The sequence below is a fragment of the Nicotiana tabacum genome, unplaced genomic scaffold, assembly GCF_000715075.1.
Source record: "Nicotiana tabacum cultivar K326 unplaced genomic scaffold, ASM71507v2 Un00339, whole genome shotgun sequence".
Classification (NCBI taxonomy): Eukaryota; Viridiplantae; Streptophyta; class Magnoliopsida; order Solanales; family Solanaceae; genus Nicotiana; species Nicotiana tabacum.
In genome coordinates this window covers 1-64,000 of record NW_027438576.1, presented here as the reverse complement: position 1 = coordinate 64,000, position 64,000 = coordinate 1, and the positions used below count along the sequence as shown (strand labels likewise).

At 40.1% G+C, this 64,000-nt stretch overlaps 2 pseudogenes; both read right to left on the bottom strand.

Moving 5' to 3' along the window:
- Positions 1 to 3,740: 3,740 nt before the first annotated feature.
- On the bottom strand, positions 3,741 to 5,109 carry LOC142179092 (phenolic glucoside malonyltransferase 1-like; annotated as a pseudogene).
- Positions 5,110 to 26,892: 21,783 nt separating this feature from the next.
- On the bottom strand, positions 26,893 to 45,837 carry LOC142179093 (phenolic glucoside malonyltransferase 1-like; annotated as a pseudogene).
- Between the last annotated feature and the right edge of the window lie 18,163 nt (positions 45,838 to 64,000).

Here is a 64,000-nt window from a genome sequence, read left to right as displayed (position 1 = left end):
AAATAAAATAGAAGAGAACAACATCAATAGAAAAACATATGATTATCAGCTAAAAACATATGAGTGAATCACCAAAAAGTAAAAACAGGGAAAATAAAATTACTCCGCCAAATCAGAGAAATAAAAGAGAACAAATAGTGTTTGAAAACAATTATTATCAGGTAAAACACATCAATGAATTACCCAAAACAATTAGGTAAAAATTAATTACATCAAATACAATATTCTAGGCCAATAAATTGAAAAAAAGATATAGAAAGAAGGAAAAATGATTCCAAAGCGATCGACCTGGTATAAGAATACGTTGAATTTGTCCCTCCGAGCAACTTGTCTCCTTCCTATTATATTACCATGATTAATAATGAGAAAGCAATAGGGAGAGATTTCTATCGCTTAAAAAAAAGCAAGAGGGAGAATTCTAAAGCTTTGCCTGATATAAGTCCTTCATTTGAGTATACGCAGTTTTTGCTCATTACTGCTTCTAATGAATCTCAATATTGGATTGGCAATTAGGAAGATAAAATGAAATACAACCAATTTGTAGAAGAGAAGAACCATTACTATAAACCTTTTCATTGTGCATAACGTTTCGGCTATTATTTGCATGACAACGTTTAGGTATAGTCATGTGTAATTGATTGTTAGAGTCGGTTACAAAATACATAATTATAGAAAATAAAAAAAGAACCAAACAATGAGAGAAAAAGCTAAAAAAATAAGAAAAAAGATAAATAGCAATCCTAGTCTATGAGAGGTGTCAAGTCATCATTTTTATTCCCTCCTTTATATATATACTAGTGTATTAGCCCGCGCTTCGCGCGATCACAAAAATAACCATGAATTTATAAAATACTATGGTACTCTGCATATCTAAGGAACAAAAGTAATGTTACTAAAACTACGACAACCTATACTTCCACACAAAATTATTCAATAACAAACTTTAGTACGTAGTGTGTATATATATGTGTGTGAAAATCGTGTTATCATTTATCCTTGAATTAATCTTATCTGGTTTAATTTATTAAAAAATGTTGATTGAAATCTTATTAATATCATCAATTATATCTGGTTTAATTGATTAGGAATCATTGTCCGAAATCTTACATAATATCATAGTTAAGTCGTGCTTAAGGGAGAATATCTACATTTAAAAAGCCAAGCTAAATTAATATCTTCATTTAACCTAAACTTTACATTCGATCTCGAGTTATTTTCTTCTTTTAAGCTAGCTCTTAGCACAACTATTTTGTTTTCTTTTGTTTCTCGATCACCTTTCGCTCTTCTTGATTAATTATTGGCATTTTGGCTTTCGCCTTTTTTTGTAGCCCCTTGAGAATGTCAAAATTAAATAGCCGATCTATTGCATAAATGAATAAAAGATACATCATCTCTCTATCTAACTTAAATGTGTGCGAGCGAATATAACCAGTTTATCCCTAAAATTCGTCCTTCCATTAGAGACTGCAAATAGGACGTTCAAAAAGGAAATAAAAAATTTAATTCTGTCAGTTAAAGAAGACCGTTTTTTAAATATAATTGCAAAAGTAAAAATTAGATGGTGAAAATTTCAAATACTAAATTCTTTAAGGCCAATTGTGTTTAATTTATATTACAAACCAAACTGAGAGCGGTTTTAACTGAAGTTTTACAACTATAACATGGATACAACTAAACAAAAAGAAAATCCTTACAAGTTAAACATGCTAAATAATTTTTCCTTCTCCTCCTATTTCTTCATTGACACACAATAAATTAAAGCTTAAAATAATAATAGAAAATAAAAAATTGCTCAGCTAAAATTTAAAATGAAAATACATAACCAAAAATTAAAATATGAAAAACTTAACCCAGAACTTATTTAGAGAGTTAGATGGTGCATCCGTATGTACAATTCATATATGGAACATCCAAAATTTTAGGATTGTAAGGAATTCTGCGGCACCTCCTGTATCCAAATAACCATTGTGATAATTAGAAAACAGTAACTTATTATTGAACAAATGATATTACTTCTCCAAATATGCGATGAAAGGAATAACCTTGGGTAAAGGTCCTAATGAAGCAAAAATATGAATTTTTATACGAAACATGGAGGAATACCATAAGGTTCATAAACTTACAAACTAAGTAAACATGGAGGAATACTATAAGGTTCATAAACTTTCAATAAATGAAAAAAATAAGGAAGAAGCAAAAAAGTTAAATATTTGCATAGATTCATATTCTCTGTTTATGAGAGCAATTTGCAGTATCGTAGTAGTCCAATACCATTATATTCTTTAAGTTGATGATGCTGTTGTTCGTTACTTGGCTAAGCGAATAATGCCTTTATCTTCAACTATGAATTGAAATGACAAACGGACTGATTGCATATTCGTAATGATTAATATTTCAAAGTCGTGTGGAAATAAAATAGGCGAAGTATATTGAAGGCAACTAAACACGAAAAGAAAAAAAAGGCGTACCTTGACTTCCAAAAAGAGAAGATCGAAAGAGTACCTATAATATTTGTGGATTCTCAAACAAATGTAGAGAGATGAACAATGGAACACAGAGGAGAAACAACCATCGAGGAATTAATTTTTAAAGAGGAAGAAATAAAACGGGGCCAACTTTTCATCAAGAGGAATGATGGTTTATAATTAAGATGCTTACAAAAATAAATGGGAAAATTAGGAAAAAGTAAAAGTTGAGAAGAAATAAAAGATAGATACGTTTCTTGGGACCTTCAAAAATAAAAATCCTGCTAATTCAAATAAGCAAACAATATCAAGAATCAAGATAAAAAGAAGTAAGAACATAGACGAACTAAAAATAGTACGAAAAGTTGAAGTGATCGTAAACACTTCTAACCTTTTTATAATGTAAGTACTTGATTTGCTATTGAGTTTGCTCTTTGCAATGGTGCCTCTGCGAATATATTTGTTGACAGATTAGAAGCATCAAGGATGAAGAAAACGGGCTACAGACCCAACAATCTGTCTTATTTGCATCATAACTTTTAAAATCATTCATAATCTCAATTCTCAAATCCATTTTTAACAGAAAATACTAAAAACGCAACAAAACACATATGAAAAATTAACATCATAAAAAGCTAACCAAAAAATTAGTTAGAGTAATTGAACTAATGCTAATCCAACTCTTTTTATGACCCAATTAATTCAGCTATTTAAAAAAAGAAGAAGAATAAGGAGCAAAAAGTAAAACATCAAATAGTAAAATAAAAATGCATAAGAAGATATACATAAATATGTTATACGCTAAAGATATAGAAACTTTAGCAGCAAAGTGACTACCCTACCAACCCATCAAAACCCTAAACTCAAAGTTGCAGCGGCAATGAAACGTAATTTTTTGGTTTCTTCAACAGGTGCGGTGCCTTTTCAATGAAACGTTGGAGAAAATATACGGAAAACGTTTTGAGAAGGGTAAGTCGCCAAAAAAGAACGGAATTTTTTTTTATAAAGAGACAGGCGTAATTAATAGAAGTTAATATGTGGCTTTTGGTTTTTAGTATAGCAAATAAATAGGAAAATAGGGTAAAAACCCAAAAAACTGAGCAAAAAAAGAAGATATGTATTCTGAATGATGAGAGGTGCCACGTCAGATTTTAATGCCCCTCTTTTATATAGATATATAGATTGCCATTTTTAGTGTATTTTCCTAGTCCAGTTCTTAGATTCTTCACTGTAATTGTATTTTGAGTTCAATCAATACAAACTCATACCAGCCTGCTACAGAAAGCTAAGCCTGTGGGTGAACATAGAAGCAAAAGCATTCATTCGAGTTTTGGTCAAAGACAAACAAATCTCTAAATATCCATCTGTGTCTTTGGACTTACTAAGGGACATGGATATGCTATCACCGCTGTCAATAGAAATGAACTCTTAACTTTTCTGGTCTTCCCCAACCAAAATCAGCAGCATATAAGTCAAACTTTGGTGATCCAGTAACTGAAACTATTCCGTTCCCATCTACTTTGTCATATTCTTCTAATCAACTACCACTCAAGATCCATTCCTCGTCCTTCATCCTTTTCTGAATAGCTTCTCCTATTACTTTCACAGCAATTGTAAAACCTTCTTTTCCTTCTAAGTCAACATGTCTTGTTCTTGCAACGTATCCGACTAGGGCATTCTCGAAATAAGATGGAGGAAGTGGTGGATTGAACTGTGCTCTGCAATCTGCTAGACATCCGAAGAATTCCACTCCATTCTCGTCTATCTCTTCCCCTATTGCGGGCCTCTGATTTTATTAAGCAAGCATACATAAGCACATGTTACAGTGAAAGATGTTACATGAGTTAGGTTAGCTCGTCTTGACAATATTAAATTCTTGAGCTTCTTGATGTCATCCTATGTTATAATAAATATACCTCGAACCTTATCAAGAGGAGTCACAATGTCAGACATCTTCATCATGTGATTATATTTCTTCATTTCAGCCCATATAGACATCCCTATTCCATTAGGGTCTTTGATTACGGACCGATCATAAAATGTAATAAACTCATTAGCTAAGAATTGTTCGTCTCCACCGAGTTTATTAAGCAAAGCCCATGCCCTTACAAACTTTACGTACTATGGTAGCTCCATCACCAGCAACATGATGGTTAGTGAAACCAATGGATATGCCATGATTCGAAAACAGTGCCACTTGAATGGCTAACATCGGGGCTCATTTGACCCCAGGTGCATCCTTAGGTTCCGCTAACTGAGGAATAAAGTGATAAAAATCCTTAGCATTATGAGGATGGTTACCAACGAGATAATAGAAATTCATATCAGTACTCTTAGAAAAAATAACAGATACAGAATCTCCTGCTACATAACGCAACTCAAGATAACCACTTCCATCTTGTGGACAAGCAACATTGCCCGCTAGGGGTAAATAATGTTTGAGAATGAGGGAGAGTGAATCTTTAAGACTAGGAATAATAGTTTGGACGAAATCGGGTTTGGGAATAGGAAGCTTGTAGAATAAAATCCACCGCATGCGGTGTAAAGCTAACCAAACATGGTCAAAATGTGGAAGAGGGAGTGTCAATTTAGTTGCCCTGCCGGGAGATGGCGCAACTTGACATTGCTCAATCACAGACGCCATTATTGTAACGTTTTTGGTTACGAATACACAATGGTAATTGGCTTTTCAACATATAGATTTCAAGAAGTTACTTCACACATAAAGTGAGAGTAAAACGTTGGGTTCGTGACTCTGACTTGTTCATCGACTACACGCCATTGCATCTGTGGTTGATATTGGATTTGGAATATCACACGTTTCATTTTAAAAAATTGCATGCGATAGGAATATTTTTGAGCTCTTTTAAAAAAAATTACTCCCTCCATTTCAATTTATGTGAACCTGTTTGACTGTCTTTTAGAATATGTGGTCCTAAACAAGTCAAAAAGGGGCACAGAGTATTTGTGTGGTTGTAAAAGCTTCTCATTAAGGGTAGAATTGGAAATTTAAGCTAAATTGTTTCCAAATTTAGAAAGGAGTCATTCTTTTTGGAACAGACCAAAAAAGAAATAGGTTCACATAAACTGAAACGGAGGGAGTAATATAATAGCACACCATTTGGTCATTAGAATTATTTTATTACTTAAATTTCAACTTGCAGTATAAATGAATGTTTGTTTTAAAATTTATTTTATTATTTCACTTCCAACATAATAGAGAGTTTGAAGTTGAAAAACTAATATGAACAATATTTACAAGTGAAATTCAATGTTTTTCCTAAAAAGCTACTTTACCTCTTCTCATTCTCACTCTACCTAGGCTAACCCCTAAATCCACAATCCAGATGTAATAAGATTAACCTAGATAATCTGGATAACCCCCTTCTAGATAATGAGATTAAAAGAGTAGTTTTCTCGTTCAAACATTTCAAGTTTCTTGGTCGAGATGGTCTACACCCCTTCTTTTTCCAAAAATATTTGTACCATATAAGGAATTCTGTTAGTAATCTTTGTCATGATATTTTTAACAATCAGGAAATCCCTCCGGATATTAACAAAATATTTCTATGCCTCATTCCCAAAATCCATAATGCAAACAACATTAAAAATTTCAGACCCATTGGCTTATGCAATATTATCTATAAAATAATCACTAAGATTCTAGCCAACCATCTTAAACCGTTCCTAGATCAATTGATCAGTCCATATCAGGCTAGCTTCATGAAAAACAGAAGAGCGTCTGATAATGCTATCATCATCCAGGAAATGATTTCTAAGTTTAATAAACTGAAAGGCAAGCAGGGCCATATGATTCTTAAAATCGATTTAGAAAAGGCTTTTGATCGTCTTGAATGGTCTTTTGTTCGTCACACCCTGAATTTCTTTAATGTCCCTCCAAATTCTCCAAATTGTTGCTAAGTTGCATTTCTACCAATAAAATAGCAATCTTAGTCAATGGATTTGTTACAAATTACTTTCAACCAAGTAGAGGTATTAGGCAAGGCGACCCCATCTCCCCTTATATCTTTATCCTCTGCCTAGAAATGCTCACTAAATACATAGAACATCAAGTGGACATCAAAAATTGGGACCCCATATCCTTAGGTTATAAATGTCCAAAATCTCCCGCTTATTATTTGCTGACGACCTTACTCTAATGGATAGAGCTAATACTAAATCTTGTCAAGCTATTAAAAATGGGCTTGACCAATTTTGCTCTCTATCAGGTCAAAGCATCAACACTACTAAATTGTAACCACTCAATCAACAATGACATTACCACTTCGTTAGGTATTAAAAAGAGTAACAGTTTTGGCACATACCTAGGTTTCTCTATCCTTCACTATAGCCCCAAACATAGGGACTACCAATTCCTCATTGATAAGATGAGAACCAAACTTGCATCCTAGAAAATGAAATTCGTTAGTTTGGTAGGAAGAACAACTCTTGCGACATCATGCCTTAATTCGATCCTAAACCATTACATGCAATACACTCTCCTCCCCAGGAAAACCCTAAAAGAGATTAACAAAGTCCAAAGGGACTTCATATGGGGTAGTACAATGAAGAAAAGGAAAATTTACATAGTGAACTAGCCCACTATATGCCAACCCAAAAAATATTGTGGATTAGGTATCCATAATGCTCTTAATAAAAACCTTTGTACTCTCACTAGTTTAAGTTGGAGACTTCTCACAAATGCACTAATTCCTTGGGCAAAGCTTATCATCTCTTACTATTGCAATAGTTCCTATACAAATAGATCCTCTCTCCTTTGGAAAAACATTTGCAAAGAGTGAGACATCTTCTCCAAGGGCATCATATGGTCCCCACACGTCCATTCCAATCTTAATCTATTGGAGGCCAATTGGATTCCAAATATTGGTAACCTAAGGGACCTAGTTATAGGCTCTCCTTCAGCAAAAGATTTTTCCGCAAAAATTAGAGATATCTTTGATGGTACCAATTGGAATTTAAACTGTTTAACCTTCTCTCCCCCTCCGGGTTTAATAGCTAATATCACCAAAACAAAAATCCGTCAAAAGGGTCCCTCAATTGACTTACCTATTTGGTCTCTCACCACTAGGGGGTCTTTACTACTAAATCTTGTTATACACTGTTGGAATCTCCTAATAACACTAACTTAGAACTTGAATGGATTTGGAAATTGGACTGTCCCAAAAAAATCAAAATTTTCCTATGGCAATGCCTTCACAATCGAATTCCTTGCAGGAAATACCTTTCATAGATTGGACTAAACATTGACCCTAACTGTCCAATCTGTAAAAGCCCTTATGAAGAATCAATAGAGCACATCTTCCTCGACTGCAAAGCTGTCAGCAAACTCTGGTCCGGCCTTCAAGGGAACCACCTTATTAACCAAAATGGGAAACATTGGCTTCTCCAAATAAAGGACTTCAACTTTCCTATCAAAAATGACTTCATAAACTAGAACACCTACTTTCCCTTCTTCATTTGGAACATCTGGGTTAATAGAAATAATAATAACCACAATAACACTGCCAGCTAAATCAGTGGTTATCAAATTTTGCAAAGGGCCATTGAATTTAAATTATTCAAGGAAAAATCTCTATTAACCCTCCCAAAACTCTTATAAAAATCAACTGGTTCAAACCCTCTAGAGTTGGTTCAAACTAAATGTGGATGCCAGTTTTCATAGCTATAATGAAAATTGGGGTTTAGGTGGTATTTTCAGAAATGCAAAAGGTAGCTGGGTAGTTGGTTTTGCAAAACTAACACATGCAAATGGCTCACTAGGAGCAGAATTAAAAGCTCTACGAGAAGGTCTAAGAACAGAAAAAGAGTGGAATCTCTTCCCACTTGAGATAGAGACAGACTGCTCAGAGGTAATCCAGGCAATACAAGTTGGTAATAAATTATTTAACAAAATAATTAATGATTGCAAGTCCTTAATTCACCAGCAGAGGGTTACTCTCCAGCACACTTTCAGGCAGGGGAATATGATTGCTATCAACTAGCAAAAGGGATCCTAAATAGGGACAATCAAGTTTTGGAGTGGCAGGAGGAAGTAAAGCACAAGAGACCAGTAAAAAAGTTTTTGTTGGACCACCTTTTGATGTAATAGAATTGTGGAAAGTGATAGACTTGAATCCACTACCCATGAAAAAATACTATGTAATGAAGCTTGCCAACTATTAGCAAGCTTAGGGAACCAATGCGTCCTCCGTGATACATCTTATGTTGACTATGTACTAGATGTTCCTTAGTTATTAATATATCTATTTCCTGTTTGCTCAAAAAAAAGTTTTTCCTAACAAAATTTCAAACTTTCTTTCCAAAGTCAAAATGATGTTCAAACTGTCAAACACATCAAATAGTTTTTAATGGAAAAAGGTCCAAATAAGGCCTTAAACTATGTGAAATTGAGCGAATTTGCCCGTCGTTAATACTTTGGCATAAACATGCCCCTGATGTCATATATTTACTTCAAATATGCCCTTATTTTAAATGTCCCCATATGGAGGGTATATTTGGTCTCACGCTCATTCTTTGAGGGCATACCATTAAAGTTCTTAATCTTCTGTGTTATTCAGTTATATTGTTTGATTCATGGCCCCTCAAATTGAATTTTTCCTTATTGTATGCGGCAAAATCAGGGGGCCCAATTTCTTGCTATTAGTTCATTTCAGAAGAATACCTTGAGGCCTCGAGGACGCGTGCTATGACCGAGTTCCCTCCCTCGAAGCTCGTCGATGCCCAACCTAAAGTGAATGTCGATCGAGGTTAGAGTAAAAATGATTAATTCCCAAGGCACGCGGCTAAGTCTGACAAAGTCGGCCTGCCCAAAACTTGTATTAAGGTGTCACGTCTAGCTATCCCATTTCCATACCTTTACAATTAATGTATTTTGTACTATGATGGGATTCCCCTCCTATATAAAGGGGATCCTTAGTATTTTGCAAAGGGCTGTTGTTGCTCCAACTATTCTACACGAAATATACAAGAATTCTTTCCTCTCTCTCTAACATATTCTATCTGTATTATTGCTCATATTTATTGCCTGCATACTTGTTCTTCATTTATTGCTTCTTATTGGCCATGAAGAGCCTCCTTTAATTATACCCTAACTATTAGCCCCTTCCCAATTATCCTCGATAGCTCGAGCCCGAGCCCAGACATCGTCCTCGAGGCCCTTCAATTGTCGGTCCGAGGCCCGAATAACTACACCCCCCGGTTTGATTATAACTCAGTTTTAGCTCGCATTTCCTCGTTTATATTCACATATCTAGCATCAACTGCTTAAACAACTAGCATAAAAATAGATCATGTATTTTAGAGTCTCATCAACAAATTTAATTGTTATTACCATTTTCATGGTAAACAGATTGGCGCCCACTGTGAGGCTAAAAATAATAGTAATTATTTTCTTGCTGGTTTCGTTACACAACGTAAGTTATCGTTCACACTTTTTCTTGTCCAAGATCTTCGATTTCATGTCAAAATGCCTAGCTCAGTGAACAGAGCTGAGAATGACGAACTTGAAAACCACGGAGAAAATAATGTGGTTGTTCTAATTATTGGCGCGCCACCGCAGAACCCCGATAACGCACCTGGACCGATTCCAAGGGATGCGAGTTTGCAAGACACACAGCAGGTCGGCGAAACCTCACACACCGACAGGAGTATACAACACGATAACCAATAGGAATCCCAAAAAACCCCAGCTCGAGAAGAACAGGAAGTTAGCCTACATGTTATTTTTGAAATATTGCAGGCACAACAGTAGGCTATCGCTCAACTGCAAAGCCACCCAATGACTCCCAGCACGGTAGCACCGGGGACAGCTCCCCCAGCCGAACAGATACCTAAGAGATCGAGCAATAACGGATCGATAGCCGACCCTGCCATCATAAAAATGCTTGAACACCTCACCAAGAGGATCGAATCGGACGAGAAATGATAGCAATCAATGATAAGAAGGTCGAGACCTATAACTCCAGGGTTGACCAGATCCCGGGCGCACCATCGGTCCTGAAAGGTGTAGATTCGTAGAAGTTTGTGCAATGGCCGTTCCCAAAGGAAGCGGCTCTGAAACCCATTCCAAAGAGGTTCAGAATGCCAGAACTCCTAAAATACAACGGGACCTCAGATCCAAACGAACATGCCACTGCCTATACATGCGTAATAAAGGGAAACGACATAAAAGACGACAAGATCGAGTCTGTCTTACTGAAGAAGTTCGGAGAAACGCTCTCGAAGGGGGCCATGATGTGGTACCACAACCTAGCTCCCAACTCCATACACTCATTTGCCATGCTGGTAGACTCCTTCATAAAGGCACACGCCGGTGCCATTAAAGTAGCAACAAGGAAGTCCGACGTATTCAAGATTAAGCAAAGGGAGAATGAAATGTTGCGAGAATTCGTATCTTGCTTCCAAACGGAACGAATGGAACTACCCCCGGTCTCCGACGATTGGACGGTGCAGGCCTTCACTGAAGGCTCGAATGAACGAAGCTCAGTGGCCTCAAGGCAGGGGAAAAAGAATCTGATAGAGTATCCTGCCATAACCTGGTCGGACGTCACAACCGGTATCAGTCAAAGATCAGGGTCGAAGATGACCAGATGAGAGCCCCCTCGGGCTCAGTATATCCGAGCAGACTCCTAGCGAAGGAGTCAAAATCAAATAGAGAGAGGTACCAACTGTACACCCGAAGATATGAGTAATGCCCCGAGATGCAATCCATCTCGCAACGATCGATTGGTGAACAGAACCCTCGGGGACTCACCAATAGAGGCGGATTCGACGGGGATACGGGACCAACGGGGGAACCTCTCCTATTAGAATATGACTTCTGTGTTGATGTGTCGGATATCGTGTTCGCCATCAGCAAAATTAGGGACGCATAATGGACCAGGCCTATTCAGTCGGATCCTTCCCCGAAGGAATCACGACTTAGTACGTGAACTTCATAATACGCACGACCAAGAAAAACGAAGCAAATGAGCCACAACATGTTATCCACATGATATTGGGGGGGGTCGACACTCCCCAGGAACCAGTGATGAAAAAGACAAAAATATCCATCATCAGAGAAAAGCGAACTCGGGGATACGTACCCGAAAATACCCTCGCATTCAATGAGGAGGACTCTGAAACCTCGTCCCAACCTCATAACGGCGCCCTAGTAACCTCTTTCCTCGTTAATTCATTTCAAATAAAACATTTGCTCGTAGATCCAGGTAGTTCGGCCAACATTATCAGGTCAAGGGTAATAGTGCAGTTCGGACCGCTAGACCAAATCGTTCCCGCCACTCAAGCCCTTAATGGATTCAACACGACAATTGAAACAACGAACGGAGAAATCACTCTCCCAGTTAGCGTGGCCGGCACGACCTAAAATGTCAATTTCCATATCATTGTAGGAGACATGAAATACAACACATTATTCGGGCGACCAAGGATACGCTGCATGAAAGCGGTACCATCCACCCTCCACTAAATGATGAAATTTACGATAGAGAATGGGGTTAAAACCATCTACGAGGAACAGCACGCGACAAGGAAAGTGTTCGCGGTACCTAACGTAGCGCCGGTACCAAAATCTCCACTCTCGAAAGAGCCAAAGGATAATCAAACTACGTCTTCAGTTAAGACCGATCAAACACAGCGGAGGACAGTACCGAGTCCTCGCTCCAAATAATAGGGACACATCAGACCTTGGAACATCGCTGACGCATCCCACGATAAGGTAAGACCACCTACCTTTTTCATTATCTTACACTAACCCATGTGCAGGCGCCCGATCAGGGTAGTCGAAAGTGCTAACCCAACCCGAAGATCTCAAGGCCTTAAAGGCATTCATTGCACTCTTTTACTTCGGCCAAGCTTTTTGTCCCGAAGAGGGTTTCACCGGCAAGGCTTTTAATGATGCAACGTCTACAGGCTACCTAAGGAGGATCCAACAAGCATACAAGGCTTCTTTTTCAATCAACCCTGAACACTGGAGGAACCCCCTCAAGAGGTCATCCACTTGGAAAAACCAAGGAAAGAAGAATAAGTTTCCAATAGGAAATGATGTATCGGGCCAAATGATCAAATGAACTGTGTCCGCGTAAGCCGGACCCCCGGCAACAAAACAACATGTAATTATGCCAAGCAATCAAGGAATATCTTTCGCCAAAGCATATCGTACTCCAAAGGAAACTTAGCATTTTCACAGAAAAGATCCCTCCACCGAGAACGCCCCAAAATACTCGAAGACTGGCGTCAACAACTCGACACCTACATAACCCAGGGTCGGAACTCCAAACTCATAAGCCTTCAAGGAGGTAGCACAAAAACTACGAAACATCCCCAGAAAAGAAAAACGTCCCGAACACTTGGAGACTGGCATCATAGGTTTGGAATCTCCAAAATCATAAGCCCTCAATGAGCCAATTCCAAGCCCATGAGTAATGGCTCCCGAGCCAAAGAAAACTCGACGACTCAGAGACTGTGTCCAATCGCCATTCATTTAAAAACTCGAGGCCATAAGACCCCGAGCTGGCAGACTCGGTCCTATAAGACCTCAACGGCATGAAATAACTGTAAGACCTCAACGTCATGAAATAACTGTAAGACCTCAAGCTAGACATGAATCATACTTGTACCAAGTATCAACGAAAACTGTAAGACCTTAAGCAAGGCATGAATCATAGTTGTACCAAGTATCAACAAAACTGTAAGACCTCAAAAGGCATGAAAAAACTGTAAGACCTCAACGCCATGTAAAAACTGTAAGACCTCAAGCCAGGCATGAATCATACTTGTACTAAGTTCAACGAAAACAGTAAGACCTCAAACAAGGCATGAATCATACTTGTACCAAGTATCAACAAAACTGTAAGACCTCAAAAGGCATGAAAATTTTGTAAGACCTTACTACAAGCATAAACTCAATTCCGAAGTTTAGGCTATATATCGCATTTGTAAGACTCTCGAAAGGGCATACCCTCGATATAGACGCCTAAACTACTACACTCGGGACCAAAAATAGCTCCGGCCAAACACCAATGACTACGGTCATACGGCTGTATCAGTCAAATTAACGCGACTCGGGGACGCCCGACCGTTGCTACAAAATTATAAGGCCATTACTTCAAATCTACTTCAAAAAGAACCGGTTAAACAAGCTACCCTCGACAGGCAAAAGAGCTTTGACAATGTCAGCTCCAAATCACAAGACTTCGAGCTACTCAGCCTACGAGCCAAACCTTCTGAGGCGCTCGAACATCGCCACAAACGACTTGAAATCAAGGTTCTTCCCGAACTAACGACGGGTCAGGCAAAATCATTTCAAAATTCCTTAACGAGAGGAAAACAAAGCCTACATATTCCCAAGGGCAAAGTGTAAGAGCCATTATCGCCAGCATAATGAGCCTCAGGGCCACAGGCACTAAAAGGTCGCAACGACCAAAAACATAAGAGCCACTGTCTCCAGCTTCAAATTTGAAAGCTTGAGGGTCAAAATGAGCTCGAGTCGTAACCCGATTCAGATACCGGACCCAAAATAGTTAACTATATATACTTAAGGGCAAAACGTAAGAGCCATTATGACCAGCTTAATGAGCCTCAGGGCCGTGCATATAAAAGGTCGCTTCGACCCAAGGCATAAGAGCCATTGTCGCCAGCCCACGCAAATACAGAACATGAGGGTCAATTGTGCTCGAGTCAAAACCTGACTCGGAGACTGAACCTAAAATAGTTAAAATACAAATTTCCAAGGGCAAGGCTTAAGAGCCATTTTCGCCCGCTCATGCAAACAGAAAAGCTTGAGGGTCGAATGAGCTCAAGTCGAAGCCCGAATAAGAGACTAAACCCAAAATAGTTGAGCAAAAGCATAAGAGCTCTAATACCAGCTTACACTAAAGGTCGCATCGACCGAACGCATAAGAGCCCCCGGGCCTTCCTAATGAGCCCCAGAGCCATGTCACGAATCTAAGGATTCTCACCAACTCTGAAACTAGTCCACCTAGTCAGAAGCGAAGCAAAAAGGGGTACAGAAGAAATAAAGCCTCAAGTTTCTTTTATTTACATATGAGAAAAAATGCATTCTCCATCTACAAACACGCTCTGAAGGTATTGCATACAAAATGGCTAGGGCTACGACCTATCAGCTTTATCTTCACTCTCTTCAGCGTCGGACAGGAATAACCGAGCACCACGCTTGTCTGCCCTCACTCGTGCCAACTCTTCTAGGAGAACAAAACCTCTGGCACCGATCTCCTCGAGAACTCTTCTTCGAGATCTGCAACAAGCATATTCTTTGATACACTCTTCACGATCGATGACCCTCTTCAACTCGTCTTGGTCATCGGTAGCATCCTTCAAATAAATCGCCATCTCCCGATCGGCCTTAATCCAGCTCAGTGCTGCTTTGGTCCGAGCATCAACAATCTCAGCCATGACTTTCGAAAGTTCGGATTCAAGCTTCGTAATCATATCCGCTTGAACTAAAGCTTTATCACGAGCTAAGCGGAGTTGGACCTCGAAGGAAGGAACTTTAGCCAAGGCACCTTTCTCCTCTGAAGCTTGAGCCTGAGCCTGAGCTCTTAGCTTGCCGTAGTCATTCCTGATTCGGTCGGCTTTACCCCTAAGGCGTTCCAGGGCCTCTAACTTTTTCTGCAGCTGGGATAGGCAAAGAGTTAACATGAGAAGTTAAAAGGTGAAACACATACCTGCCCAGGACGGGAAGTTACCTGCTCCATCAAATAGCCCTCATAATTCGAGCTCCGGTATGCCTCATATCGCTAGTGTGCCAGCTCAACTTCCTTCTCCTCGCAAAGGAGCCCAAGGGACCTACCCCCATCCAGAGCTTTCTAGAGCCTATCCCCATGATGGAGCAGCTCAGACCTAAGCCTACCAAAGGCCTGCAAAAGAAAAGCTCGATAAGGAAGGAAGACGCGAAATTCGGAAAGACTGTGACAAAGCTCACCGCAAAGTGGAGTTGGCGGACTTCCTCGAAGGCCGAGCACACCCCTGTTGATCTATTCCCTTCGGCCCTAGAAGAATCAGCCACGGTCGAAGCACGATCGCTCAGAGGAACCGCCTCTCCAGAAATGGAAACTTTGGGTGCAGTAGGCTCGGATGATGTTTTCTCCTCAAGGACTCGGCCCCATTTCGCCTTGTTGTGAGTGCCATCGCACTGCAAATGGATATCCCGTTTATTATTGTCGTCTTTAGGCTCGGAAGCTGGCAACATCTCCCCCTCTCCGGAGGAGCACAACCTCGCCCTCGGAGACCCTCCCATACCTATGACGCCAAAATTAATACATGAAAAGGGGAAAATGTGTTCCCAAATGTAAGAGGGATGAGGAAAAGGAAACATACACACATACCATGATATTTTGCTTCCCATCTACCCCGGGAGACAGCTAGCCACCTACGCTCGTCACAAGTCGAATGGGTCTCCAGCTTCTGGACCCAGCTAGGCAGATCAGGAACTTCGCCTGGCGCCTATGAAATTGCTGCAGAAAAGGAGGAAACATGATTACTAAACTAGCTTCCACCATGAGCAATTCTGAGAAAGCACGAGATGCTCCACTTACTCGTATAATTCCATTCCTTGGAGAATGGCATAAGTTCCACGGGAATAACGTCAACCGTCCGGACCCGGACGAATCGACTAATCCACTCTCGATCTCCATCTTCCCCATCATCAACAACAAAGGGCATAGACAAACAACACCACAAGGTTAGCAGGCCTCGATGATGAAAGGGTCGGTACAACCTGAAAAAATGACTAAACGTGAATTCAAGCCCTGCCTTCTCCACAAAGAACCTCATCATCAGCACTATTTGTTAGAACGACGGATGTATCTACGCCAAAGTAACCCGATACTTTGAGCATGACCCTATCAAGGGGGCCCAGTGCAAAAGGGTACAAGTACACGTTCAGGAATCCATCGGCAAGGTCCGTAATACCCTCATCCGGGGGAAGCGCCTGTAACGCTACCCCCTCGCCCAATCCGCAGTCTCTCCTCACCAACTCAAGGTGCTCCCCTCTTATCGAAGACATAGTCTTCAAGGTAAACTCCCATGGATCCTGAGCACTGGGAGTGGAACTCTCCCCTCCCTGTCGGGCAGACCCTGAAGTAACATCCATGGCTATGGCAAGACTAGCAAAGTAAACCGGGAACCTACACAAACACTTTGGTGCTAAGGTAACGAAGGACGCGACGCCGAAACGGAAGGATAGCTATCTAAAATAGTGGGATCTCCCATGAAGCGGGAGCAACCCCATATATATATATAGGGAAAAACAACAACAGCCCACCTACCCAAGTTAGGCCCCGGGAGGCCAATGACTTCAATACGAGTTCTGAGGTGGTACCCGACCTCGAGGACCTCCATCAAAGAGGAGTTAGGCTTCAAAAAGCTAGCCACATCATCTCCAGTCCTGAGGTGGTACCCGACCTTGAGGACCTCCATCAAAGAGAATTTAGGCTTCAAAAGGCCAACAACATCATCTCCAGTTCCGAGGTGGTATCCGACCCTGAGGGTTCCTCTCAAGAAGAAAGTAAGCACTTAGAGCTCCGTCCATGAGGGCTCAACCTCAGGACATCGCCTAAATATGGGTCCCCTCCTCAGGGACCTATCTACAATGCTTTAAAAGGTTATCTACATCAAGTTCAATGTAAACCTCTAGGTACCTGAAGCTGACCTTCACTCAGAGACCACGATCAAAAAATTCAAGGTTCGATGCGCTATCTTCACGTGACTCAAGGGTCCTGATGACCCAAGTCAAATGAACCATTTCAGGCTTGGTCTGAGGAACAACGGTGGGCTCGGAAAGGAGCCATTTCTATCAACCAAAGATCGGAAGGAATACTCACATCCGAGTTAGATATTGGCGATCGTCAACAGAGGCATACATTCAGAATCCTTGCAAATGCAAAAGAATATGGCAAGTATCAAAGGCAGAAGTCAAGAAAATATCTTTATATTCATAAACATTTGCTTACAACGGCCCTCGAGGGGTCCTTACATATGATTACAAAAGCCGCAAAGGGTCCTTATACAGAAACAAAGAAGCGAAGGGGTGCACACCCAGGAAGCCTAAGGGCCTAGTCTACCCTCGAAGGTTTATCTCCCGTAGCATCATCTCCGAGCGCCACCTCCTCGAGCTCGCATCCTCGAAGGCAATTCCTTCGATCGCCGCCTCCTCTAGGTTCCCATCTCAATCCCATGGAATAACTCCGTCGAGGGAGAAGATGAAGAAGAGGAAAGGGGGAGGATGCAGAAGAGGCAGAAAAAAGAGACATAACCCGTTGAAGCCAAAGGTTGAAGATTCGGCGGGCCCCAGCCTCAACGGCCGGTTGTGCCACTTTACCCTTTGGGAAGAAACCCAAGGGGTGAAGTGCCACACCAGTCCAGGGTAGGAGAGCGAGCAACGGTATATAGTCCGAATAAATTTCTAAAATGGGGAAAATCGATCCCCCGTGTATCATCATCTCGAGCCAATAAGGACAACAATAACAGGCATAACAACAACAACAGCAACAACAAGATGGTATGATCTAGATCGACAAAGGGATGCTCAGGCAAAAGGCCACCACACGGCCGATGAGAATGCTGCCAAACAACCAAACAACCATAAGGCCGTGAACTCCAAACATGGTGATTAACAATGGAGGAAGATGGTGAGAAGAAAGGGATGAATGAATGGAGGAAGGCACTTGGATAGAGGAATAACGCCAGAATACCTCCATTTATAGGAGATAATGACATGACCATCAATGCCTTAAGAAGACTGATCGGCAGGTACAATTACCGCGTTCTTGAAGAACTGAATCGACGTCGGTAATGTCACTTTGAAGAACGGGAATCGACAGCGTATTGAATGGCGTCGAAAAGACAAGTCCATGAAATGTCCTGGTTATCGTGAAAACACACGCCATAGGTTGCGTCATCGGCATGACATCGTCATGGGAAGCCCGAGGAGTCGGACATCAGAATCATTTCCCATCACTTCGTTCTAGGAAACGCGGAGACTATCTGTATGCGGCAAAATCAGGGGGCCCAATTTCTTGCTATTAGTTCATTTCAAAAGAATACCTCGAGGCCTCGAGGACGCGAAGCTGGGACCGAGTTCCCTCCCTCGAAGCTCGTCGAGGCCCGACCTAAAGTGAATGTCGATCGAGGTTAGAGTAAAAATTGGGAATTCCCAAGGCACGCGGCTAAGTCTGACAAAGTCGTCATGCCCGGAACTTGTATCAAAGTGTCACGTCTAGCCATCCCATCTCCATACCTTTACAATTAATGTATTTTGTACTATGACGGGATTCACCTGCTATATAAAGGGGATCCTTACCATTTTGTAAAGGGTTGTTGTTGCTCCAACTATTCTACACGAAATATACAAGAACTCTTTCTTCTCTCTCTAACATATTCTCTCGGTATTATTGCTCATATTTATTGCCTGCATACTTGTGCTTCATTTATTGCTTCTCATTAGCCATGAAGAGCCTCCTTTAATTATATCCTAACTATTAGCCCCTTCCCGGTTATACCCGATAGCTCGAGCCCGAGCCTAAGCATTGACCTCGAGGCCTTTCATTGGTTGGTCCGAGGCCCGAATAGCTAAACCCCCGGTTTGATTATAACTCCGTTTTAGCTCGCATTTCCTCTTTTATCTTCACATATCTAGCATCAACTGCTTAAACAACTAGCATAAAAATAGATCACGTATTTTTAGAGTCCCATCAATAAATTTAATTGTTATTACCATTATCACGGTAAACACTTATGTAAATCTTAAATATTGATTAAAGAAAATCAAAATGTTGAAAAAACAACAATTATAATTTCATGATCTAAATATTGTTCAAACGCCTACGCCTACAATTATAATTATATATATATATAATTAAGTGATCTGTTGCTAGGTTAATCACTTAATCATAGTACATAATACCTCAATCATGGAAAACTTTATCAATGCGTTGGATGGTGATATATTTTGCCCTGGTTGGTGAAAGAATTAACGTTCAAAAGCAAAGCTGTAGCCTGTACGTTGCTGATTGCACAAGACTTTAGTTCCCATTTCCAGAGAGTACGGTACTATGTTATTTCGGTCCACTCAGTTTTTTAGTTTTTTATTTTATTTTATTTTATCCTCTTTTTTTTTAAATTCCCCTCCATTTAATTCTTCTTTGATCCCTTTTATTGGAACTATTGCTCATTTGGTGACTCAAACTCATAACTTTAGGTGATGATCACCGGAACAACCCTCTCTTATCTAATTTTATCCTGTTAGCTTTGCTACTTCCTCCGTCTTAATTCATGTTTATATAAACTGTTGGCAATATATTGTTAGGATATTTAAGAGAACAAAAAATTGGATACAATTCTAAGATTGTTATGAATAGAATTGTAATTAGAGTGAATGCCTATTTTGTAAAGAGTTTTACTTTGTGACTAAGTTATTTTTTTCCTATAAATAGAGGGGTTTTATCCCATTGTAAATCATCCCAAAATTCAATAAGAATTTCCCTCTCTCTTTCTCTGCAATATTGTTCTTCTTCTTTTATTGTTTCATTAAACGTTATCAGCACAAGACTCTACCGTCTCAAGAAGCTTTTGGGAAGATTAAAGTATAACTTTTCTCCTTTTTTCAATTATGACTGACATTATGAAAAGAAAGTTCGTTGCCCTTGAAATTTCGGGCAAGAACTATATAACATGGGTGTTGGATGCTAAAATCCATGTAGATGCAATGGGTCTTAGAGATGCCATTAAAGACAAAACTAAAGCATCCACCCAAGACTGTGCTAAGGCCTTGATTTTCTTGTGTTATCACCTTGATGAAGGGTTGAAAATAGAATATCTCACAGTCAAAGACCCACTTGTTTTGTGGAATAGCTTAAAGGAAAGATATGACAACTTAAAGTTGGTCACTCTTCCACAAGCACGATATGATTGGGCTCCATCTGAGGCTCCAAGACTTTAAGTCTGTGTCTGAATATAATTCTGCGATGTTCATAATTACTTCTAAATTAAAACTCTGTGGAGATACTATCACTGACTATGATATGCTTGAAAAAACGTTTACAACGTTTCATGCCTCCAATATGGTCCTGCAACAGCAGTACAGAGAGAAAGGTTTCTCTTCTCCTTGTGGCTGAACGAAACAACGATTTGCTTATGAGAAATCATGAAAATCGACCCAATGGGTCTACACCATTGCCTGGAGCGGATGAGGTGTATTCTCATTATGCTAAGCATGGAAAAGGCCGTGACTCTATTCGTGGTCGTGGCCGTAGACAAGGAAGAAATTTTCCTGGTGTTAATCACCCCCCAAAGAAAAATAACCACAAAAAGTGGAAATGGAAAGATGAGAAGCCAAAGGCAAATGGTTCAGAAACTGAATGTTATCTTTGCGGTGGAAAAGGGCATTGGGCAAATATTTTTGTCGTGTACCAAGACATTTGGTTGAGCTTTATCAAACATCTCTAAAGAATAAAGGTCCTAGAGCCAATTTTGTCTCTGACAATGTTTTTGACATCACCCACTTGGATGTGGTATACTTCTTTGAGCATTCCTGATGGAAAAATAGATCACTTGATCTGTGATGGATCCGTAGTTAAAGATGATTGAGTATTTTAATTTTTTTTTTGCCGATTCGTATTAGTTAGTGAATAAAGATCATGTAACCGTAGTGTTTACCTGAGTACTAGTTTCTCAATTAGTATTAATTAGTTTTGCTATAGTTGTTTATTTAATAAAGTTTTCGTTCTGTCTGATTTTATTGTGATTAATCGTTGTTTGTTATTGATGTGGTTCACTTAACTTTTCTGTTGACTAGCAAAATATTTATTATAAATTTAGAGATACAATTTGGCAAAAGAAACGATTTTGCTACTAGAACGTAGCAGTATCCATTTATATTTGAATTATTTAATAAGAATGCTTTTTGTTTTTCTTTTTCTTTTTAATTGCTGGAACAAGAAAAAGGTTTGAATGAATAGCCATACCTCTGATTCATGCAAAGTGCATATTTTTATATGCATAGGTATATCAAGATTCTAATGAATTAATTCAAATAGAGCCCAAAGTGTGTTGTTGACTCTTTAAAAGGGGCAGCCAGGCGCATTACTAGCGTCTCCTCTTTATTTCCTTTTTCTGGACACTAATAATATTTATTGTGTTATCTTTTACGTTGTGTTAGTCATATACATGGTGTACTTATAATTACATTATTTTTAGCTACGTAATTATTTGTATCATAATTATAGTTGGCCCAAAATTACATTAGAAGTCAATATTGAGTTATTGATTTAACTTTGTTTCTTTCTCTTTTTCTCTAAAAATACTAATATTAATTCGTATATTTCTTTTGTATGTCAAACAACGGGAAGCAAATATGGATATCTCGCAAAATAAACTTGGATCAAAGTTCAATTCTAAAAATATTTGTTTAGTTGATTTATGTACAACATATACAATATTCAAAGAAAAGAAATATTTCTTTCATTTAAGTATGTGTAAGACAGATGTTACTACAATTTCTGTTAGTAGTAAATTAATTGAAGGCTCTGGGAGAGCTACTATAACTCTGCCTCAGGGAACAATACTTATCATAGAGAATGCAATGTTCTCCTCCAAGTCCAAGAGGAACTTGTTGAGTTTTAAAGATATCCGCTGAAATGGATATCATATTGAGACAATAGATGAGAATAATCTTAAATATCTCATCATTACAAAAAATGTCTCTAGCCAGAAAAGAGTTGTTGAGAAATTTTCATCTTTATCTTGTGGCCTGTATTGGACAAGAATTAGTCAATTGAGACACATTATACCATAAACCAAAAGGTTACTAATTCCAATACTTTTGTACTTTGGCATGATCGATTGGGACACTCTGGATCAATTATGATGAGACGAATTATAGAAAACTTAAATGGGCATCCATTAAAGAATTTAAAGATTCTTTTAAATAATGAATTCCCTTGCACCTCTTGTTTTCAAGGTAAGTTAATTATAAGACCATCACCAACAAAGGTTGGAATTAAGTCCCCTGTGTTTTTGGAACGTATACGAGGGGACATTTGTGGGTCTATTCACGCATCTAGTGGGTTGTTTAGATATTTTATGGTCTTAATAGACGCATCTTCTAGATGGTCTCATGTGTGCCTATTGTCATCTCGCAACCTCGCGTTTGCAAAATTAATGGCACAAATAATTTGATTACGAGCACAATTTCCCGATAATCTAATTAAGTCTATTAGACTTGATAATGCTGTTGAGTTTTCATCCCAAGCACTTAATGATTATTGCTTATCAATTGGGATAAAAGTGGAATATCCTATAGCTCATATTCACACTCAAAATGGTCTTGCAGAGTCTTTAATTAAACGTCTTCAATTGATAGCAAAACCATTACTCATGAAAACGAGGTTGCCCACTTCTGTTTGGGGTTACGCCATTTTTCATGAAGTAATGTTAGTTCGTCTCGGACCGACAAATTGTCATAAATATTCCTCGTTACAATTAGTTTTGGGTCATGAACCTAATATATCCCGTTTAAAATATTTTGGATGCACAGTATATGTGCCTGTAGCACCGTCATATCGCACCAAAATAGGTCCCCAAAGAAGGTTAGGAATATATGTTGGGTTTGAATCGCCCTCTATTATTCGCTACTTCGAAACATTAACGGGGACTGCACGATTTGCAGATTGTTGATTCGATGAGACACTTTTCCCAAAATTAGGGGGAGAAGTTGGTGAAACCAAACGGAAAATTTTGTGAAAAAATCCATCATTATCTCATCTTGACCCACGTGCCTCTATTTGCGAAAAAGAGGTGCAAAAGATTATCCATTTGTAGAGAATAACAAATCAAATGTTAGATGCATTTACGGATTTGAAAAGGATAACAAAATCACATATCCCTATAGAGAATGTTCCAATTTGTATTGATGTCCCCATTGGACAATCTTCTAGTGTCATAGCTAATGATTCAAAAGCACGCCTAAAACGTGGCAAACCATTAGGTTCCAAAGATCGAAATCCTAGAAAAAGGAAAACAAATGATCAAAATGAAACTACGAAAGAATCTCATGAAGAAATTCACGATTTAATAAATTCTGAGATTCATGAGTAATCCACTGAGCCCGAGACTCAAGAAAATAAGGAACTATCAATAAATTCAATCTTTATTGAGACAAATATTAATCGAGTGGATATAGTGGTGGATTATGTGTTTGCATATAATGTTGCATCTAGCATTATGCAAGAAAGTGAGGATCTTGAACCTCAATCTGTTGGAGAATGTCGACAAAGATATGACTGGCCAAAATGGCAAGAAGCAATCCAATCAGAGTTGAATTCACTTGCAAAACGTGAAGTTTTTGGGCCTGTAATCCAAACACCTAATGGTGTTAAGCCTCTTGGCTATAAATGGGTCTTTGTACGCAAGAGAAATGAGAAAACCGAGGTACAAAGATCTAAGGCACGCCTTGTTGCACAAGAATTTTCACAAAGGTCTGGTGTCGATTATGAAGAGACATATTCACCCGTTATGAATGCTATAACATTCTGTTATCTCATTAGTTTTGTTGTCCATGAAAAGCTTGACATGCATTTAATGGATGTGGTTACCGTCTACCTTTATGGCTCACCTGATAATGAGATATATATGAAAATTACCGAGGGATTCAAAATACCTAAAGAAAACAATTCAAAGTCCCCGGGAAATGTTTTCAATCAAATTGCAAAGATCGTTGTATGGTCTAAAGCAATCAGAATGAATGTGGTATAATCATCTTAGTGAGTATTTATTAAAGGAAGACTATATAAATGATGCCATTTGCCTATGTGTTTTTATAAAGAAAACAACATCAGAATTTATTATACTTGCTGTATATGTTGATGACATAAACCTTATTGGAACTCCTATAGAACTCCAAAAAATAATTGATTATTTAAAGAAGGAATTCGAGATGAAAGATCTCGGAAAAACAAAATTATTTCTTGGTTTGCAAATTGAACATTTGGCAAACGGAATTTTTGTTCATCAATCTCTATCTAGAAAAGGTATTGACATGATTTTACATGGATGAAGCACATCCATTAAGTACTCTGATACTTGTTCGATCACTTGAAGTGAATACGGATCCATTCCGACCTCAAGAAAAGAATGAAAAGCTATTTGGTCCTGAAGTACCATATCTTAGTGCAATTGGTGCACTAATGTATCTTGCCAATACTACAAGGCTTGACATAACCTTTTCAGTTAATGTCTTAGCAAGATATAGCTCTGCTCCTACAAGGAGACATTAGAATGGAATCAAACACATATTACGGTATCTAAAAGGAACTACCGATATGAACTTATTTTATGGCAATAATTGCAGTCCTGATCTTGTTGGTTATGTCTATGCTGGGTATTTATCCGATCCACACAAGGCTCGATCTCAAACAAGCTATGTGTTTACATGTGGTGGCTCTGTCATATCTTGGAGATCGACTAAGCAATCAATTGTGGCTACTTCATCTAATCATGCTAAGATAATTGCTATTCATGAAGCAAGTTGAGATTGTGTGTGGTTGAGGTCTATAATACATCTTATTCGAGACAAATGTGGTTTGAAGTGCGACAAACTTCCCACGATTTTGTATGAAGACAATGCAGCATGCATAGCCCAATTGAAGGGAAGGATTCATAAAAGGAGATAGAACAAAGCACATTTCACCAAAGTTATTTTTCACATATGATCTTCAAGAGAATGGTGATATTAATGTGCAACAAATTCATTCCAGTTATAATATGGCTGATTTGTTCACAAAATCTTTACCGACGTCAACCTTCAAGAAGCTAGTGCAAAAGATTGGGATGCGAAGGCTCAAGGATGTGAATTGATGCTCTCATCAGAGGAGTTAATGCGCGTTGCACTCTTTTTCCCTTACAAGGTTTTGTCCCACTAGATTTTCCTTGCAAGATTTTTAATGAGGCAACCAAAATGCGTATTATTAAACATGTGTACTCTTTTTTCCTTTTCTAAAACTTTTTTTCCCATTGGGTTTTATTTTAATTAAGGTTTTAACGAGGCACATTACTTATTGAGTAGACATTCAAGGGGGAGTGTTATGAATAGAATTGTAATTAGAGTGAATGTCTATCTTGTAAATAGTTTTACTTTGTGGCTAAGTCATTTTTCCCCTATAAATAGAGAGGTCTTACCCCATTGTAAATCATCCTAAAATTCAATAAGAATTTCCCCTCTCTCTTTCTCTGCAATATTGTTCTTCTTCTTTTATTGTTTCATTACAAAGATAATACACTCAGGTACATATGTTATAGTTAATAAGGCTTGTGCATTAGTCCCCCAAATTTGGGAGGCCCCATTTTTTTGAAATAATAAATTTATAGATATTTTAAAAAATATTTAGTACTTTTAGTACAAAAATAGACTTTCTCATGTAAATAAAGTAACTGTTTGGCTTACTTAAAAATGGGTAATATGAATAATTAACATGAACTGAAATTGATTTGATAAGGGAAATAGTATAAGTAGAAGATACTACTCTGATCGACATACTCAATTAAATAAAAAGACTTTCCGTTTCCAAATGCTTATATTGCTTGTAGAATAATATTAACAGTTTCTACAAGAGTTGCCTCAGCGAAAAAAGTTTTCCAAAATTAAAATTGATAAAATCTTAGCTAAGATCAATAATGTCTCAAGAAAGATTAAATGGGCTGGCTATATTAGTTGAATTCTTTTTTTTTTTTGTTGAAAAAATTGATTATTAAAATATTATTCCATTTACACCTATGGTGTGAGATAATACTAGGTATGTTGTTGTTGTTATTGTTGTTGTTGTTGTTGTTATTACTCCATTTACCGCTTCGCATCTCAAAAATCTAGAAGAATAGACTTCAAATAGAAATTTATTTTTTAACTTTATTTTTTTTTTAAAAAGTAGTCCTCACATTAAACTTTATTTTTAGGCCACACATATGCTTGAGCCATCCCTGTTAGGTATATAAGTAATAATTTAGAAGTAAAATTGTTAGTTCAAAAGTGCTAAATTTGAGTAATTAAGTGAATTTGAGTTCTTAAAAAAAGTTGTAAATATTAAATAAAAAATATTATTTTTTATATGAACGCAAACTTTGTTACATAGATGAAGTGTATTAAATTGACCAATCCGACCACAGATACCACCAACAAGAGAAAGAACTGTGTAAGACGAACATTGTGGAGAAAAACAAGGAAGAACATGCACGAACACATTCTAATGGTCTTAAACAAATTCGGACGTTTAAAAAAACATTCGTTGTCCAATTCCCGAAGTAAGTTGGAGAAAGTGACAGATAATTTTGAAATATTTCATCTTTAGTCCCTCCACTAGAATATGTAAATGCAATATTATTTTGTGGTGGCAATATAATCTTAGCCAGGCTTGCTACAGAAAGTTAAGCCTATGGTGAAAATAGCAGCAAAAGCATTCATTCGACTTTTTAGGCAAAGACAAGTCAATCTCTTAATCTCCATTCGAGTCCTTAGACTTACTGAGGAACATCGATTTGCCATCGCCATTGTCAATAGAAACGAACTCTAATTTTTCTGGTTTTCCCCAACAAAAATCAGCAGCATATAAGTCATGCTTTGTTTATCCAGTAACTGAAAAAGGTCGTTTCCAATCTGTGGTGAACAGTTCTTTTAAAAACTCCCCATTTAGTATTGATTCCTCATCCTTTATCTTTTTCTAAATACTTTCTCCAACTAATTTTGTAGCAATTATAAAACCTTATTTTCCAGCTACATTAGCATGACTTGTTTTTATAATGTATGGCACTATGCAATTTCCGAAGTAAGTTGTAGCACAAAAGAAGAACTCCATTTCATTCTCGTCTATTTCTTTCCCTATTGCAGCCTCTGATTTTATCAAGCAAGTCCATACATAAGCACACGTTACTGTCAAAGGTGTTATGTGAGTTAGGCTTGGTCCTTTTGAAAATATTAACTTCTTTAGCTTTACGATCTCTGTTAAATATGAGTTTTAATGATAAAATATAATATATCACATTTGATGCAGGATCACAAGAGATAAAACAAAGGAATCAAGAAGCCCTATCATTCAAGTATGGATTAAGGAAACAATTTCTGTTAACGGGAGCTCAATAAGTAAAAAGGAAAAAGCATCAATGCTTACAGATGAAAAAAAGAAGAAACAATGGAGATCCGGAAAAGAATCAATCAATGATTTGATAGATAATTGACGGAAGCTATTATAGGAAGGTCCCAAATCAAAGAAAAACAAAATTGCGAAGCGATACACTGGAGATCGTTGAAGCCCAAAATTAAGGGATTCATCAGCAATCACTCAAGTAATGGAAAAGATATGCCCAGCGGATGAACAGCCTGTCAAGACCAAAAATCAAGGAAGATCAACGGAAACTTGTCTTTATTCTTGGAAAGAATCAATTTATGATTTCTTTCAAGGATTAACTCCCTTGGTTTTGCAATCTATCAAGATTCACGAGTTAAGAAGGTCTCACGAAGTATATGTACATCTGTTCCAGGATTGAAGCATACATACTTTGAATGAACCATTATCACTCCTTTTGTTCTACTCCAAACACATATTGTGGTTCTTTTTAGATTTGTTGTGTAATTAGTGATAGAAGAAAAAGAGACGAACATTGGTAAGGCATTGTATCAAGAAGATAAAAGTGACATAGAGAGTAAGCTGTTAGTGTAAAGCTATATCAACCATTCTGTACTCGAGAAACCTCCAACACTGAAAGAGACCACCCTTGCAACCCAAGGGTACTATAGTAGGGTTCACATTGAATCCGAACCAATATAAAATTCCGATGTCTTTATTTCCTGCATTTTATTTTTGCACTACTATTATTCTATTCTTATCTCTAGTTGACTAATTGGTAAAGTAGCCAACTACTTATAATACTAAAATTAAAAATAGACAATACCCCCTCCCCCCCCATATATTCAATTGGTATCAGAGCTAGTCTCACAATGTTTGCTTAACAGCTTGTGAGAAAAGATTATGGCAAATCAAGTGACTATCGGAGGACTGTTTCAAGAAGGAACATTGTAATTCAGGCCACCATATTTCAATGGACAATACTTTTCTCACTGGAAAGTGCGAATGAAAATATTTGCAAAATCCTATGATGTCAAAGTATGGCGCGTTATCAAAATGGATAACTATCCACTCCCAGTAGTAGCTTAACCACCCACTGATCAGAAAGATATAGATGAATACACAGACGAGCAGATGACCATTGTTCATACCAATGCTAAAGCATAGAATTTGCTCTATAATTCTATAAGTGGAGAGGAGTATGAGAAAATCTCAAGTTGTGATACAGCCAAAGAAATATTGGATAAACTGAAAGTTACATATGAAGGAACCAGCAAAGTGAAAGAAACTCACATTAACATGTTGATTCATGACTATGAACTCTTCCAGATGAAAAAAAAGAATCCATTGAGGAAATGCTTGCAAGGTTCAACAAAATTATTAGCGATCTAAAAGTTTTTGGCAAACCCTACTCAAGTGGTGATCAAGTTCGAAAAATTTTAAGAAGTCTACCTACCACTTGGCAGACAAAAGTAGTTGCATTCGAATCTCAATATCTTAACAAACTTTCATAGGGAAAAATGCATAAGTACCCCCCTGACTTATACCCGGATTTCTAACTACACACTTTTTCTTTGCGGGAATCCTATTACTCCCCTAAACTTATTTTAAATGGAATTATTTGCACCCTTAACACTGACGTGACACTTATGCATTTTCCCCAACTTTAATATGATGAACTTTAAGGAGATCCTATAGCGTTCTAGAAAACACATATCAAGAAAACAAACCAAAAAGAAAAGAAGAAAATAGTCGCTTTCAAAGCTACAACTGAAAGACCTGAAAATAATATTGATGATGACCGAGAAGCTCTTGAAGAAGAGATTGCCATGGTTTCAAGAAACATTGATAGTTTAATGAGAAGATACAGAAACACAAGAAGGGGAAGGATGCCACCCAGGCGAACCAAACAATATAATGAATAAGACAAGAATGATGGAAAATGTTATGAGTGTGAAAGGTATGGGCATGTTCAAGCTGACTGTCAAGATCTTAAATAAAAAGGTCTTCAGAGGATTCAATAAAAACAAGTCTTTCAGAAGTTGGAGTGATGAAGACGGTTTAGAACATGGAAAAATAGCAAATATGTGCTTCATGGCCATTCTAGAAAACGACATGAACAAATACTCAGGCTGTTGGACCGATGAAGATGTATCAGACGATGAATTCAAAGAAGATACTAAAAATTCTTTCATGGCATGAGGTGAAATAAGCGAGGTAATATCTTTTGACTGTGATAAATGTAATGAATTGCATGATATTCTTGACCTTACCCTAAAAGAGTCTCAAAAATTGATGAATGAACTAAAGAGACTCAATAGGGAAAAGAAAGACTGGGAACTCAAGCTTGAAGTCTGTGAAATTGAGAGAGATGTACTTCAAGATGAAGTTCAGGAATTGTAAATGCAACTTAATGGCATGTGCAAGTCCACCAGTCACAGTTCTGTCAAGTCTAATCAGGCGACTTACAAGTCAACTAGAAAAGTATAGGTTAGAACTGAGTCCACAAGTACTAACACAAGCGGTAGATCAAAAACTTGATCAACCCCTATGTGTCATTACTATAACAAAAGTGGACATAAATATTCTTTTTATCGATTTCGTAAATATAGTATTACATGATGGATTTGGAAACCCAAAAACAATCCTGATTCTAGTAGAACTAACAAACAAGGAACCAAGCAAGCTTGGGTACCTAAAAGAAGGTGATAATTTATCTTGCAGGAACACCACAGAAAGAGCCGCAAAGGAAAATTATACTTAGACAGTGTGTGTTCCAGTCACATGATATAAGACAAAACCTGTTCAAATAAGTTAATAATATAGATGGAGGAAGTGTTAATGTAACGACCCGGCCGTTCTAAAGCCGTTGACTAAAATTCCGTTACCATGTGTATAAGTTGACTAAAGCCCTATATGACTCAAACAAGCTCCACGAGCCTGGTATGAAAGACTTAGCTCATTCTTACTCGACCATGGCTTTACAAGAGGTAAAGTAGACACTACATTTTTTGTCAAAAGATCTTCAGGAGGTAATATTATTATTCAAGTCTATGTTGATGATATTATCTTTGGAAGTGCTAACCCTCTTTTGTGCAAGGAATTTGCTAGTCTTATGCAAAGTGAGTGTGAAAAGAGCATGATGGGATAGCTTACGTTTTTCCTTGGACTTAAAATTAAACAATCTGAAGAATAAACTTTTGTGTGCTAGACAAAATATACAAAGGAATTAATTCAAAATTTTGGCATGAGCAGTGCTAAATAAATTGGAATGGTAATGAGCCTGTCAACAAGTCTCGACAAGGACGAAAAAAAATCCAGTTGATGAAACAAAATATCGTGGAATGATTGGCTCTCTACTTTACTTGACTGCAAGTTCACCAAATATTATGTTTAGTATGTGTAAATGCGTCAGGTTTCTATCAGCTCCTAAGGAATCGCATCTGACTGCAGTAAAGAGCATAATTCGTTATCTCATCGAAACTATTTCTTATGGACTATGGTACCCACGTTCTAAGAATTTTATGCTGGAAGGTTTTTCAGATGTTGATCTTGCAGATGATAAGGAAGACAGAAAAAGCACCAGGGAAACATGTTAATTACTGGCAAAGGCATTAATATCATGGAACAGTAAGAAACAAGGCTCCGTTGTATTATCCACAATGGAGGCGGAATATATTGCCATTGGGCAATACTGTGCACAATCACTATGGATGTCTCATCAACTGGGTGACTATGAACTATTTTTAAACCTATCCAAATATTTTGTGATAACTCTAGTGCTATATGTATCTAAAAGAATCTTGTGCATCATTCTAGGTCTAAGCATATAGACGTTAAATATCATTTCATTAGATATCATATCCTTAAAGGAGATATAGAATTATTATTTGTTTGGCATCACTGATCAACTAGCGAACATTTTTACTAAGCCTTTACTTGAAGATAGATTTTTCTCCCTAAGAGAACTACTTTTTCACTTGATCATAAAAATTAGGACCTATATGTTAATTTTTATTGTTGCGTGTCTAATGTTTTTAGTTTTATTTTCTTCGTAAGTATGCATTAATTAAACTCCTCTGATTTCCCTCTTTTTTCCATCAATCGTAGCTTTCAAGAAAGGAAAATCAATCATCATGACCCCTTATTGACACCCTTTACTTTCTTGCACTCAACCATCAAAATCCCTTCTTTTTAATCCTCTGAACTATTCTCCCATTTCTTCATTATTCCTATACCTTCTTCAAAATTCTTCAATGGCTAAACACTCTAAGAATCCTTATGCCTCCACTAGAAAAAGCACTCGTTCCAGGGGAAAACCCTCTTCTCAGCCTCTAGAACAAGTAGACCTAGGGTCTGATCATTTAGAAGGGTTTTCCTCTTCTTAGGCAGAACCATCTGAACACTCTCACTGAATAGGAGAAAAAGCTCTTAGTAAAAGGCCTATAGAAGACCACATTGAATCTTTAACCCCCAAGAAATCCAAAGTAGATCTCTACAGTTCTCTAGAGTCCGACCTAAATTTCCGGAATACCCCAAATAGGATTTCTTTGTTGCTCTGAAAGACAAACCCATCGCTCATGGTAGAGTAATCGACCTTGATGACATGGAGGACCTCGATTGTAAGGTAAAAGATCTGCTTGTTTTTCAAGGATGGTCTAAGTTCTTTTCTGTACCCCCTCCCAAAGTTTATGAACCCTTAGTGTCACGACCTGGATTTTCCACCCTCGGGAGTCATGATGGCGCCTATCAATGTGAGCTAGGCAAGCCAATCCTTTCACTACTTACTTCATTATCCAATTATTTCTTTTTAACAAATATAAGGCGATAACGTATAAACAACGAAACTTAAAATTAAAGTAGAAGACATCAATAAAATATCTGAAATCTGTGTCTATTACAATTACTTAAGCCTTAATCACCCAAAACCTGGTGTCACAGTGTCACAGACGGTCTAAGATTGCTACATACAAAGTCTGAAGAAATAACAGTACACTGTTTCTGAAGTAAGGAAAATGAAACAGGGAATAAGGGATAGAGGGAGATGCTAGGGCCACCGAACGCCTGCAGGTTTACCTTGGATCTCCGCGTGGACTGAAGGTAGCCTCCAAACTACGGTCCAAGCGCTGCTCCGAGATCTGCACATAGTGCATAATGTAGTATCAACACAACCGACCCCATGTGATGGTAAGTGTCTAGCCTAACCTCGGCAAAGTAGTGACGAGGCTAGGACCAGACCACCAAATAAACCTATACAATTATATAATATACAATAGAAAGTAAAGTAGGAATAAACAAGTATAGATGGGAGGGGGAAACATGCTTCGGGGAATAACAAGTAAAACAGAATATCAAGAGAACTATAAAGGAATCAAATCCAACCACTAATAAAAATAAGAAAAACAAAGGCGGATTTCACTTTCTTTTCACATCTTGTTGCAGGCGTGCAACCCGATCCCATTTCTTGTATCTCGTGGCAGGCGTGCCACCCGCTCCCATTTTATGTATCTCATGGTAGGCACGCCACCCACTCCCATTTCATTTATCTCGTGGTAGGCGTACCACCCGCTCCCATTTCATTATATCTTGTGGTAGGCGTACCACCCGCTCCAATTTCCTTATATCTTGTGGTAGGCGTACCACCCGCTCCCTATTTCCTTATATCTTATGGTAGGCGTACCACCCGCTCCTAGTTACAAGCCAACAATAATCACAAGGAATCCCGGCAAGGGAACAAGAGCAATATAACAACTTCCCCGTAAGGGAACAATGATATTTCAACAACATCCCGGCAAGGGAACAATAATATCAAACAAACATCCCGGCAAGGGAACAATACTATCAAACTAAACATCCCGGCAAGGGATCATTAATATCAAACAAACATCCCGGCAAGGGTACAATGGTGAAAATAATATATGAAGTGCAATAAACCACAACGGGGTCATAACAATTATAATACAAGACTCACAGGCATGCTTGACACCAACGTATTCCCTCAAGCTAAGGTTAGACCAAACACTTACCTCGATGCCACGAACACACTCAAGTTTTAACTATAGCTTTACCCCTTGATTACATCGCCAATTTGCTCATATCTAGTCACAAGTTACTTAAGTACATCAATAAGTGCTAAATGAATCAATTTGAATGCATGAAAATGAATTTCCCAAAGTTTTGCCCAAAAAGTCAAAAATCTTCCCCAGGCCCACATGGTCAAATCTCGAGGTTCGAACCAAAACCCGATTACCCATTCCCCCACGAACCCAAATATGTGATTTGTTTTGAAATCGGACCTCAAATCGAGGTTCAAATCCCCAATTTTTGAAAAACCTAGGTTCTACCCAAAACACCTAATTTCCCCCATGAAAATCATTGATTTTGAGTTGAAATCATGTTAAAAGATGTTAATGATTAAAGGAAATGAGTTAAAATTTACTTACAATCGAGTTGGAAAAAGAGTTGTTCTTGGAAAGTCACACTAAGGAGTTTGTATTTTGAAAAGATGTGAAAATTAAGTTGAAAATCGTCTAAGTATAAAATTTGCAGGCCTCAGATATGTGAATTGCGAACAGGGGTTCGCAATTGCGAACCCCGACCTTTGCTGGGTTGGGAAATGCAAAGGGAGGCCCTCATTTGCGAGCTGGGAATTGCGAAGAAAGGGTCGCATTTGCGAACCCTTCATAAAATGCTGGACTTTCGCATTTGCGAAAATAATGTCGCATTTGCGACTTGGGAATTGCGACTACATCATCGCATTTGCGGTCACTGGCCAAATGGGAAACTTCGCATTTGCGTGGATAACCTCGCATTTACAACATCGCATTTGCGATCCAGGCTTCACAAAATGTGAAGCTTGCAGGCCTGCTATGTATAGCTGAAGAACCTACAATTTTCTAAGTTCAAAATGCACCCCGTGGCCTATCTAAAACTCACCCGAGCCCTTGGGGTTACAAACCAAACATGAACACCACCCTAAAAACATCATACAGACTCGCTCGTACATTCAAATCACTAAAATAACATCAACAACTATGAATTAAACCTCAAAATCAATGAAATTTTCCCAAAACTTCTTTAAAAATCAAATCTTGCATTTAAGGTCCGAATCACGTCAAATGTATTTCGTTTCTCACAAAACTTGATAGAATTATCTTAAATCATATATAAGACCTCTACCAGGCACCAGAACCAAAATACGGGCCCGATGCCATCGAATTTTAATCAAAGATCATTTCCAAACCTTATAAACAATTTCAGAAAATAATTTTCTTCAAAAATTTATTTCTTGGGCTTCGGACCTCGGAATTGGATTCCGGACACATACACAAGTCCTGTATTTTCCTACGGACCCTCCGGGATAGTCAAAGCACGGGTCCGAGTCTGTTTACCCAACACGCTGACCGAAGTCAAATTAACTCATTTTATAGTCAAAATTTATCATTTTCACAGATTTTCACATACAGGCTTTCCGGCAACGTGCTCGAACTGCGCACACAAATCAAGGTGATGCTAAAAGAGGTTTTTAAGGCATCAGAATGCAGAATTTCATTTTAAAACAAGTGATGACCTTTTCGGTCATAACATTCTCCACCTCTAAAACAACCCTTTCATCCTCGAACGGACAGAAGAAGGAAGTACTTGAGTCGGGTAAAAGATGGGGATAATGGCTCCGCATATCAGACTCGGACTCCCAGGTCGATGCCTCAAGAGGCTGACCCCTCCACTGAACACGAACAGAAGGAAAACTCTTCGATCTCAACTAACGAACCTGCCGATCTAGAATAGCTATCGGCTCATCCTTATAAGGACAAGTCCTTGTCCATCTGGACAGTGCTGAAATCTAACACGTGGGATGGATCGCCGTGATACTTTCTAAGCATGGACACATGAAACACTGGATGCACGGTTGATAAGCTCGGCGACAATGCAAGTCTATAAGCCACCTCTCCTACTCGATCAAGAATCTCAAATGGGCCAATGAACCTAGGGTTAAGCTTGCCCTTTTTCCCAAACCTCATCATGCCCTTCATAGGCGACACTCGAAGCAATGCCCGCTCACCGACCAAGAATGCCAAATCACGAACCTTGCGGTTTGCATAACTCTTTTGCCTGGACTTAGCTGTACGAAGCATATCCTGAATAATCTTAACCTTGTCCAAGGCATCCTGAACCAGATCCGTACCCAATAAATGAGACTCTCCCAGCTCAAACCATCCAACCAGATACCGACACCGCCTACCATATAAAGCCTCATAAGGAGCCATCTAGATACTCGACTGGTAGCTATTGTTGTAGGCAAACTCTACTAAAGGCAAAAACTGATCCTATGAGCCTCCAAAGTCAATGACACAAGCTTGCAACATATCCTCCAAAATCTGAATGGTCCGCTAGGACTGCCCGTCCGTCCGAGGACGAAATGTTGTGCTCAACTCAACCCACATGCCCAACTCTTACTGAACTGCTCTCCAGAAATGTGAGGTAAACTGTGTACCTCAGTCCGAAATGATAGACTCAAGCACACCATGAAGATGAACAATCTCCCGGATATAGATCTTAGCTAACCTCTCGAAAGAATAGGAGATTTCCACAGGAATGAAATGCGCTGACTTGGTCAGCCTATCAATAATAACCCACACTGCATCAAACTTCCTCCGAGTCTTTGGGAGTCCAACAACAATATGAACTACCGGGCCTCTAATGCTCGTACTTAACCTATTGACAATTCAAACACCGAGCCACATATGCAACAATAGCCTTCTTCATTCTCCGCCACCAATAATGCTACAACAAATCCTGATACATCTTAGCGATGCCCGGATGAATAGAGTACCGGGAACTATGGGCCTGCTCTAAAATCAACTCTCGAAGTCTATCCACATTAGACACACAAACTCGACCCTGCAATGTCAAAACTCCATCATCACCTAAGGTAACCTGCTTGGCACCTCCGCACTGCACCGTGTCTCTGAGGACACACAAATGGGGATCATCATATTGCCTATCTCAGATACGCTCTAATAAAGAAGAACGGGCGACCGTGCAAGCTAACACACGACTGGGCTCAGAAACATCCAACCTCACAAACTGATTGGCCAAATCCTGAATATCTAAAGCAAACGGTCTCTCACTGACCGGAATATTAGAAAGACTGCCCATACTGGCTGACTTCCTACTTAAGGCATCGGCCACCACATTGGCCTTTCCCGAATGATATAAGATAGTGATATCATAATCTTTCAACAACTCCAACCACCTCATCTGCCTCAAATTCAACTCCTTTTCCTTGAACAAATACTAAAGACTCTTGTGATCCGTGAACACCTCACATGCCACGCCATACAGATAATGCCTCCAAATCTTCAATGCGTGAACAATGGCTACCAACTCTAAATCATGAACCAGATAGTTCTTCTCATGAATGTTTAACTGCCTCGAAGCATACGCAATGGCTTTGCCATCCTGCATCAACACTGCACCTGGTCCAATACAAGATGCATCACAATAAACTGTATAAGGCCCTGAACCTGTGGGCAAAACCAACACTGTTGCTGTAGTCAGAGCTGTCTTGAGCTTCTGAAAGCTCGCCTCACACTCATCCAACCATCTGAACCGGGCACCTTTCTGGGTCAACCTGGTCATCGGGGTTGCGATAGATGAAAACCCCTCTACGAACCGACGATAGTAGCCTACCAATCCCAAGAAACTTCGAATCTCTATAGCTGATACCGGTCAAGGCTAGTTCTTGACTACCTCAATCTTTTTCAGATCCACCTGAATACCCTCTGCTGATACAACATGACCCAGGAATCCACTGAACTCAACTAGAACTCACAATTCGAGAACTTAGCATATAACTGACTATCCCTCAAGGTCTGAAGAACCACCCTAAGATACTGCTCGTGCTCCTCCCGGCTGCGGGAATATATCAAAATATCATCAATGAAGACTATCACGAACGAATCCAAGTAAGGCCTGAACACTAGGTTCATCAAATCTATAAAAGTTGCTAGGGTATTTGTCAACCTGATTGACATCACCAAGAACTCATAATGCCCGTACCGAGTGCGAAAAGCTATCTTAGGGACATCAGATGCCCTAATCCTCAACTGATGGTAGCCATATCTCAAGTCAATCTTCGAAAATACCTTAGCACCCTGAAGCTGATCAAAAAAATCATCAATCCGAGGCAATGGATACTTATTCTTGACCGTAACCTTGTTCAACTGCCGGTAATTAATACACATCCTCATCGATCCGTCCTTCTTCTTAACAAACAACACTAGCATGCCCCAAGGCGAAACACTCGGCCTAATGAAACCCTTCTCAAGAAAGTCTTGCAACTACTCCTTCAACTCTTTCAACTCAGGCGGGGCCATACGGTACATCAGGATAGAAATGGATTGAGTGCCCGGAGTCAAATCAATTCACAAGTCAATATCCTTGTCGGGTGGCATACCCGACAGGTCTGAAGGAAATACCTTAGGAAACTTATGAACAATGGGCACGGAATCAATAGAAGGAACCTCAGCACTAGAATTACGAACATATGCCAAATAGGCCAAACACCCCTTCTCGACCATACGTCGAGCCTTCACATAAGAGATAACACTATGAGTAGAATGACTAGGAGTCCCTCTCCACTCTAAACGAGGTAAACCCGGTAAGGCTAAGGTCACAATCTTAGCATGACAGCCCAAGATAGCGTGGTAAGGTGATAACAAGTCAATCCCTAATATAACATCAAAATCAACTATGTCTAGAAGCAACAAGTCTACACGAGTCTCAAAACCCCCAATCATGACTAAATAAAAGTGATGGACTCGATCTACCACAATAAAATCACCTACCGGTGTAGACACATAAACAAGATCACTCAAGAAATCACTAGGCATAACCAGATACGGTGCAAAATAAGATGACACATATGAATACGTAGACCCTGGACCAAATAATAGTGAAACATCTCTATCACAAACTAGAACCGTACCTATAATAACTACATCATAAACCTCAGCCTCGGTCCTGGATGGAAAAGCATAGCATCGAGGTTGGGCCCTACCACCCTAAACTACATCACTAGGATGGTCTGCTGTTGGCTGACCTCCACCTTTAGCGGCCTCAGCTCCACCTCTAATACCTCTACCTCCACCTCTAGCACCTCTACCCCTACCTCTAGCTGGCTGGGCGGGCTGTGGAACACCTAGTGCCTGAACCATAACATAGTAGCCCTGATGCTGAGAGCTACTCGGTGCTTGAAGGCAATACCTAGCAATGTGCCTCGTGTCGCCACAAGTAAAACAAGCCCTCGAATGCTGGGGATAATGACCCTAGAAACTTTGAAGTGGCGGTTCACTGATAGGAGTTGATGGTGTACTGTATGACTACTAATCGGATTATTGCATCTGAGAACCACGACCACCTGAAGCACTGTGAGAAACCTGAAGTGCTGACTGAAAAGGCCTAGGAGGATGGCCTCTACCATGTGAATCCCTACCTCCAGAAAAGGTACTACTAAATCGTCCTGAATGACGGGGCATTTTGTCTGACCCATGACCACCTTCCTGCGACTGAACCATCTCTACTCTCCGGGCCACATTGGCTGCCTCTTGGAAAGATATCTCACTCCTAGTCTCCCTAGCCATCTGAAGGCGAATCGGCTGAATAAGTCCATCAATGAACCTCCTCACCCTCTTTCTCTCTCGGTGGGAAGTGTGACAAGAGCATGACGAGCCATGTCAATGAATCTGGTCTCATACTGGGTAACAATTATGGAACCCTGCTGAAGACGCTCGAAGTGCCTACGATAGGCCTCTCTCTGAGTGATGGGGAGAAACTTCTCCAGAAATAGCTGAGTGAACTGCTCCCAAGTCAAAGCTGGCGACCCGACTGGTCTAGCCAAATAGAAATCCCTCCACCAAGTCTTGGTGGATCCAGACAAGTGAAAAGTGGCAAAATCAACCCTATTGGTCTCAACTATCTCCATGTTCCTAAGAACCTCGTGATAGCTGTCTAGACAATCCTGGGGATCCTCAGTAGATGCACCTCGGAAAGTAGTATTGAAGAGCTTGGTGAACCTATCAAGCCTCCACAAAGCATCGGCAGACATAACTGCTCCATCACCGGTCTAAGCTACCACACCCGGCTGAACTGCTCTAATTGGCCGAATCGCTGGAGTCTGAATCTGGGGAGCTACCTGCTCCGGAGTGTGAGTAGCAGGAGTTTGGGCTCCTCCTCTAGCCTGAGAGACAGCTGGTGCTACAGAAAGTAAACCTGCCCGGGTAACACTCTCCATAAGGCCCACTAGATGGACCAGAGCATCCTGAAAAACTAGGGTATCAATAAACCCCTCTGGGACATGAGTTGGGCCTACCAGAATTGCTGGGGATGGAACCCCATCATCAAAATCAACCTGAGGCTCCGTTGTGGGTGTTGCTTCTCTAGGCTGAGATCTACCCCTACCTCATCCTCTAGCATGACCTCGGCCTCTGCCTCACCCTCTGCCCCTCGTGGGAGCTACTGTTGGGGGCTCGGGCTGCTAGTTAGTGGATGAGGAAGCGTGCGTTCTCTCCATCTGTGAAAGAACTGAGTAGAAATTCAATTATCATTGAGAGACCAAACAGCACGATAGGAAAGAATAAATGTGAAGTTTTTCCTAACTCTGTAGCCTCTGGGGATAAATACAGACGTCTCCGTACTGATCCCTCAGACTCTACTAAGCTTGTCTGTGAACTGTGAGACACATGTAACCTAGAGCTCTGATACAACCTTGTCACGACCCGGATTTCCCACCCTCGGGAGTCATGATGACGCCTACTAATGTGAGCTAGGCAAGCCAATCCTTTGACTACTTACTTCATTGTCCAATTATTTCTTTTTAACAAATATAAGGCGATAACGTATAAACAATGGAACTTTAAAATAAAGTAGAAGACATCAATAAAATATCTAAAATCCGTGTCTATTACAATTGCTCAAGCCTTAATCACCCAAAACCTGGTGTCACAGTGTCACAGACAGTCTAAGATTGCTACATACAAAGTCTGAATAAATAACAGTACACTATTTCTGAAGTAAGGAAAATGAAATAGGGAATAAGGGATAGAGGGAGACGTCAGGGCCTGCGGACGCCTGTAGGTCTACCTTGGATCTCCGCGTGCCCTGAAGATAGCCTCCAAACTACGGTCCAAGCGTTGCTTCAATATCTGCATATAGTGCAGAGTGTAGTATCAGCACAACCGACCCTATGTGCAGGTAAGTGTCTAGGCTAGGACCAGACCACCAAATAAACATGTATAGTTATATAATATACAACGGAAAGTAAAGTAGGAATAAAAAATTAAAGATAGGAGGGGAAAACCATTATATCTTGTGGTAGGCGTTCCACCCGCTCCTAGTTACAAGCCAACAATAATCACAAGGAATCCCGACAAGGGAACAAGAGCAATATAACAACTTCCCGGCAAGGGAACAATGATATTTGAACAATATTCCAGCAAGGGAACAATAATATCAAACAGACATCCCGGCAAGGGAAAAATACTATCAAAACAAACATCCCTACAAGGGATCATTAATATCAAACAAATATCCCGGCAAGGGAACAATGGTGATAATAACATATGAAGTGTAATAAACCACAACAGAGTCATAACAATTATAATACAAGACTCACGGGCATGATTGACACCAACGTATAGATACTCGTCACCATGCCTATACATTGTACTCCACAATTAACATGTAGCAAATAAGACACAACTCCCAATTCCTCAAGCTAAGGTTAGACCAAACACTTACCTCGATGCCACGAACACAACTCAAGTTTCAATTATAGCTTTACCCCTTGATTCCACCGCCGATTCGCTCGTATCTAGTCATAAGTTACTTAATTACATCATCAAGCGCTAAATGAATCCATTTGAATGCATGAAAATGAATTTCCCATAGTTTTGCCCAAAAAGTTAAAAATCGCTCCCGGGCACACATGGTCAAATCTCGAGGTTTGAACCAAAACCCAATTACCCATTCCCCCACGAACCCAAATATATGATTTGTTATGAAATTGGACCTCAAATCGAGGTCCAAATTCCCAATTTTTGAAAACCCTAAGTTCTACCGAAAACAGCCAATTTCCCCCATGAAAATCATTGATTTTGAGTTGAAATCCTGTGAAATGATGTTAGTGATTGAAGGAAATGAGTTGAAATTAACTTACAATCGAGTTGGAAGAAGAGTTGTTCTTGGAAAATCACCCTAAGGAGTTTGTGTTTTGAAAAGATGTAAAAATGAGTTGAAAATCGTCTAAGTATAAAATTTGCAGACCTCAGATATGGGTATTGCGAAAAGGGGTTCGCAATTGCGAATCCCGACCTCTGCTGCGTTGGAAAATGCGAAAGGAGGCCCTTATTTGCGAGCTGGGAATTGCGAACAAAGGGTCGCATTTGCGAACCCTTCATAAATGCTGGACTTTCGCATTTGCGAAAATAATGTCGCATTTGCGACTACAGCATCACATTTGCGATCACTTGACAAATGGGAAACTTTGCATTTGCAATAGGGAGCTGGCCTGGGATTCTTTCACAATTGCGACAAGCCGCTCGCATTTGCGAGCCAGGCTTCGCAAATGCGAAACCTGCAAGCCTGCTATGCACAGTTGAAGGACCTATAATTTTCTAAGTTCAAAATGCACCCCGTGGCCTATCCAAAACTCACCCGAGCCCTCGGGGTTCCAAACCAAACATGCACACCACCCTAAAAACATCATACGGACTCGCTCATGCATTCAAATTACTAAAATAACAACAACTATGAATTAAACCTCAAAATCAATAAATTTTTCCCAAAACTTCTTTAAACATCAAATTTTGTATTTAAGGTCCGAAACACCTCAAATGGATTCCGTTTCTTACCAAACTTCACAGAATTATCTTATATAAGACCTGTACTGGGCACCGAAACCAAAATACGGGCCCGATACCATCGAATTTTAATCAAAATTCATTTCCCAACCTTATAAACAATTTCAGAAAATAATTTTCTTCAAAAATTTATTTCTCGGGCTTCGGACCTCGAAATTTTATTTTGAGCATACGCCCAAGTCCCATATATTCCTACGGACCCTTCGGGACAGTCAAATCACGGGTACAGTTCCGTTTACCTAATATTTTGACCGAAGTCATATTAACTCATTTTATAGTCAAAATTTATCATTTTCACAGATTTTCACATATAGGCTTTTCGGCAATGCGCCAAGACTGCGCACGCAAATTGAGGTGATGCTAAAGAGGTTTTTAAGGACTCAGAATGCAGAATTTCATTTTAAAACAAGTGATGATCACACTTAGAGAGAATTTTCTATGCCAATCTTCGCTCTAGGAAGCTTGATAAGTCAGATTCCATGTTCTAGGAAAACGTATTATTCTTGATTGTGCCATGTTTGACTCAATGTTTCAGTGTAAGTGCCGATTTTCCCATGTTTTCATGAATACTTGGCCTGATTATTTTGAAATTTCTTTTGGTCAAGAAAAATGTTGCATTGTTGAGTGTCCATTTGATTCCCTTCCTAGCCAGTTAGGTCCCAGTGATGTTAGTTGCGTAACCCGAGTTCTGGCCCACATTGTTGAAACTAAACTTCTTCCTCGCACTGGCTCATTCTCCACCTTCCCTCAACGAGACACCTTTCTCGTCTACTGTCTTGTGACTAAACTTAAGGTTAACCTATCCTCATGGGTCATAAACTTCATAATTGAGAGTGCTGATGATCCTACCAGTCTACTCTATGGTATGACTATCACCCACATTTTGGAAGCCCACAACATCTCTATTTCAGAATACCCCTTTGTCTCTGTTTCTAAATGCTACAACTCTAGAACATTTTCCAGTATGGGATGTGTGTGTAATAATGGCTCCTGGGTAAAGAAATAGGAAGGTGAATTTAAGAGTGTTCAACCTGATTCTAAGATAAAAGCATCTGTTTCCCATCATACTGTAAGTGATCCTGATCTTGTAGAAAAATTAACTGCCATTGACAACAAGTTAAACATCATCAAGGACCTTCTTGCTGCAACTCAATCTACAGTTGGGGACATCCATTCCATATCCAAAGAGACTGTGTCCGACGTTTCAAAGATAAGGGTCAAAATTCTCAAACTTGCAGAAAACACAATCAAAACCTTCAAGGAGGTACATGCCAGGATTGATAGGGTGACAGTTTCCGCTAATGCCTGCTTTGAGCGTCTGAAGGAGGCGATTTGCAAAACTTTCACTTATTTCTTGCGTCGTTAATTGTGGTGATTTCAGATAATATTTTTTGCTTTTTTTTTGTTTTGGACTGGTCACCAGTCGTTGGATATTTCTCTTTACTTTTGTTAAACTTTGCATGTATGTGATTTGCAAATATTTACTTATGATGTACCTGTTTCTACTTAATTTCAATTATATCTATGCATATCCCCTCTTTCCTGATGTCAAAAAAGAGGGAGAAAAAAGAAGTCATACATTGCAGGGTAAATAGTATCACCTGTTGAGGGGGAATCGACTGAAGCATATGAGAAAAGAAGTAATACATTGCGGGACAACACATGTTGAGGGGGAGTCGGCTGAAGCACATGTTGAGGGGGAGTTGACTATAGGTGAGCAGGCCAACAGGTATTAACTTTATGTATATATATATATATATATATATGTATATATATATATATATATATATATATATATTATTTTTGTCTTTATCAAAAATGGGAAGATTATTAAATATGAGTTTTAATGATGAAAAATAATATATCACATTTGGTGCAGGATCACAAGGGATAAAATAAAGGAATTAAAAAGTCCTATAATTCAAGTATGGATTAAGGAAACAATATTCGTTAACGGGAGCTCCATAAGCAAAAAGGAAAAAGTATCAATGCTTAGAGATGAAAAAGGAAGAAAGAGTGGAGATCCGGAAAAGAATCACTCAATGATTTCATAGATGATTGATGGAAGTTACTATAGAAGGTCCCAAATCAAAGGAAAACAAGATTGCAAAGCGATACAATGGAGATCATTGAAGCCCAAAATCAAGGGATCCATCGGTGATCACTCAAGTAACGGGAAAGATATGCCTAGCGGATAAATAGACTGTCAAGACCAAAAATCAAGGAAGATCAATGGAAACTTGTCTTTATTCTTGGAAAGAATTAATTTATGATTCCTTTCAAGAATCAACTCCCTTGGGTTTGCAATCTCTCAAGATTCACGAGTCAAGAAGGCCTCATGAAGTATATATACATCTGTTCCAGGCTTGAAGCAGCCATACATTGAACGAACCATTATCACTCATTTTGTTCTACTACAAACAAGCATTGTAGTTCTTTTTAGATCTGCTGTATAGTTAGCGAGAGAAGAAAAAAGAGACAAACACTGGTAAGGCATTGTATCAATAAGAGATAACCCTTGCAACCCAAGGGACTGGAGTAGCTTTCACATTAAATCCGAACTAGTATAAAATTCTGGTGTCTTTTTTTCGATATTTTATTTTTGCAGTACTATTATTCTGTTGTTATCTCTAGTCGATTAATTAGTAAACTAGTCAACTACTTATAATTCTAAAATTAAAAATAAACAATCCCCCCTGTATATTCAATGTCATCCTGTGATACAATAAAAGTAGGTCGAACCTTATCTAGAGGAGTGACGATGTCACACATCTCCAACTTATATTTTTTTGTTTCATCCCACATAGACATCCCTAGTCCATAAGGGTCTTTAATTACTGACCTTTCATAATGTGGAATAAATTCTTTTGCTAAGAATTATTCATCTCCATCGAATTTATAGAGCAACGCCCACACTGTTATGAACCCTACTATGTTAGCTCCATCACCCGCAACTTGATTGTTAGTGAAACCAAGGGATATGCCATGATTCGGAAAAAGTATCACTTGAATGGATATGACCGAGGCTAATTGGATCACAGGTGCATCTCCTTAGGTTCCGACAACTGATGAATAAAGTGATAAAAATCTTTTGTATTACGAGAATGGTTACCAATGATATAATTGAAATCCATATCACTCTCAAAAAAGTAACAGATACAAAATCTCCAATTAGATAATGCAATTCAGGACAACTACTCAAATCTAGTGGACAAACAACATTGCCAGCTAGGGATATGTAGTGTTTGAGAGTGTGATGACCCGATAGGTCATTATGATTTAAAACCAAATTCTCTATTCCGAGGCCTTTAAAACCTCATTTTATCCCTCATTTATTTACGTGCACAGTCCGGACGTATTTTCGGAAAGCTTTTATGTTGAAAATTGATAAAAATAAGGATTTTTGCTTCAAAACTTCATTTGAGGTTACTTCGGTCAACATTTTTGGTAAACGGACCCCGATTCTTATTTTCATAGTCCCAACAGGTCCGTATCAAAATATGGAACCTGAGCGTATTCCCAGAATCGGATTTGGAGGACCCTAGCCCGAGTTATGAATTTTTGTTAAAAATTGAAATTTGAAAAATTATGGTTTTCAAGAAAAGTATTGATGTTTGATCTTGTTGGTATCGGGTCTATATTTTGGTTTCAAAGCCCGGTACAGGTTCAATATAATATTTAAGACTTGTCTGTGAAATTTGATGAAAAACAGAATTGGTTTGACTTGATTCAGATGCTCGGTTGTGAAAATAGGAATTTTAAAATGTTCTTGAGAATTCATGTGATTTCGTGCTAAATTCGTGGTTTTAGGTGTTATTTTGGTGATTTAATCGTGCGATCAAGTTTATATAATGTTTTAAGAATTGTGTTCATGGTTGGATTGGAGTTCCAAGAGCTCGGGTGAGTTTCGGATATGCTACGGAGTGATTTGAACTTGGAAAAATTTTGCTGGTGTAACTGAGTAGGTTATAGGCCTCTGATCTTGCATTTGCGAGATCAAGCATCATAGTTGCGAGCTCTGAGGGGTTCGCATTTGTAAGGAGAAGCTTGGCCAGCAGTGTTCGCAATTGCGAACTTTTCTTCGCATTTACGAAAGGAGTCTGGGAATGGCAGGGATCACAATTGCAGAAGGTCAGGCTCACATTTACGAGACTTTCTTCGCATTTGTGATAGGTTCTTCGCATTTGCGAACCCCAGGTCACAAATGCGACACTTGCAACTGATCAAAATGACTTTTGGTTAGGATTTTACATTCATTCTTCAAATTGTCAAAATCTAAAACACAAGAGATGATTTTCCAAAGACTTCTTCTTCCCCAAATCATAAGTGATTCTTAGCTAGTTTCTTTCAATCTTTCACTTCATTTTACAAGATTTCAACCTAGAATCTAAGGTTTTTCATGGTATAATTGGAGATTTTGGGTAGAAACTAGGGATTTGATAAATTGGGAATTTAGACCTCAAATTGAGGTCGAATTCCAAAACCAATTACATATTCGAGCTCGGGGGTAAATGGGTAATCGGATTTTTGTTCGAATTTCGGGTTTGGACCAAGTGGGCCTGGGTGTTGTCTTTTTCAATAATGGCCTCAATTGAATTCTTATTGATAGTGGGTGATTCCTAAGGCTTATTTTGAAATGTTTGTTTGGTAATTTGCTAGATATTGTTGGTTCGGAGGCGTGTTTGAAAGGCAAAGCTATGATTGCGCTTTGAGTGGCCATTAGAGTGAGGTAAGTGTTGTGTCTAACTTTTACTTGAGGGAACTAGTAACCCTCAGAACTATGTGTTATGTGACTTTCATGTGAGAGGCATATATGCATGGTGACGAGTGCTTATACGCCGCCAAATTATCTATTTTCCCTGATTTACTACTTTACCTTAACTGTTTCCTTCGCTGTCTTAATTGTTATATACTCTAAATGCATTCCATACTTAACTTCTATGTGTTAATCAATATCTTCTTCTGTTAACCATGTTAGCTCTCTTCATAGTTCCCCCAATCCCTGCTATTTGCTTAATTTGACTTGGTTGCACCTTCTAACTGCAAATTGTTGGTTTGGTCTCGCTGTGTATTATTATTATTTGTGTAGGTTCTATATTGAACAAGGTTTCCTTTTCTTGGTTCAGTATGGTATTTATTTATCATAAAGGCCTTGTGATTTGGATTGCTGATTTGATTGTGTACATTGAGTGTTCGGTACTGATATGTCGGGATCGAGTTGCGCGCCGCAGCAGGTGTAATAAGGGAGGATTGTTATGGTAAAATAAGGGTGAATTGTGATATTTATATTGATATACAGTTGGATCGGGTTGCACACCGCAATATGTGGAATAAGGGTGGATTATAATAATGATATTGATATATGGTGGGATCGGGTTGCGCGCCGCAACAAATATATATATATATATATATATATATATATATATATATATATATATATATATATATATATATATATACTGTTATATTAGATATCATGTAGAATAAGGGAGGATTATATGTTGTCTGGTGGGATCAGGTTGCGCGCCACAATAACCTATACATTTCTATTTCTTGAGCTGCATTGTTTTTAGGTATTTTTATTTGAGCTGGTAGCGATTGGTAACTTTGGATAACACTGGTTTATTTCCGAGGATGTGGTTACCATTTCCTGTTGGCTGTTTAATTCTGTACTATATTTCAATTATTTTATCATTATTATAGACTGCATATAAGTTTTAGTGTAGGTGACCTGACTTAGACTCATCACTACTTTGTCGAGGTTAGGCTCGGTACTTACTAGTACATGGGGTCAGTTTTACTGATACTGCACTCTGCACAATGTGAAGATTTTGGAAATGGTTCTAGTGACGGTTATTAGCTAGCTCAAATCGAACATTCGCGGAGACTTAAGGTAAGGTTGTTTAGTGCCCGCAGCTCCTGGAATCCCCATCCTCCGTCTATTTAGTTGTGTACTTTCATTCGAACAACTTGTATTTATTTCAGACCCTTATGTGTACTTTAGTAGTTCGTGCACTCGTGACACCATGTTCAGGGAATTGTAATAGATATATGTCTAGTTCAGCTTCCGTATTGTTACTTTAAATTTATTCAATTATGCTAGTTCTTCTTTAATATCCGATTTAAGCTGTTAAAGGAGTAGATTGTTCTGACGTTGGCTTGCCTAGCAAGTGAAATGTTAGGCTCCATCACGGTTCCGATGGTGGGAATGCCGAGTCGTGACAAGATGGTATCAAAGCACTAGGTTACATAGGTCTCAGGAGTCAGGAGCAAACTTAGTAGAGTCTGGTGGATCGGTACTTAGATGTATATACTTATCTTCCAAAGGTATGGAGTTAGGATTAGTTTCACTTCTATTCTTCTATGTCGTGCAATTGTATTCTATCATTGTTGATTGAACTCGTCTATTCTGTTCTCTCGCAGATGGCGAGAATGTGTATTGCATATTCAGCTGAGCAGCAACCAGAGCCCCCAACAGTAGCTCCTACGAGGGGCTAGGGTCGAGGTCGAGGTTGTGTTAGAGGCCGAGGCAGGGCAAAGCTCAGCCCCAAGCTTGAGCAGCAGCACCAGCAGTGGAGCCTCAGTTGGAGTTTGATGAGGAGGTTCCAGCCCAGACTATGTCTGTTGGACTAGCTCAAGTCCCGGAGGGGTTCATCGCCACACTAGTGCTTCAGGGCGCTCTAGTCCATTTAGTGGGCCTTATGGAGAGTGTGGCCCAAGCCGGTACATTCCCTATAGCACCAGGTGTCTCTCAGGCTGGGGGAGGAGCACAGACTCCCGCTACTCACACTCCGGAGCATATGTCTCCCCAGTATCAGACTCCAGCAACTTAGATAGTTGGGGCAGTTCAGCCAGTTATTGCGGCACAGGCCGGTGATGGCCCAACTATGTCTTTTGAGGGCTTATTGAGGTTGGACAAGTTCACCAAGCTCTTTCCAGTTCACTTCAATAGTGAACCTTCTAAGGATCCACAGGATTATCTTGACCGCTGCCATGAGGTGTTGCGGAACATGGGGATAGTTGAGATCAATGGGGTCGATTTTGCTCTGTTTCAGATGATGGGTTCCGCCAATGGATGGTGGAAGGATGTTTTATCGACAAGACCAGATGGGTCACCTGCTGTTACTTGAGACCAGTTCTCTCAGATATTTCTTTAGAAGTTCCTTCCTATCACACAGAGAGAGGACTATCATAGGTAGTTCGAGCGTCTGCAGTAGGGTTCTATGACCGTCACTCAGTATCAGACTAGATTTGTGGATCAGGCCCGTCATGCTATTCTTTTGCTTCCTACCGAGAGAGAGGGTGGGGAGGTTTATTGAGGGACTTGCTCAACCTATCAGATTATAGATGGCTAAGGAGACTTGGAGCGAGATTTCTTTTCAGGCGGCAACTAATGTTTCCAGGCGAGTTGAGATGGTACTAGCTCAAGGGAGTAGTCAGGGATCTGACAAGAGACCTCGTCATTCAGGTGGTTTTAGTGGTGCCTCATTTGGAGGCAGGGGTACATTTTGTAGGTGCCATCCTCCCAGGCCATATCATTAAGCATTTCAGACATCCCATAGTGCTTCAGGGAGTCGTGATCATTATATGCCTTATTCTGGGCAGCCAATCTACAGTGCACCGCTAGATCCTATCAGTGCACCTCCTATTCAGAGTTATTACTGGGGTCAGCTAGCCTGTTTGGGTCAATCTCAGTTTCAGCAACCACGGTACCAGGATGGATGTTTTGAGTGTGGTAGTTATGGGCATAGTAGGAGGACTTGTCCGAGATTATTAGGCGGCACGCCACATCAGAGTTCTCGTTCCATGATTTTGGCACCATTTGCATCCCCGCTCGCTCATCCAGTCAGAGGTAGGGGTCAGGGAGCTAGAGGTAGAGGTCAGGCAACTAGAGGTGAAGGCTAGCCAGTAGGAGGTCGTCCTAGAGATATGGTTCATAGTGGAGGGGCCCAACCCTAATGCTATGCTTTTCTAGCTAGGACTGAGGCTGAATCATTTGACACGGTTATTATAGGTAAGGTTTCAGTTTGCAGTAGAGATACCTTAGTTCTATTTGATCCAAGTTCTACATATTCATATATGTCGTCCTATTTTGCTTCATATTTGGTTGTGCCTCGTAATTCTTTGATTTCTTCTGTATATGTGTCCACCCCTGTGGGGGTTTCTATTGTTATAGATCATGTCTATCGTTCTTATGTGATCACTATTGGAGGACTTGGGAGTAGCATAGATCTTCTGCTTCTCGATATGGTTGATTTTGATGTCATCTTGGGTATGGATTGGTTGTCACCTTATCATGCTATATTGGATTGTCACGCCAAGATGGTGACCTTAGCCTTTTTTGGGTTGTCTTGATTAGAGTGGAGGGGGACCCTTGGCCATTCTACCAGTAGGATTATCTCTTATATGAAGGCTCAACACACTGTCGAGAAAGGGTGTCTAGCTTATATGGCCTACGTACATGATTCTAATACGCAGGTTCCTCCTATGGATTCTATGCCCATTGTTTGTAAGTTTCCAGAGGTATATCCTGCAGACTTGCTGGGGATGCCACCCGATAGGGATATTGACTTCTGTATTGATTTGGCTTTGAACACTCAGCCCATTTCTATTCCACCATACCGCATGGCCCCGCCAGAGTTGAAATAATTGAAGGAGTAGTTGCAAGGCTTGCTTGATAAGGGCTTTATTAGACCTAGAGTCTCACCCTGGGGTGTGCCTGTGTTGTTTGTGAATAAAAAGGATGGATCAATGAGGATGTGCATGGATTATCAACAATTCAACAAAGTCACCATCAAGAACAAGTATCCATTGTCGAGGATTGACGACTTTTTTGATCAGCTTCAGGATGCCAAAGTGTTTTTAAAGATCGATTTAAGGTCTGGATACCATCAGCTAAGGATTAGGGCATCTGATGTCCCTAATGCATCTTTTCAGACTCGGTATGGGCATTATGATTTTCTAGTGATGTCATTTGGGCTGACAAATGCCCCAACAGCATTCATGGATTTGATGAATCGGGTGTTCAAGCCCTATATGGATTCCTTTGTCATTATTTTTATTGATGATATCTTGATCTACTCCTACATTCGAGAAGAGCATGAGCAGCATCTTCGGATCGTACTTCAGACTCTGAGGGACAACTAGTTATATGCTAAGTTTTTGAATTGTGAGTTTTTGTTGAGTTTAGTTGCTTTTTTGGGTCACGTTGGATCCGTGAAGGGTATTCAGGTGGATCCTAAGAAGAGTGAGGCCGTTCAGATTTGGCCTAGGCCTATTTCAGTCATGGAAATCCGTAGTTTCTTGGGTTTGGCGGGTTATTACCGTCGGTTTATGGAGGGGTTTTCATCTATAGCAGACCCATTGACCAGGTCGACCTAGAAGGGTGCCCCGTTCAGATGGTCGGACGAGTCTGAGGCGAGCTTTCAGAAACTCAAGATAGCTTTAACTATGGTACCAGTGTTGGTGTTGCCACACGATCAGGGCCTTATACAGTATATTGTGATGCATCTCGTATTGGTCTTGGTGCGGTGTTGATGTAGAGTGGAAGGGTTATTGCATATTCTTCACGGCAGCTGAAGGTTCACGAGAATAATTACCATGTTCATAACTTAGAGTTGGCAGCCATTGTTCATGCGCTGAAGATTTGGAGGCACTATCTTATGGCATGTCGTGTGAGGTGTTCACGGATCATCGGAGTTTGCAATAATTGTTCAAGGAAAAGGAGCTCAATTTGATACAGAGTAGATGGTTAGAGCTATTGATAGACTATGATATCACCATCTTGTATCATCCCGGAAATGCCAATATGGTGTCCGATGCTTTGAGTAGGAAGTCAGCTAGTATGGGCACCCCTACGTACATTTCAGTCGGTGAGAGACCGCTTGCATTAGATGTTCAGGCTTTGGCCAATCATTTTGTGAGGTTGGATATTTCTGAGCCCAGTCGTATTCTAGCTTGTACAGTCACCTGGTCTTCATTGTTTAAGCGCATTAGGAAGCGGCAGTATGATGACCCTCATTTGCTTGTCCTTAGGGAAACAGTGTGGCACGGAGATGCCAAACAGGTTACGGTTGGAGATGATGGAATTTTAAGGATGCAGGGTCATGTTTGTGTACCTAATGTGGATGGACTTCATGAGTTGATTCTAGAGGAGGCCCACAATTCCCGATATTCTATTCATCTGGGAACCGCTAAGATGTATCAGGAATTGCAGCAACATTATTGGTGGAGGAGAATGAAGAAAGATATAGTGGCATATGTGGCTCAGTGTCTAAATTATCAGCAAGTAAAGTACAAGCATCAGAGACCTGGTGGTTTGCTTCAGAAGATAGAGATTTCTGAGTGGAAGTGGGAGCATATTACTATGGATTTCGTTGTTGGACTCTCACGGACTTAGAGGAAGTTTGATGTAGTTTGGCTTATTTTGGATAGACTGAACAAGTCAGCACATTTCATTCCTGTTGAAGTTTCCTATTCTTCAGAGTAGCTGGCAGAGATTTATATTCGTGAGATCGTTCTTCTTCACGGTACAACCATGTTTATCATTTCTAATCAAGGTACATAGTTTACCTCGAATTTCTGGAGGGCATTGCAGCATGAGTTGGGTACGCAGGTTGAGTTGAGCACAACATTTCATCCTCAGACGGACGGGCAGTCTGAGCACACTATTTAGATATTGGAGGATATGCTTCGTGCATTTGTATTGACTTTGGAGGCTCATGGGACAAGTTTTTTCCGCTTACAGAGTTCGCCTACAACAACAGCTATCGGTCGAGCATCTATATGGCTCCCTATGAGGCATAATATGACAGACGATGTCGATCGCTGGTTGTATGGTTTGAGCCGGGGGAGGCTCGGTTATTGGGTACAGATTTGGTACAGGATGCCTTGGGTAAGGTTAAGATCATTCAGGATAGACTTTGCATAGCACAGTCCATGCAGAAGAGTTATGCAGACCATAAGGTCCATGATGTTGCATTCATGGTCGGAGAGAGAGTGTTGCTCCATGTGTCACCCATGAAGGGTGTAATGAGATTTGGAAAGAAGGGCAAGTTGAGCCCTAGGTACATAGGGCCTTTTGAGATTCTTGATCGACTGGGAGAGGTGACTTACAGACTTGCGTTACCGCCTGGTTTATCATCAGTCCATCCAGTATTCCATGTGTCCATGCTTCGGAAGTATCACGGTGATCCATCTCACATGTAGAACTTCAGCACTGTCCAACTCGGCAAGAATTTAACCAACGAGGAGGACCTGGTAGCTATTCTAGACCGGCAGGTTCGTTAGTTGAGATCGAAGAGTTATCCTTCATTTCAAGTGTAGTGGAGAGGTCAGTCTGTTGAGGCAGCTACCTGGGAGTCCGATTCCTATATGCGAAGTAGATATCCCCACCTTTTTCCCAGCTGAGGTACTTTTTTTATATTTATTCGAGGATGAACGGTTGTTCTTGAGGTAGAGAATGTGATGACTCGATACTTCATCTTATGATTTAAAATCAAATTCTGTATTTCGAGGCCTTTAAAACCTTATTTTATCCCTCCTCGATTTTCATACACAGTCCGGGCATGTTTTCGTTAAGCTTTTGTGTTGAAAGTTGATAAAAATAAGGATTTTTACTTAAAACTTCATTTGAGTTGACTTTGGTCATCATTTTTGGTAAACAGATCTGGATTCATGTTTTAACAGTCCTGGTGGGTCCGTATCAAAATATGGGACTTGGGCATATGCCCGGAATCGGATTCGGAAGTCCCTAGCCCGAGTTATGATTTTTTGTTAAAAATTAAAATCTGAAAAATTATTGGTTTTTAAGAAACGTATTGATGTTTGATCTTGTTGGTATCAGGTCCGTATTTTTGTTCCGAAACCCGGTAAAGGTTCAATATAATATTTAAGACTTATCTGTGAAATATGATGAAAAACAAAATTGGTTTGACATGATTCTGACGTCTGGTTGTGAAAATAGGAATTTTAAAGTGTTCTTGAGAATTTCATGTGTCACGACCCCAGTTCACCCTCTGTGAACCATCGAGACAGCACCTAGTCTCTAAGACTAGGTAAGCCTAACAATGCGGAAAATAAACCAATTTGCGGAAAGAAACAATTAAAAACAAAATAGCGAATTAAAACAGTGTTTAAAAGTATCGCTCGTCATACACAATATCAACTCTCTAAAACTACTACATTTTCCAAAACTCGAAATCTCATGATCACAAGCCTTTGAATATCTACCAGTATCTAACTCCAGAATATCTAACAAGGAAAGAAAAATACAGAAGGGCTAATACTTAAAATGGAGAGTAGAAAGGGACTCTTCGGTCTGCGGATGCGACAGATATACCTTGGAGTCTCTACGAACAGCTCGTCTCAAGTGTGATAAGTTTGAGTGGAGGTACATGGAACTGCACATGAAAAATATGCACAAAAAAGGCATGAGTACACTACAACGGTCCTCAGTAAGTGCCCAGCCTAACCTCGGTCGGGTAGTGACAAGGAAGGTCAGGGCCCTACTGAGACAAAATAAAAATACAAGGTATGACAGAATAAGGTAAGTTGTACAGTTGAAAGCTAACAATAAGAATTTAATACAGGAAAATAAAGAACTCAATAACTGAAACAGAGGCAAAACAATCACAAGGAGATACCATTCTTCACAAGGATAATAACCGGGGATCTCTCAGTATCCTGAGGATCTCTTAGTACCTTCAATATATGCCAGGGATCTCTTGGAATCCCAAGGATCTCTCGGTATCCTCAATATATGCTAGGAATCTCTTGGTATCCCGAGGATCTCTTGGTATCCTCAATATACGTGCTAGGGATATCTCGGCATCCCACACCTCAGCTCAAATCATAAATACGTGCAGGGGATCTCCCGGGATGCCATCCCGTAGTCCCAATTAAGTTCAATTTCGTACCAAGTAAAACAAGTAATTCTAACCTAACATGATTCACATAATGCAATTAAGACAGTTTAAACAAATAAGCAATTAAGTCAATTAAACATGTTTTTTTTCTAAGCTACCAACAGGATTAAATCGCAAGTAGTATAAAACAAGAAAAAGGAACACAATTGAAATAACTTAAAGAAAATCGGATTTTCAACAATTAGCTCAACTGCACACTCGTCACCTCACGTACAAGGCATTTTAATTATCAAATATACCAAATCACAAGGGGAAGGTCCCCCACACAAGGTTAGACAAGCCACTTATATCGAACCAACTCAAATCAACCTGAAACCACGCTCTTGCCACGAGTACTCGGCTCCATATGGCCCAAATCTATTCAATTCAACTGAATAATGTAAATAACACTTCAAATAATTGATTATACAATTAAATTCTAAGCAAATGCATGAAATTAGGTAAAATGACCAAAATGCCCCTCGGGCCCACATCTCGGAATCGGGTGAAATTTACATTTCCAGAATCCTCACACTCGCATGAGTTCATTCATACCAAAAGTACCAAAATAGGACCTCAAATAGTCCCTCAAATCATCACTCAAAGGTCTCTAATTAAACAAGCCCTAACCCCCAAATTACCAGTCATTTTCCTTAAATTTTCATGCTTATAAAGAAAATAATCACCTCAAGAACGAGTTTAGGGACCAAAGACCTTACCTCAATGAATTCCTCTAATAATCTCTCTTGAAAATGCTCCCCAAGGCTTCTTCTCGTTTGAAAAAAGGTGAACATAGCTCAAATTCGCGAAGCACGAATTTATATGTTTCTGCCCAGCTAATCCACTTCTGCGGTCATGCAACCGCACCTGTGGTCCCGCTTCTGCAAATCCCAGGCCGCATTTGTGACTTCTCATTAACTCAAAATTTCTGCTTCTGTGATATTCACCCCGCACTTGCGACTTCGCAGGTGCGGCCTAACTCCCGCATCTGCGGATCCAGCACATCTTCCTCTTGGCCGCATCTGCGACTTCCCTTATCGCTTCTGCGGGCTCGCACCCGCATTCCCCAAGCCGCAGGTGCGGTTTTGATAGTAGATTTGAAACTTTAGCTGCAAACTCTCAACTCCAAACTTCTCGTTAACCACCCGAAATCATCCCGAGGCCCCTGAGACCTCAACCAAAAATACGAAGAAGTCATATACCACTACCCAAACTTATACCAATCCTTAGAACACCTAAAACAACATCGAAACGACAAATCAACCACGAATTCAAGCGTATGAACTCCAAAACTCTAAATATACGCTTTTAATCAAAAAGTCTATCAAGCCTTGTCCGAATGACCTAAATTTTTGCACACACGTCACATTCAACAAGATGAAGATACTCCAACTTCCGGAATTCCATTCTGACCCTCGGATCAAAATCTCACTATCAAACCGGAAACTTCAAAATTCGACTTTTCGACATTTCAAGCCTAAATTAGCTACGGACCTCCAATGCATAATCTGAACATGCCCCTAAGCCTGAAATCACCCAACGGAGCTAACGGAACCATTGGAATTCCATTCCGAGGCCGTCTTCACACTGTTCCGATGACTATCAAATTTCCAACACTTAAGCTCTTATTTAGGGACTAAGTGTACCAAAACTCTCCGAAACTCAAAACCGAACATCCCGGCAAATCAAAATAGCAGAAATAAACATAGGGAAGCAATTAATAGGGGATCGGGGTGTTAATTCTTAAGACGTCTAGTTGGGTCGTCACATCCTCCTACACTTAAACATTCTTTCGTCCTCGAAAGAGCATAGAGACATACCTGAAGTAGTGAAAAGATGAGGGTAACGGCTGCGCATATCCTTCTCGGTCTCCCAGGTCGCCTCCTCGACCGGCTGACCCTGCCACTGAACCTTTACTGATGCAATGTTCTTTGACCTCAGCTTTTGAACCTGCATGTCCAATATCGCCACTGGCTCCTTAACGTAAGATAGATCCTTGTCCAACTGGATTGAACTGAAATCTAACATGTGCGACGGATCACCGTGATAACTCCGGAACATCAAAACATGAAATACCGGATGAATTCCTGCCAAGCTGGGAGGTAAGGCAAGCTCATAAGCAACCTCCCCAACACACCTCAATATCTTAAAAGGGCCAATAAACCACAAACTCGACTTTCCCTTCTTTCCAAATCTCATAACGCCCTTCATAGGCAAAACCTAAAGCAGGACCCGCTCTCTAACCATATAGGAAATATCACGAACCTTCCGGTCTGCGTAACTCTTCTGTCTGGACTGGGCTGTACGGAATCTATCCTGAATCACCTTAACCTTCTCCAAAGCATCCTGAACCAAGTCTGTGCCCAATAATCTGGCCTCACCCAGCTTAAACCAACCCACTGTGGGCCTACACCGTCGACCATATAAAGCCTCATATGGTGCCATCTAAATGCTGGACTGGTAGCTATTGTTGTAAGCAAACTCTGTCAGTGGCAGGAACTGATCCCAAGACCCTCCAAACTTGATCACACACGCACAAAGCATATCCTCAAGAATCTAAATAGTGTGATCGGAGTACCAAATTGATGCTGAACGGCCCTCCAAAACCGAGATGTGAAATGAGTACCCTATCTGAAATGATGGAAACTGGAATACCATACAGGCAAACAATCTTCCGGATATAAATCTCTGCTAGACGCTCCGAAGAATAGGTAGTACATATAGGAATGAAGTGCGCGGACTTGGTCAGCCGATCCACAATCACCCAAATAGCATCAAACTTTCTCATAGTCTATGGGAGCCCAACTATAAAGTCCATGGTGATCCGCTCCCAATTCCATTCCGGGATCTCTATCTGCTGAAGCAACCCACCAGTCTCTGGTGCTCATACTTCACCTGCTGGTAGTTGAGCCACCGAGGTACAAATCCAACTATATATTTCTTCATCCACCTCCACCAGTACTGCTGTCCAAATCCTGATACATCTTTGCAGCACCCGGATGGATGGAATACCGCGAACTATGGGCCTCCTCTAGAATCAACTCTCGAAGCCCATCAACATTGGGTACACAAATCCGACCCTGCATCCTCAATACCCCGTCATTACCAATGGTCACATCTCTGGCATCATCATGCTGAACCTTGTCCTTGAGGATAAGCAAATGAGGGTCATCATACTGACGCTCCCTGATACTATCAAATAAGGAAGACCAAGAAACCACACAAGCTAGAACTCGACTGGGCTCCGAAAGATCCAATCTCACAAACTGGCTGGCTAAGGCCTGAATATCCATCGCCATAGGCCTCTCTGATGCTGGTAAATAAGCCAAACTCCCCAAACTCTCTAGTCAGCGACTCAAGGCATCGGCCACGACATTGACCTTAACCAGGTGGTACAAAATAGTGATATCATAGTCCTTCAGCAACTCTAACCACCTCCTCTGGCACAAATTAAGATTCTTTTGCTTGAATAGGTGCTGCAAGCTCCGATGATCAGTATAAATCTCACAAGAAACCCTGTATAAGTAATGACGCCAGATCTTCAAGGCTTGAACAATGGCAGCTAACTCAAGATCATGGTCATGGTAGTTCTTCTCGTGTACCTTCAACTGTCTGGACGTGTAGTCAATAACCCTACCACCCTACATCAACATCGGTCCAAGCCCAATCCTCGAGGCATCACAATAGACCGTATAAGACCCCGAACCTGTAGATAATATCAAAATTGGGGTTGTAGTCAAAGCTGCCTTGATCTTCTGAAAGCTCACCTCACACTCTTCCGTCCACTGGAGCGAAGCACCCTTCTGAGTCAACCTGGTCATAGAGGCTGCAATCGATGAAAACCGCTTAACAAAACGATGGGAATAACCCGCCAAGATAAGAAAACTGCAGATCTCTACAGCTGAGGATGGTCTGGGCCAACTCTGCACGGCATCTATTTCTTTGGATCCACCTAAATACCCTCACTCGACACAACATGGCCTAAGAATGCCACGGAATCTAACCAAAACTTACATTTCGAGAACATAACATATAACTTCTTTTCTCTCAAGGTTTGAAGCACTGTCCTCAGGTGCTGCTCGTGATCTTCCCGACTCCGGGAATACACTACAATATCATCAATAAAGACAATGACGAACGAGTAAAGATACGTTCGGAACACACTGTACATCAAATGCATAAAGGTTGTTGGGGCATTGGTCAGCCTAAATGACATAACAAGGAACTCGTAATGACCATACCGAGTGTTGAAAGTAGTCTTCGGGATATCTAGCTCTCGAATCTTCAATTGATGGTAACCTGAGCGCAAGTCAATCTTAGAAAACACCCGTGTGCCCTGAAGCTGGTCAAACAGATCATTAATATAAGGCAAAAGATAACGGTTCTTCGTTGTAACCTTGTTCAACTGTCGATAATCAATACACATACGTATAGAACCATTCTTTTTCTTCACAAAACAAGACAGGAGCACTCCAAGGTGATAAACTAGGTCGAATAAAACCCTTATCAAGCAATTCCTGTAACTGATCCTTCAACTCCTTCAACTCAGGAAGAGCCATACGATATGGAGGAATAGAAATGGGCTGAGTGTCCAATAACAGATCAATGCCAAAAACAATATCTCTATTAGGTGGCATGCCTAGAAGATCAGCTGGAAACACATCGGGAAAATCCCGTACTACTGGGACTGAATCAGCTGAAGGGGTATCAATACTAATATCTCTCACATAAGCTAAATACACATAACACCCCTTCTCAACCATTCACTGAGCCTTAAGGAAAGAAATAACTCTACTGGGAGTGTGATCTAAAGTACCCCTCCACTCGACATGTGGTACACCTGGCACAGCCAGTATCACACTTTTGGCGTGACAATCAAGAATAGCATAATGGGGAGACAACCAGTCCATGCCTAAGATAATATCAAAATCTACTATTCTCAACAACAATAAATCGGCTTTGGTCTCAAAACCGCTAAGAGCAACAAAACACGACCGATAAATGTGGTCCACAACAAGAGAATCTCCCACAGGACTAGAAACATAAATAGGTGAACTCAAAGAATCCCGAGGTACACCCAAATGCGGAGCAAAATAAGAAGACACATAAGAGTAATTCTCTTAGCAATTCTTACCACCTGCTGATAAGAAATATCCACCTCCAACTCATGAGCCATACTAGACCTGATGCTGGGAATAAGCCCTTCAATAAACTGGCGAACTCTCTCGCGAAAAGTAGAAACCAAGGCTGGTGCATGTCTAGCCAAACTAGTGTAACAGACAACATACTGTGAGACAGTCATAGCACCCTGGCGCAAATGCTCAAAGTCTGCACGCCATGCATCCCTGAGGCTCTAAGGAATATACTCTCTCGGGAACAGATCTAAAAACTGAGTCCAAGTCAGTGAAGTAGCCTCATCAGGACTGTCTAACTCATAGGTGCGCTACCAGTCATAGGCAGCTCCTTGAAGCAAGAAGGTAGTAAAAGAAACTCCACTCGACCCTGATATACCCATGGTACGGAGAATGCGGTAACACTCATTTAGAAATCCCAGAGCATCATCCGATGCTAGACCACTAAATACAGGAGGCTTGTACTTATTGAACCTCTTAAGTCTCAGCTACTCATCCTTAAAAACCGCTGCCCTGTCCCCGAACTGATCTTGAACTGCAGGCGATACAGGAATAATCTCGGGAACCTACTCAACATGCACTCACTGCTTAGGAGTATGGACGCCGGGAGTCTGTGCTCCTCCCCCGGCCTTAGATGTAGCTGCCGCAAGGGGAAGAAACCCTGCATGAGTCAAAGTGGTGTACATGCTCATGAACTATGCCAAAATCTCCTAAAGTGCTGGAGTAGTAGTAGCAGTAGACGTATCACGTGCCTGGACTCTGGCTGGAACTGCTGGTGGTACCTTGGTGGCAGCTCGCGTAGGTGCTCTGGCTGCACCACATGCGCGTCCTCGGCCTCTACCCTAGCCCCGGCCTCTAGCGGCTACAGTAGGGGGCGCAGGTTCCTGATCATCTCAGGTAGTGCATGTCCTCACCATCTGTGAGAGAATAGAAGACAGATGTTTAGAATTGTGATGTCAAAATCTCGAACGACAAGGAAATCAAATGAAGTGGAATTTTCCTAATAGTTACATAGCCTCTCATAGATAAGTATAGACGTCTCTGTACCGATCAGCGAGACTTTAATAAATCGGCTTGTGATTCATGACTCTTATGAACCTAGAGTTGTGATACCAACTTGTCACGACCCCAGTTCGCCCTCCGTGAACCATCGTGATGGCACCTAGTCTCTAAGACTAGGTAAGCCTAACAATGCAAAACTAAACCAATTTGCGGAAAGAAACAATTAAAAATGAAATAGAAATTAAAATAGTGTTTAAAAGTGTCGTTCGTCATACACAATATCAACTCTAAAAAACTAATACATTTCCCAAAATCCGGAATCTCATGATCACAAGCCTTTGAATATTTACCAATATCTAACTCCAGAATATATAACAAAGAAAGAAAAATATAGAAGGCCTAATACTTAAAAGGGAGAGTAGAATGGGACTCTTCGGTCTGCGGATACGGTAGATATACCTCGAAGTCTCTACGAACGCCTCGTCTCAAGTGTGATAAGTCTGAGTGGAAGTTCCTGGATCTGCACATGAAAAAGATGCACATAAAGAGCATGAGTACACCACAGCGGTACTCAGTAAGTGCCAAGCCTAACCTCGATCGGGTAGTGACGAGAAAGGTCAGGGCCCTGCTGAGACAATATAAAAATATAAGGTATGACAAAATAAGGTAAGTGGTATAGTTGAAAGCTAACAATAATAATTTAATACATGAAACTAAGGAACTCAATAACTAAAACAGAGGCAAAAACAATCATAAGGAGATACCATTCTTCACAAGGATAATAGTCGGGGATCTCTCAGTATTCCGAGGATCTCTTAGTACCCTCAATAAATGCCAGGGATCTCTTGGTATCCCGAGGATCTCTCGGTATCCTTAATATATGCTAGGGATCTCTTGGTGTCCTCAATATACGTGATGGGGATCTCTCGGTATCCCGTGGATCTCTTGGTATCCTCGATATACATTCTATGGATCTCTCGGTATCCTGCACCTCAGCTCAAATCATAAATACGTGCATGGGATCTCCCAGAATATTGTCCCGTAGTCCCAAAGTAAAACACGCTGCAACAACACATGGAATACTCAATTAAGCTCAATTTCGTACCAAGTAAAATAGGTAATTCAAACCTAACATGGTTCACATAATGCAATTAAGGCAGTTTAAGCAAATAAGCAATTAAGTCAATTAAATATGCATTTTCTTTTAAGTTAACAACAGGCTTAAATTGCAAGTAGTATAAAACAGGAAAAAGGAACACAATTGAAATTACTTAAACAAAACTGGATTTTCAACAATTAGCTCAAGTACGCACTCGTCACCTCACGTACAAGGCATTTCAATTATCAAATATACCAAATCCTAAGGGGAAGGTCCCCCACACGAGGTTAGGCAAGCCACTTACCTCGAACCAGCTCAAATCAACCTGAAACCATGCTCTTGCCACGAGTACTCGACTCCAAATGGCCCAAATCTATTCAATTCAATTGCATAATATAAATAACACTTCAAGTAACTGATTCTATAATTAAATTCTAAGCTAATGCGTGAAATTAGGTAAAATGACCAAAATGCCCTCGGGTCCACATCTCGAAAATCGGGTGAAATATACATGTCCAGAATCCTCACACTCTCATGAGTTCAGTCATACCAAAAGTACCAAAATCGAACCTCAAATGGTCACTCAAATCATCACTCAAAGGTCTCTAATTAGACAAGCCCTAACCCCCAAATTACCACCGATTTTTCTTAAATTTTCATGCTTATAATGAAAAAAGTCACATCAATAATGAGTTTAGGGACCAAAGACCTTACCCCAATGAATTCCTCTGAAAATCTCTCTTAAAAATGCTCCCCAAGGCTTCTTCCCGGTTGAAAAGAGGTGAAAATAGCCCAAATTTGCGAAGGTAAGAATTTATATGTTTCTGCCCAGCTAATCCGCTTCTGCGGTCATCGGACCGCACCTGCAGTCCCGCTTCTGTAGATCCAAGGTGCAACTTCTCATTACCTCAACATTTCCGCTTCTACGACATGCTCCCTGCACCTGCGACCTCGCAGGTGCGGCCTAACTCTCGCATCTACAGATCCAGCCCATCTTCCTCTTGGTTGCATCTGCGGCTTCCCTTATCGCTTCTGTGGGCTCTCACCTATGGTCCCCAAGCCACAGGTGCGGTTATGACAGCAGATTTGAAACTTCAACAGCAAACTCTCAACTCCAAACTTCCCGTTAACCACCCGAAATCATCTCAACGCCCCCAGGACCTCAACCAAAAGCACGAACAAGTAATATACCACTACCCAAACTTATACCAATCCTTAGAACACCTAAAACAACATCGAAACGACGAATCAACCACGGATTCAAGCCTAAAAACTCCAAAACTCTAAATTTACACTTTCGATAAAAAGTCTATCAAGCCTCGTCCGAATGA